General features: G+C 46.3%; 2 protein-coding genes and 2 pseudogenes across 9 annotated transcripts; 1 reads left to right on the top strand and 3 right to left on the bottom strand.

Annotated features, from left to right (window-relative positions):
* Positions 1–6,150: 6,150 nt before the first annotated feature.
* Positions 6,151–6,662, bottom strand: LOC147999605 (large ribosomal subunit protein uL24 pseudogene; annotated as a pseudogene).
* Positions 6,663–21,398: 14,736 nt separating this feature from the next.
* Positions 21,399–22,270, bottom strand: LOC147999604 (eukaryotic translation initiation factor 4E-like; annotated as a pseudogene).
* Positions 22,271–25,156: 2,886 nt separating this feature from the next.
* Urb2 (URB2 ribosome biogenesis homolog) lies at positions 25,157–50,652 on the bottom strand. Of its 6 annotated transcripts, XR_015643338.1 has the most exons (11): positions 50,463–50,652; positions 48,340–48,478; positions 46,787–46,963; positions 41,142–44,472; positions 38,230–38,390; positions 35,751–35,861; positions 34,164–34,406; positions 31,494–31,581; positions 28,366–28,505; positions 26,195–26,584; positions 25,157–25,853 (listed from the first exon to the last, which is right to left on the bottom strand). XR_015643338.1 is itself a non-coding variant. In XM_087594301.1 (10 exons), the coding sequence occupies exons 2-10, from the start codon at positions 48,463–48,465 to the stop codon at positions 26,387–26,389; spliced, it is 4,575 nt and encodes a 1,524-aa protein (XP_087450427.1). In that variant the 5' UTR covers positions 48,466–48,478; positions 50,463–50,652; the 3' UTR covers positions 25,157–26,386.
* Positions 50,653–50,714: 62 nt separating this feature from the next.
* On the top strand, positions 50,715–70,073 carry Taf5l1 (TATA-box binding protein associated factor 5 like 1). Of its 3 annotated transcripts, none has more exons than XM_087594715.1 (4): positions 50,715–50,866; positions 62,507–62,651; positions 64,678–64,782; positions 67,595–70,073. In XM_087594715.1, exons 2-4 carry the CDS (start codon positions 62,510–62,512, stop codon positions 69,115–69,117), a joined length of 1,770 nt encoding a protein of 589 aa, XP_087450841.1. In that variant the 5' UTR covers positions 50,715–50,866; positions 62,507–62,509; the 3' UTR covers positions 69,118–70,073.
* Positions 70,074–71,155: the final 1,082 nt, after the last annotated feature.

The following is a 71,155-nucleotide window of genomic DNA, read 5'->3' as shown; positions in this document are numbered from 1 at the left end:
TCTGCCCAGGGCTTCCCGGACCCCTCTACACCATGAGTCCCTGATGTGGGATGGAGAGTAGGGGGTTACTAAGTATCAGACTCAGGGAGCTGCCACATGCAACCAGAAAGAACATAGCAGCTGTCCCTTGCTCTGGACCTGGCAGAGCGGGATATGGGATGAACGGTGTCTGTGTTTTTGTTTTCTAGTTGACTCTGGGCGCTCAGCAAGAAACCCCTCAGACATTGTGAGCTGCTGGCAGCTCAGGGTAGATTTAGGGTAACATGAGTAATGGTGACCACGTGCTCCAAAGACAACACTGGGCAGATGGGAATGCATCTACGGCTTGAGAGGACTTTGGTGGAATGAGAGCTCTGTCCTGCTGCTCAGGGCAGGGTCTTACAGTGTACCACGCAGGATTCATCTTAGCTTTTGGGCCTCGGCTCTCAGGACGATGGGGGGTAATTCCTTTGTGGTTCTCTAGAGAAGAGTGGCTGTGGGACTCAGTGCTAGACAGACAGTTCACCTCAAGATGGAGAGGTTATAGCAACTGGGCTAACGGTGTGGTATTCCCTAAAGGCACAGAGGTCAAGAGTCTAGGACACCATCCACATGCCATCTACCCAGAAGCCATCCCAGCAAAAAGTCTAAGGCTCCCCACTGGGCGGCCTTCTGCAACTTTTACTTCAGATGGATGAGGTGGCCATGTGAGTGCCTGGTTTCCATGGTCTGATGTCTAGCCACCTTCCCGCATAGGGAGCTACGAGGGGTTCTGTGCATGGCTCTGTGTGTGTGTGTGTGTGTGTGTGTGTGTGCATGTGGTGTGTGTGTGCAAGTGTGCATGTGCGCATGTGCATGTGTGTTCTGATCTGCCCCACAGTATCAGCAGCACCGGGGGGCGAGCCAGGTGATGTCCTGTTTGTAGCTAATGAACAGGAGGGAAGGCTGGCTAATTAAGACTCATTCGTGTCCGTCTCCTAAGAAGCAAGTGGCCGAGCGGCTGGCATGGAAAACAATTAACCCCACTTGAGTTCAGAACCTGATGGAGTCGAGAGCTCATTTCCCTTCTGGAGCCACTAATTAATGATTCCCTTCCTTCCCCACCCTGGCTCCCTGTTCGGCTTCTCTAGCTGGCAGCCTCACTTGTCATTCAGCACCGCTCCTGGCTGGCAGCGCAAAGGCAGACTTGGACGCCTATCAGAGGGAGCGACCACTATGCCCCGGGACGCTGACATCTGTTTCTGTTCAGTTGCTTCTGTTGCTCAGAAGCGTATCACAGCCTGATGAATGTGAGGAGCTATCCTGAGAGATGCCAGCCAGCAACCCAGAGGCACTGAAAATAGAAATGACGATGGCTTTTGCTCGGCAGGGTGAGGCATGTGGGTTTTAATGAGAAAACCCAGAACGCGCTGGGTAGATGAGGGGCCGCTGCCTGCGTGTGCGTGGACCTCAGGACCAGAGACAATGCCGGAGGCTCGTAATTATCTTCGCCAGCAGCTGCCTTGAGCTGACCTGGCTGTTTGCAAACACAGTCGTCTTTATTTGTGCTATTTCCAAATTGCAGCTCGGTTTCCCGTGCGCCTTTCTTTCTGTGTCTGTGGTGATGGCCTTGAAATTCCTCTCGGGTTAGTTTGACAATACAGCTTACAGGGGTCCTGTCAGGGCCTCCCAGGGAAGCCGCAGGCCCCGGGGACCAGAGGGACAGGGGACCCGGAGACCACTGCATAAGACCAAGGAGCAAGCAGACAGAGGGCTCAGCACTTGTACATGTTCAGAGGGAAATGCTCTGCTAGCTAGACCGATCGGGACACAGGTTGTAAGAGTGAGCAGAGGCCAAGCAAGAAGGAATTAAAAAATGTTGAGGTGTGTGTGTGTGTGTGTGTGTGTGTGTGTGTGTGTGTGTGGTTGATTAGATACAGGTTGTCAGGTAGGTGAATGGGTAAACAGACACGCAGATATGAGGATGAATTGATGAGAGGAATTTTGGGATGAACAAGAGACTCCATCCATCATTCATTCATGTATTGAAGAATTTGCCCATGATCCTCCAGAAGAGTTTGGAAGAGAGGACCATTAAGTTTGAAAAACGAGGAGGTACAGGCCATCAGAATGAGTCCCCCATTTGGGGACACAGATAGGACACTCAAGTTTACCATGTTTCAGTTCAGTTAACACGCATTAGGCCCTGACCATTGGACACTTTGAAGATGAGATGTGAGGGAGAGTGTGTGGGTGTGCACCTGTGAAGGCCGCAGTCAGTTCTCTCCTTCCACCTTGTTACTGTCCCTACTGCCCCTCCACTTGTATGTGGGTTCTGGGGATCTGTATCAGGTTGTCAGGTTCACCTGTGTGCCAACCCAAGCAGGGAGCCTGGTCCTGTGGACTATTTTATTTTAGGTCTTCTAGGGAGGACCATGACCTCAGTGCTGCCACAGACTGCACTATTGATGTAACCATAATTTCAATGCTTTGTTCATCATCCTTTCTCTCGCACTGGATAGTTCCACTTAAGCATGACAAGCCTGTTGTTTGCAGATTCTTCTTTTTCTAGGTTTTTTAAAAATACCACCACAGATGGCAGTTACCAAGAAGTTGTGATGACCAAGATTTCTGTTTATCTTATAACTAATATACTGACTTTGGGTGGTGTAATGGCTATTCCTGGTTGACAACCTGACTATATCTGGAATGAACTTCAATCCAGAGTTGGAAGGCTCACCTGTGATCTAGATCTTGAGGCTGGAAGACAAGTTTCTGACCTGGATCTTGGCATGGAGATCTTGAGGCACAGTGGCTATAAAAAGCTTATACCATCACCCTCAGAACCAATGTCGTCCATATTCCTACTACGATGGCCCACGAAACCCCATTTATAGTATTCCACTGCCTTCCAAAGTCCCTAAATCCACATTCTTCCAAACAAAAGCATGGTCAGGCCTATTGCAGCAATACTCCACTCCTGGAGCCAACTTCTGTCTTAGTTAGGGTTTTATTGCTGTAAACAGACACCATGACCAAGGCAACTCTTATAAGAAGAACATTTAATTGGCACTGGCTTACAGGGTCAGAGGTTCAGTCCATTATCATCAAGGCAGGAACATGGCAGCATCCAGGCAGGCATGGCACGAGAGGAGCTGAGAGTTCTACATCTTCATCCAAAGGAAGCCAAGGAGCAGACTGACTCTTCCCAACTGAGTGAAGCTTCAAAGAACACCCCCACAGTGACATACTTCCTCAAACAAGGCCACACCTCCTAACAGTACCACTCCCTATGGGCCAAGCATATTCAAACCATCACAACGTGTGGTGCATATAATGTGGCAGTGAAAATTCTACTTAATATTCAATAAGAACCAGGCTGGGAGACATAGGAATACTATCTCAACAACAAAGGAGGGTTCTATTCATTTATTTGGTTGGTTGGTTTTTTGGGAGAAAAGAGAGAACAGAAAGTACATTACCATGGTGAGATAAACTGAGTAACTGCCAGTCTTGTAACTGAGAATGTGGTGAAGCACACCTGTCATCCAAGTACTTAGGAAAGAGAGAGGACAACCGAGGGTTCAATGCCAGCCTTAGCTACAGGAGACCCAGTGTTTAAATGTTTAAGATAAAATAAGGAGAATGTAAGACCTGGATAGATGTTAGGTGTTTTCTTTCTCCTTTAAAAAACAGAGACTTAATATATAACCCTGGTTAGCCTGAGCTCACCACGTAGATCGGCTTGCCTCAAATTCAGAGATCCTCCTGTCTCTGCTTCTTGAGTACTGGGATTAAAGCCTGTGCCATCACACCCAGCTCCCAGTTTTTAATAAATAAAACAATACCATCCAAAGGTCTGGTTCATAGCTAGAGCATTCTGCTGTCATCATCATGCCTGTTAGACTAGCATGTCTGGGGGGTAAGACAAGAATCTTGGGGATGCCTCAGCTCACTAGCCTTCACTACTACAGTTAGCTTAGGGTCGAGAGAGGACAGTGTCTTCCCCCTCTCACCGTAGAAGCCACCCCACAGAAGTCGGGGAAGGCAACTCTAGCACTGATGATGAAAGGCAATAGCTAGAAGGTTTCTCCTTAAGTCTACAAACAATGTCTTCCGTGGATCTTCCTGATGATGATCGCCAAAAGGAGGCAAAACGTCAGGTTTCTAATCTGAGCCTTTAATGGGCAGGATTGGTCTCTATGATAGAACTGGGAAATAACCCAGTGATACCCTTAGACCAGGCAAACTAGCCTGGTCTAAGTAATCATCAGACATGGAATGCATTCCTTTTAAAGCAGACTGATTCTTCCTTTGGTCTCTGCTGAGTCCATGTGTTACAGAACTATTACTTCATCTGTATGGCTGAGTCCATGTGTGTACAGAACTATTAGTTCATCTGTATGGCTGAGTCCATGTGTTACAGAACTATTAGTTCATCTGTAGGGCTGAGTCCATGTGTTACAGAACTATTAGTTCATCTGTAGGGCTGAGTCCATGTGTGTTACAGAACTATTAGTTCATCTGTATGGCTGAGTCCATGTGTGTGCAGAACTATTAGTTCATCTGTATGGCTGAGTCCATATATTACAGAACTATTAGTTCATCTGTATGGCTGAGTCCATGTGTGTTACAGAACTATTAGTTCATCTGTATGGCTGAGTCCATGTGTTACAGAACTATTAGTTCATCTGTATGGCTGAGTCCATGTGTGTGCAGAACTATTAGTTCATCTGTATGGCTGAGTCCATGTGTGTACAGAACTATTACTTCATCTGTATGGCTGAGTCCATGTGTGTACAGAACTATTAGTTCATCTGTATGGCTGAGTCCATGTGTTACAGAACTATTAGTTCATCTGTATGGCTGAGTCCATGTGTTACAGAACTATTAGTTCATCTGTATGGCTGAGTCCATGTGTTACAGAACTATTAGTTCATCTGTATGGCTGAGTCCATGTGTGTGCAGAACTATTAGTTCATCTGTATGGCTGAGTCCATGTGTTACAGAACTATTAGTTCATCTGTATGGCTGAGTCCATGTGTTACAGAACTATTAGTTCATCTGTATGGCTGAGTCCATGTGTGTGCAGAACTATTAGTTCATCTGTATGGCTGAGTCCATGTGTTACAGAACTATTAGTTCATCTGTATGGCTGAGTCCATGTGTTACAGAACTATTAGTTCATCTGTATGGCTGAGTCTATGTGTTACAGAACTATTAGTTCATCTGTATGGCTGAGTCCATGTGTGTGCAGAACTATTAGTTCATCTGTATGGCTGAGTCCATGTGTTACAGAACTATTAGTTCATCTGTATGGCTGAGTCCATGTGTTACAGAACTATTAGTTCATCTGTATGGCTGAGTCCATGTGTGTGCAGAACTATTAGTTCATCTGTATGGCTGAGTCCATGTGTGTTACAGAACTATTAGTTCATCTGTATGGCTGAGTCCATGTGTGTGCAGAACTATTAGTTCATCTGTATGGCTGAGTCCGTGTGTTACAGAACTATTAGTTCATCTGTATGGCTGAGTCCGTGTGTTACAGAACTATTAGTTCATCTGTATGGCTGAGTCCATGTGTTACAGAACTATTAGTTCATCTGTATGGCTGAGTCCATGTGTGTGCAGAACTATTAGTTCATCTGTATGGCTGAGTCCATGTGTGTGCAGAACTATTAGTTCATCTGTATGGCTGAGTCCATGTGTGTGCAGAACTATTAGTTCATCTGTATGGCTGAGTCCATGTGTTACAGAACTATTAGTTCATCTGTATGGCTGAGTCCATGTGTGTGCAGAAGTATTAGTTCATCTGTATGGCTGAGTCCGTGTGTTACAGAACTATTAGTTCATCTGTATGGCTGAGTCCGTGTGTTACAGAACTATTAGTTCATCTGTATGGCTGAGTCCATGTGTTACAGAACTATTAGTTCATCTGTATGGCTGAGTCCATGTGTGTGCAGAACTATTAGTTCATCTGTATGGCTGAGTCCATGTGTGTGTAGAACTATTAGTTCATCTGTATGATATCTTTTCACTTTCCTGACACAGATAATGAAAACAACAAAAATACACTTAACAGGATTTTAGTTGTGATCTCAAGTTATTTCTGTAAGGCTGGGGGTTTTATTTCTTTTTCTTTCTTTCTTTCTTTCTTTCTTTCTTTCTTTTTTTTTTTTTTTACTTAAGCAGTCTTTGATGAAAGCTGTGCATGAGATTTTACTCCTGCATCTTCTCGATAGTTCCTTCCTTGTATTTGCCCTTCTCCCTTCCTACTTGCCGGGACTTGGCTTTCTTCTTCAGGATCTTCTTGCGGTCCTAGTCCAGCTTTAGCCTGGTGATACCCACCTTGCTGGAGTGGATGCCCACATGGACAGTTGCGCCATTAGCCTTCTCTCGCTGGACTCGCTCACTGTCGATGACGTATTTCTTCCCGTGCACTTGGACCACTTTGCCAATCTGCTAGCCTTTGTGGTGTCCTCGAACAACCTGAACTTCATCGTCCTTTCGAATGGGCATAGACCGAACATTATACTTCTGTCTCAGTTCTTTGGAAAGCGGAGAAGACATGATCTTCCTCGGAACGTGAGAGAGAAGTGCACTGAAATGCCGTCTGCGGTTCTTGCTTTGGTCAGAAGTCACGAAGGGACTGAATTTCATTTTGGTGGCTGCGATGCAGCGATGGCCGCAAAAGGAGAGAGGGGGTTTTTATTTCTTAAGAAGCTGAGGTAGATGCTATTTGGTCAAGCCAAAGAACAAAGAAATAGCACAGAAAAATCAGACAGGATCTGGGAGGTGCATGCATTTAATCCCAGTACTCAGGAGCAGAAGCAGGCAGAGCTCTGTGAGTTTAAGGCTAACCAAGTCTACATAGTGAGCTCCAGAACAGCCAGAGCTACAGAGTGAGATGTCCGTCTGAAAACAAACAAAAACGACAGAGGCAGAGAGAGAGAGAGAGAGAGAGAGAGAGAGAGAGAGAGAGAGAGAGAGGAATCTAAGAGAATCAGGCAGGAAGCTCCATCTCTGCCAAGCACGCGGCCCTCCCATAGCTGTGGGAAGGCACCTGGGTGGGAGCTGGCCAGACAACATTAGCATTCTTGTCCTTCGGTTTGCAGGGCCTCATTTCCTCAGCATTTCTGCACCTGGAAAGAACATCTAATGCAATTCCCACAGAAGTCCTGGAGGAGACAGTCTACGCAGTGAGTCGAATTTGAGGCCAGCCAGGAGCAAGGCCACCTGAGGTCACTCGGTCTGTCGAGCGACAGTTTGAGGATGTAGCTGAGGTTCCACAGTGGTGTCTGTGTAAGTCCAGCCTTGTGTGGGAGGGAGTCCTACAGGGACAAGCAGAACAGGAAGAAAACGAAGAAAGGAACACTACACCCTGTGACACAGCAGGGGATGTGAGCCGTTGCCCAGAGCATGTCAGTGTGGTCAATCTGCTTCCTGTGACAGACCTATGTGGTATAGTGCCTGCAGGAGGACACCTCCCTGCACCACGGCTCCTGCTCCCTGCCACAGTTCAGATGTATACAGCCAGCTCTCACAAATGAGCAAGGCTCTATGGAACCCTCCAACAGACAGCACAACCAGCTCATGGTGCCTGCGTAGTTGGGTCCACAGGACAAGATGAGGAGTCTGGCCTATCGCACCTCACTTCCTTTCCACACTCTGCTTTGCTCATGTCCTGAGCAGGGGCTCTTCTGCCTCCCTCCTGGGAAGCATCCCTCCTTGAGATGAAGAAAAGCAGAGAAGAGTTCACTCAGTCTCTCCAGGTCCCTGTTGTGATGGCTACCCAAGGGGCAGTCCCAGTGAAGCTGAGGGTGAGTGGCACGGAAAAGGAAATAACAGAATCGACACAATGAGGTAACTAGATTAAAGCAACCACAGAACTAATAAAGCAGTCCCTCCTGACGAGCAGGTAAGGAGACACAATAGCTAAAGAATAAAGTCTGAGACAAGAGTGTCCATGGGAACCTGGAATCCCAGTAAAGCATGAGGGGGTTAATCTCCAGTCTGAGGCAGCCTGGGTTATAGAACAAGACCCTGTTTCACAGGAAGGAAGGAAGGAAGGAAGGAAGGAAGGAAGGAAGGAAGGAAGGGAGGGAGGGAGGGAGGAAAAGGGAAGGGAAGGGAAGGAAAGGAAAGGAAAGGAAAGGAAAAAGAAAGGAAAGGAAAGGAAAGGAAAGGAAAGGAAAGGAAAGGAAAGGAAAGGAAAGGAAAGGAAAGGAGAGAGGGAGGGGGAAGAAATTGGCATTCATTATGCACCACAGAGAGGTGCATAATCAGATGGCTTTCTTGGTGACCCCTACCTAACACTTAAACAATTACTGCCAGGCCTAAACACTTCGGTAGCTTTTCCTAACTCAGTCATTCTATGAAGTAGCCACTCCTCCAAAACCAAAGCCAATGCCAGGTGAAGATAACTTGAAAAAATGGAGACCAAGAGCGTGTCTTAGGATGCTGCAAAATCCTCAACGAAATTTAGGAAATCAGACTCAGCAGCACGGGGTCTTGGGCATAGCTCAGCAGGTGAGGATTCTTGCTGTGCAAGCTTTAGCGCTTGAGCTTGAGTCCCCAGAACCCATGAAGGTGAGTCAGGCATGGCACTTGTAGGCTGCCCATTCTCCAGTGGAGGGTCCCAGACTCATGTGCATATAAGCAGCACTATTTGGACTCTGTGGCTTATGATAGAAGGGGGGGGAGAAGGAGGGGGGAGGAGGAGGAGGAAAAGGGGAGGAGGAAGAGAAGGAAGAGGACACGAAGTTGTGAAGAGGATGTATTGGGGACGTCCAGGAGAAGTGGAAGGGGGGTATACAGGCATTGAATGATAAAAATACATTGAATACATATATAAAATTCTTTTAAATTTAAAAGAAGTTGGTGATGAATCCCCCTTTTAAAATGTTTTGCATGACTGCGCATACACCTGTAACCCCAGAACTGACTGAGGGAAGGAAGGTGAGGCAGGGGGATCACTGGGCTTGCTAGTCACCAGTCTAGCTTCAGCTTGAGTGACAGGCCTTTTCCCAAGGGACTGAGAATGACAGGCACAAGTGATGGGACACATCTGGCTTCTGCACAAGCCCATATGTATATACATATGGCACACAGAGAGACATTCAATAATAACAATAATAATAATAATAATAATAATAATAACAATAATAAAATAATGGTGATAATTCAGCATTATATGGAAGGAACAATATGTCAGGGCCAAGTGTGATTTGCCCTTGGACAATCAATCAGTATAACACACATTATAAAGGGAGAAAAACTCACAATTATCTCAACTGACACAGGAAACACTTCTCAGGAACTCAGCACATTTTAGTAAATAAACTCAATAAATTAGACTAGAAAGAAATGTTCTCAAAATTACAAAGGTCATATTAAAAAAAAAACCCCACAGCTATCATCAAACTCAATGGTGAAAGATTGAAATTTTTTCCATCTCAAACCAATAACAAGACAAGAACATTGACCTTGGCTGCTTCTATTCGATAGAGTAGTTGAAATTTTAGAGAAATCGGGCAGAAAGAAATGAAATTTCCAAGGTACCGTATGAAAAGGAAGAATCTGATGATTTCTGTTCAAACAGCATGGTCTTATATGGAGAAAATCCTAAAGATTCTTCTCAAAAGGAAAACTTTTTAAAGCTAAAAACTGAATTTAAGGGGGCTGGAGAGATGGCTCAGCGGTTAAGAGCGCCCGACTGCTCTTCCAGAGGTCCTGAGTTCAATTCCCAGCAACCACATGGTGGCTCACAACCATCTGTAAAGAGATCCGATGCCCTCTTCTGGTGTGTCTGAAGACAGCTACAGTGTACTTATATATAATAAATGAATAAATCTTAAAAAAAACTGAATTTAAGAAAATTCAGGACACAAAAGCAACACTCAAAAATCACTTGCATTCCTGCAAATTCACAATGAGTGCCTCAAAAAGGAACTTTAGAGCTGAGAGCAGGGTGGGGCCCAGATAGTTCCTCCTTGAGCCATCACTGGAGAACACTCCTCTTGCAGCAGTGGGAGCTGACAGGGACCCACGACTGTGGACCACTCTGTACTGAGATGAGGACAAGTAGCTGGCCTCCCATTTCCTGACTTTAATATATATATATATATATATATATATATATATATATATAATGTATATTTAACAAATATCTAAAACAGCCTAAACATAGACACGCCTTAGTGTACAGGTGAGAAAGGCTAGAGATGGATAAAGTCAAGCGATCGCTGGCAAGAGGGCCACTGGAGAATAGAACTTGTTTCTTCAGAGAATGGTGCATGTGAAAGAATAAGGAGCCTCCCACACCTTACAACACATAAGGACTCACCATGGTTGAAGAACTAAAGCTTTAAACCTCTTGACAGAGTGATACAACTAATGTGTGGCCCAACCAGAAGACCCTGAGCCAGGCTCCGGTCCAGAGTCCAACGCTAGATCCTTTTGGGCTAAGTGGTTGGCCTAACACTCAGGGGGTGACTCAGTCAAGTGCCCAATAACAAGCATGAGGGCGCATTCAGATCCCAGCACCTCATGCAAATCCAGATGTGGGGACATACTGGCATGGCCCTAGTGCCTGGGTGTGGCTAAGGGGATGGGCATAGCCTTGGAGTTCACTGGCCAGTCAGCCTAGTTGATCGATGAGCTCCAGGTTTGGCGAGAGACCTTGTCTCAAAAACCAAGGTGGCAGACTTTGGGTCTGGTTAATTTGGTAAATGAAAGAAAAGTTTTATTTCAATTTTTTAATAAAAAAGTGAATTTTTAAAAACTGAAATGAGAAAAGCATAGAGGGAAACACCTGATGTTGACCTCTGGCTTCCACATATGTTCATGAGACTGCACATACACACTGCATACACCACACAGAGACTGCACATACACACTGCACACACCACACAGAGACTGCACATACACACTGCACACACCGCACAGAGACTGCACATACACACTGCACACACCACACAGAGACTGCACATACACACTGCACACACCGCACAGAGACTGCACATACACACTGCACACACCGCACAGAGGCTGCACATACACACTGCACACACCGCACAGAGACTGCACATACACACTGCACACACCGCACAGAGACTGCACATACACACTGCACACACCGCACAGAGACTGCACATACACACTGCACACACCGCACAGAGGCTGCACATACACACTGCACACACCGCACAGAGACTGCACATACACACTGCACACACCGCACAGAGACTGCACATACACACTGCACACACCGCACAGAGACTGCACATACACACTGCACACACCACACAGAGGCTGCACATTCACTCTGCATACAGCACACAGAAGGACATATACCTGTGAGAGGTAGACAGGGCAGGGCTCAGTGACAGAGCGTGCCTAGGGTTGACTAGTGGGAGCCCTAAGGCCTAATTCATGTCAGAGTGGAACCACTCTAGAGTGTGGCTCCATCCCAGCACCGAAAAGCCTGGCTGCTCTGTAGAATAACACCCCACTGCTTCCTGGTTAGAAACCAAGAATTCCCTTCAAAAGTGAGGGGTCAGGGAGAGAGGGGGGGTGGTGAGGGAGAGGAGAAGGGGAGAGCGGAGAGGGGGAAGAGAGATTGAGATATTCTTTTACTCCTCTTTGTCGGGTAAAAAATTCAAGAAGAAAACTAACAATCTTAGTGCTGTTCCGGGGATTTGATATCTACTCTGCTATGAGTTTTTATTAACAGAGCACATTCAGTGTCACAGTGAGTGTCCTTTAAAGTAGCCGCACCATAAATGCACTCGTGCACTTACCCCTGCAGTTCACAGACTGACTGTCAGTGGAAAGTCAAGTGATTTGTGTCAAACCATCCCAGTGCACAGCTCTTCAGAGAAGCGGTCTGAGCCACTTCTGAGTGTGGCAGTGAATGAAGCACACATTAGTCAGGAAACCGAACGTATGTATTTTAAGAGAAATTATTCCCCAAATCCCGGTTACGGTCTCTCGGTTATAGAGTGGTGCAGTCTATATAGCTGATGAAAAGCAGCAAGAAAGATGGAGTCTAGTGTGAAGGAACTGTTAAACACGCATTTAGGTAGGGACAGTCACCCTAGCTAAAAAGAACCATTTGGTTTTACTCAATCCAGGTCTATACCTCATACTATCAGTAAAGAAGATTCCAACTCCTTTGTCTTGGACTGCTCTCTGTTGCTATAACAGAACACCTAAGGTTGGGGAATTTATAAAGAAGAGTTTTATTTAGCTCACAGTTTCAGAGGTCATTTCTGGGAAGGCCTTTCTTGGCGCATCCCAACAATGAGAGTATGTGCAGGAGAGAGGAGGAAGCACATGGAGGGACTCAGGGAAAGCCAGGCTCACAACGTATTAGCACAGGATTCCCAGGAGAGCAGCATCAACGCTCCTGGGCTCTGGTCACCTTTCTCTATGTCACACCTCTCAAGGGCCACACCGCACCACATGCTCCAACGAAGACCAAGCTTCCAACCGCCAGCTCTCGGGGGAATGCACTCAAGCACTGGATGCTTCCAGCCTCCTTAAAACTATATTAAAAAGTGAGCTTATCTGACAGCACTGTTTTGTGTTCCTTCTACTGTCCTTCAGATGAGAACAGTGACCCTTCTTGTGTCATTGTAAACAGAAGAATACCTTCATCTATCACAGCCATGACGCACAGCTGGATTACAGGTAGAAGAGAACCATCTCTTCAAGGTTCAGCTCTGGTCATTCAAGATAGCAGGGTGGTGCGACTTTTCTTCTTTATAACAAAAATGACTTGTAAATGAAAGTTTCTATTAGGTATTAAAAGAATAAGGTAGAACTGGTGAGAAAAAAGTATTAACGAAATATATGAGGATGTCAAAGAATTATTACTCGGAATGTCAGCCACTCATGACATTCATCATAGTGCTTAAGACACGGAACAAAATTTTCCAATGTTTCTCTTCAAGTCAGATATAAAATGAAAGTCTAATATGCTTGCTGCCAAAAAAAGCGACACATTCCTATTCGGCTTATCATGAGGAATTCACAGGTCTCAACACAAAAGCAAAACTATTATATCTATTTGAGAGTCGTTTATTATAGTTTTTGCTCGTGAAATGGTTTCCTAGTGTAGACTGGAGGCAGCGGTGGCCAAGAGTGGCAGGAGGGATGTATGTTAAATGCAAATTGTAACGGAAAGGAAAGGGGTGACAACTAGTGAGGACAGGCTGGTGACTTATAAGTCTAATTACAGAAGCCAGAAAAAGTTCACCAAGGAACACCACGCACCGGCATCCACTTTTTAGCAATGTTTGTGTTACTGTGACATATGGCTAGGAAACTGTGGTGCTTAGATTATGATGTAAATTCCTCAATTTTAGTTTTACCTAGAATTAAAATAATTTGGTTAAAACACTCTTTCCCTTTCATACGGCTAATCTGCATATAGCTTTTGTACTTGTACCAGGAGGGCGGCGGAGCTCCCACCGCGTCACTAAGGAGCAGGCTGCACTGTGAGGCACCCTTACCTGCTTCACCTCGGTGCCCCGGCCCGCACACCCACTCGAACCTCTGCTACAGAACTGCTGACCTACAAGTATTTGTTGGAAGGATGAGTGGATTTCCTCTAGAAGCTGCCATTTAGAACTTGAAAATAAAGTTACCCTCTAAGCAGGAACCTAATACACAACAATAAAGGGCAGGGTTTGTGTTACTGGGACATATGAGTTGGCTGTGCTTAAAAACGCAAAATGGCTGAGCACAGTGGCACACACCTCTAATCCCAGCATTTGGGAGGTAGAGGCAAGCAGATCTCTGTGAGTTCAAGGCTAGCCTGGTCTACACAGTGAGTTCCAGGACATACATAGTGATACCTTGTCTTGAAAACAACATCATCATCATCAAACAAACCAAAACAAACCAAAAAAACTCCCACAAAATGAAGCAGCAGCTTAAATAACATAGACCCATCCTCTACCTGCCTGCCTAGGCAGATGTGGTTGGCCCACCTCACCATATTCTCCGTGGGCAATCCATGAGCAGTTCAGGTCAGAATAGGCTTAGCCACAGGGAAAGCAATTCTGAAACGTCTGTGGCTTTGTAGACGTAAAATTGCTGTTCTCCCTGCTTCTGTGGTCACTGTGGATAAGAGTGTGTGCCTCTAAGCTTATTCAATGGCAATCCAGGAATTCACTTAGAAGCTGTGAATACAGCTCAGTCGGTAGATGGGTTTATCTAGCCTCCGTAACGCATTGGGTTTAACGTCCAGCACCACATAAACTGGGTATAGTAATATACACCTGTAGTCTTAGAACTCAGGAGGATAAAAAGTTCAAGACTAGGCTGAGATTCATGAAAGTCTGTCTTAAGAGAAAAACAAAACTCGGGCTGGAGAGATGGCTCAGCGGTTAAGAGCACTGACTGCTCTTCCAGAGGTCCTGAGTTCAAATCCCAGTAACCACATGGTGGCTCACATCCATCTGTAATGGGATCTGATGCCCTTGCTGATGTGTCTGAAGAAAGACATCCACAGAGTACTCACATACATAAAATAAATCTTAAAAAAGAAAGAAAGAAAGACAGACAGACACAGACAGACAGATCCCCGGAAACTCACAATTCGCTTCTTTTCTCTCAAGCACTTTTGAGTTGCTGCTCCACAGGTAGAGACAATTGGCAGTCATGCATGCCTGCTGCTGAAGTCCCTGTCCCACATACTGAAAGGATGGTTCTGAGATGAGAGGAAAGGGGTGTCAACAAGGATAAGGGGCCCAGGTGTCAGCAGCTGACTCCAGACTTCAGCTAATCTGCAATGTGGCAGAGCCCACGCTCCCTTAGAAACCTGGATGCAGAGGAAGCCGGTGTGCAGCAGGCTGACTTCCCGTGCTAGCCTCACTTCCCATGCACCTGGGCACAGCATGTGCGGATGGTTTGAGGCTGTCAGGTAGTTGGGCCATCGCACACCTGCATCCCACCTCTCTCTAACAGAAGCAAAAGCTGAAAAGTTCTGTTATGCTCCAGCCCAGAATACTCACCGGTCAGACCTGCAGGGCCCTGCCTGAGTGCCAGGAGAGGGAGGGGTTTCCAAAGTGTTTGGGGCACTGTATGGTCCATGGCTGTTCTTGAAGGTGCAGTTCTCAAGGCCCAGAACTCAGGATGTGTCTTCTGATCTTCGCCATCCTCAAGATGGCCTTGTCTGTGTAGAAGGCCAAGTTCCCTCATAGCCTGAACACACGCTGGCACTATGGCCACAAGGGTGCCAGGCACCATTATTGTACAGCTGTGTCTTTATGAAGGAAGTGGTGCGGAAGTCAGTAAGACACAGAAACCGTGAGGGCCAATGAGCGCAGCAGTTCCAAATCACATTTCCCTGCTTCAGTATTTCTGACATCTGCATGCCAAGGAAGGGGGAAAATGGACAGAGCTCTTGCCAGTCCAGCACAGTGAAAATGCAATTTGCCAGAAACCTCCAAATCAGAGCTACACTGAAGATACAAAAGGTGTACAGCACCCTTGATTGTGGCCGGTAATCTCATGTTCCGTGGAAATTAGAGGGATAGCGATCTTCAGTAAATGTGCAATTTGGATGGGGGAAAGCCAGAACTGGCACAAACCCCATTTCTACCGGTTGATTTTCAGGTGTTCCTAAAATAAAATAGAGCCAAAGTGATTCCAAAGCTCTGAGAACACAGGCTGTTTGAAAAAGGTTGGCACATAAAGGGCAAACACTCGCCACTGGCAGCAGGCTCTCAAGCACTGCGGGAACTGCAATTCCACCTCAGGAGCCCAAAAGGCTTTCCTCTGCCATGCCAAGACACCTCTCACGGCCTAGAGCAAGAACTCAGGTGGTTTGAAAGAGAATGGCTCCCATGGGCTCTGGTCTGAATACTTGGTCCCCACTTGGCGGGCTGTTTAGGAAGGATTAGGAGGTATAGCCTTGTTGGAGGAGGTGTTACTGGGCCTTGAGATTCCAAACGCCTATTCTAGGCCCAGTCTTATTCTGCCTCCTGCCTGCTGATCCGGATATAAGCTCCTAGTTACTGTCCCAGTGCCATGCCTGCCCACCCGCCACCATGCTCCTTGCCATGATGATCGTGGACTAATCCTCTGAAACTTTCAGCAAGCCTTGGTTATCGTGTCTCTTCCCAGCAACAGAACAGAGACTGAGGCACCAGATATGTGATATAGGAAGGGCCCTGGTTAGAGCAGCACATTTCCTGAGACCTTGTCACTGTTCCACGATTAACTCCTGACTCTGGAGAACAAACTCAGTGTCCATAGATACCCAGAGAACCCAGTGCCTCACGTTCTGCACATGGGATAGGATGGAGCACGTCTAGCCACCTGCAGTCGTGACCAGGTCTCTGAACAGCACTATTCCACTCAGCAACCAAAGCTTGAATATATTTATACGTGGACATCATCTGGCAATAACCACCGTAAGCAACCAGACCACGCGGCACCCTTTACTTTCTGGTTCTGGTCTTCAACAGTGATGGCTCTCAGGGTATGTCTTATGGCTTTGGATTGGTGACGGTTGGTGGAGAGAAAGGGGCTGGTTGCTTTTCATGTGGGATCCAGTCTGGATTCAAAACTATTGCTGGGGGGTTGGGGATTTAGCTCAGTGGTAGAGCGCTTGCCTAGGAAGCGCAAGGCCCTGAGTTCGGTCCCCAGCTCCGAAAAAAAGAAACAAAAAAACAAAAAAACAAAAAACTATTGCTGGTTACACATCCCCGTCTGAAACAACGGCACGTACCACTTCTTTCACGACACGGTATCTGGTTTCACAGAATTTTCCAAGTTCTGACTTTATCTGATTCTTTCTTCCTGATGTCACGTGTTCTATTCCTCCATTTGTCACATTCTTGTGTCATGTTTAGGGCAGCATTTAATAAAAATGCCACTTGAGGGGCTGGGGCTGAAGCTTAGGTTCAGTGTTACCCTCAGCTACAAGCAGGCTCGAGCGAGCCTCACCTGCCTTCAGGCTCAAGCGAGCCTCACCTGCCTTCACCGTTGATGCCTCTGTCCTAGCACATGCTCTTGGTACCGTCTGGGCCTTACTGAGCTCCACAGCTGTCCCTGTCCCTGTCCCTGTCCTAAGACAACACTGATTGCAAAGTCATACCAAACTGTGTGGGGCAGCACAAGAGTCAGGGGCCGTCCTGGGTAGTGAGGATGGGCAGGCAGCTGAGGCGGCGGTGGGCAGACAGAAGTTCTCCCAGGTAGACTCTGTTTTGGTTTAGGATTCGTTTGCTGAATCTTATTGTTGTTTGAACCAGGATAGCTTCTTGCTGAGCAGACCGGGCAGGCCTTGAACTCCACATCGTCCTGCACGTCTCTCAAGTGCTGGGATGACACGTATGCTCTACCATGCCCATAGAGCCATTTTGTTCTTAAGAGGGAAAGAGTGAGTCCCTGCAGATACAAATGGTCAGTGGCATGGATGACCAGAGGCAAGAGGAGGAGGCTGTAAGTGCTAAGGGCCACGCTGAGAAAGAGTAAGACACTATGGGGATTTATCTTGGAGGACCTTCGCGACACAAGGCTGCCGGGCTTTCAGCTCAAGAGATGACAGATGGTTCCAGGACAGAAGCACAAAGCTTGAGAGGAACTTGCCCAAGGACGGCAGAGAAAGGAGCATGAGTGCATCAGAGTTTTGGGGGTGAGGAGGGCTGAGGAGGGCTGAGGAGGGGTGAGGAGGGCTGAGGAGGGCTGAGGAGAGAGAGAAGCTTGTGCTGCAGGGTCCTTAGAAACAAGTGGAAACCCAGGAGGTCCTACATGCTCCCCATGCCCTCCACAAGGCTGGGGCCCTAGATCGTGCACACGGCAGAGGCGGGCACTTCCACCCGGGGCTCTCATTGAAAACAAGGGACTGGTAGGAACATGGGAAGGACAAAGAGATGGGCAGGCTGGCCTAGAAGCACAGAATGCTGTGAAACGAGAAACAGAAAGTGAGATGAAAAATGGGCCAGGGCTAGACTAAGGGACGCGGCCAGCTCGGTGTGTCACACAGACACCGTGGCAAACTGCATGAGGAGTCAGGGAAGCAGAGCCCCAGACGGCACGGGTGCCCTGAGACCACACAATCCCTCCGTCTCTAGAATGGCCACCTCCTCCGGGAGGACATGAAGGTACAGCAGGCACATGCTGCCTGCCACGCCAGGTCTGCTTTCTCACTCGTGTGTGCTCATGTCCTCAAGGTGCAGCAAGCCAGGTGCTCCTTGCTAGGTCCTCGTCCTGCCATGGCTTTGCAGCCGAGAGCTTTTTACCCCAGAGACCAGGGGTGGTAGTGAGGGCCATGGGGACACGGCAGTGGGGAACAATCCTGCAGTTTTTGAGGAACAGCCAGCCCCTGGGTCCCCCTTTAAATAATGAAACCGTTCCTCATTCTCACCAGCTGTATTCACTACAGAGCATTTTACACTTCCTGCCTTCTCTTAGCATTTATGCTGTAATCAATAATCAATGGTAACTTCACCATAAAATCATGAACTAAAACTATGCTGCCTCTTCTCATGGGTAGGCGATTCTTCCTCAGATGAGAAGCTTTTCCTCCAGACAGTTGGACCAGTGAAGAGGAAAGCAGGATTTGGAGAGAATCCATCACTGAAGCTTTACCACTGACCCCAAACAACTGATCTGGCCCCAGGAGGGAGAGAAGGAAGAAATAGATCTCAATAAAGTAACAACAGAAGGCACTGGGCTGGGGATGCTAATGAGGGCCAGAGGACATGGTAGGAAAGAACACCGGAGAAACTGAGGGAGGAGGATGAGTCAAGAGGTAACTGTGAACTTGTGAAGCGGAGGGACCTCAAATGAGGAGCCTCAAATGTAAGGTCTCTGTTAGTGCCTGATGGCAGACCACAGGTGACAATCTTGAGATCAGGACCAGGGTGTCATCAGGGGCCCAGGATAGACCCTTGAGATATAAAGCATGCCCTTGGGAAACAAAAAGGGAGGCTGGGGATAGGTGACATCACTACAGGCACACCTGGCAGGGAGCTGAGGCCTGACACAGAGAGAAGTAGAAGAATGGAGATGACAGATCCTAGGATGCTAGAATTACATGTTTAAACTGCACACTGCCTACCACATACCGACTGTCAGGAAGGGGAGGTGAAATATAGAACAGGAAGGAATAACATTCAGAAGATGCTTGAGAGAATGAAGGATTACAAAGCGATAAAGCTGCCTCTGGACAGTGGCTTTTTAAAACAGAAGTGGGAGAGATTGGCTAGGCACTCTGGTGAAGCCTGTCATCTCAGCAGCTGGGACGATCAGGAATTCAAGGGTAGCACTGGCTACGGAGCAAGTCAAAGCCAGCCTTGGCTATGTGAGACCCTGTCTCACATAAATCGAGTAGGCTCAGAAGGTACAGGAACACGGTAAACAATCCAGAGAAATCCCTGCGAACTGCCTTGAAAGCACCACTGAAAATGAACAAGGAAAGGGTGTGAGAGGAACTGAAGCGAGAAGACTGCAGAGGACTCCAGATCATTTACTGTGGCCCACAAGGAACAGCTGAGGGCAAGAATTTACTATGTCCTCTTTGGTGTCCCCCTCTCCATTCTAGGCTGTGCCTTCAATGAGGGATCCCCCATGTGGAGCCTTTCAGCCCTAGCTCCCTCACACCTAATGCCTCGCCACATGTCCAAAGCTGGACAAGTGATTTCACCCAGTCCTTGTATGTCAACCACCTGCATTCCATGGGCCAGCTCCTGCCACAGAGCAGGTCTCCCCTTCCAAGACTTGCTTTTTTGACACTCGTTATCAATGCTAGAAAGTACACATTGCCACAGAATTGCGTCCTCACACCTCACTTTTGCAGGGGACACTGTGCGCTTGTTGAATGGCTTGGGGTTTGAGCTAAAGCACATCTACAGGGCTACTACCCCAGCATCAGCCCCTCTGCCTAGGTCTCTGTGGTGTGAACTTCGGACCCTAGTCTGAATCTCTATACAAGTGCCACGCGCAGGTATTCTTCTGCCCCTCTGAATCAGCAAAGCACATCTGGAAACACCTTGTGGGGAAAGGTTTAGGTCACAGACAAGTGACTGAGGCACTAATAACCACTTCTAGAATGGGAACCTGTCTGGGCCACACTTCTGGCACAGCACAATTGAGGAGGCTCCAGATCTCAACCCCCTTCTAAGGGTAAGTTCTCTGGCCAGAGTTCCTTGAGCAGCACCGCAGCACCACCATCAGGACACCCGAGGAACTGCTGTGCCACAACTGATAAGCCTGGAGATCACTGCTTGGCCAACTCCTGTCTTGGGTCATCTGATGAACCCGCAACAGAATGCAAATCAGACACTGCTGTCAGGTTGTGGGGCAGAGCAGGCCCGAGACTACGCCTCAGATCCATCATCACTAACAGGAGGCCTGGAAAGACTCACGATGCTCCCTGCACATCTCCAGGTACCCCGAAGGTCCCTGCAGCAACTTAGGTAAACCGACAACCTGCCAGTACACAGCAAGGAGCGAGGGCACTTTCCCACTCCAACACAGTTCTAGCTGCCCGGTTCTGAAGGCCCAAGCAAAGGAAAAAGAGACAAGCTAGCCATGCAAAGTCGTTTCCTTTCAAATTAGTGAGGGAAGGAAGTAAAATCAGACTTGGGGTATACAACACATGCTTTTCATATCTAAACTATCTAGTTCACATCTGCTCCACCTAGAATAACTCAAATAGTTTTGAAAAATAGGGGTGTGGCATTGTGAGGTCCAGTGAGGGCTCACTGTTAAGCCAGCACTAGGGATGCTGTAGAGGAGCATCATAGTAAATTCAAGGCCAGTGTATAATTCACAAGGAGTTCAAGGGGATCCTAGACTACAGCCAGACACATATCAAAAACAAAAGGGGAGAGAAATTTCTCTTTTTGCATAAATTAATGTTTATTCCACCTTTCTGTCATATTCCTGGACCCTTCACCAATGTTACATGAGGAAAAAAAAAGCAAAATAAATGAAAAACTGAAATCAGAATCACTGTTATCAAGGAGGGAAGCAAATAAATTAACATCTAGCAGCCATCAGCAAGAGGACAGCAAGGACAATGCTGTGACAGGAAACAGAAGGTTGCTAGAAAGCTGTACTCAGACTCTCACACCAGCAAATCCGCTCCTGCGTGGGGTGAAACAAACCCAGATCCTCTCCTGCTAAGGTGACAGAAATGCCGGTTCTTTCCCGAACACCGTGGAAAGGCAGGTGTGTGTGCCGTGGAATTCTACCCGGCTGTTACAGAGCAGGCAGGGGCACAACTGGGGTGCTGGGGTGACCTATACTGTAATTCTTTGATTGGGATAGTGGACACACGAGCAGAGATTGAGGGTGGGGGAGGAGGATGGACACAGAAGACAAAGATGAACCAGGCTTCTCTTACGTCTTAGCAGCACTCGGAGTCAACTCCAGTGCAGTCCACTCTGCGTTGATGAGGCTTTGCTTCAGCTCCCAATCTCCCATTTCGTGACGCAGTCTCCCGGGAGAACTCAGAAGGTGGTGTCCTCTTAAACAAACCTATTTTTAGTGGTGGAGCCGCTCTTTGTAGCTGTGTCTGCGTGGGACTGATAATCACTATCTTCGGAGGAAGTCCTAACCTTTCCTTGTATACCCTCCCTGTGTGTGACTGCATCATGTTTTCACATCCAGTCGTCCATATTGCTATCTTACCACCTTTACCTCCAACACTGACAACAGCTCCACACACGTCATCACTGCAGTCATCAGAGGATTCTCTAATAAGGCACGGCAGTGTCTCTGCCAAAAGCGATCGAGGTCGCTCCTCTCTGCTGCTTGTTCAATGTAATTAGCCACCATCCTCCCCGTGTGTTTTTCTCGTCTTCCCACATAGGCTCAATACCACCCTTAAAAAGTGAGGAGTCACAGCCAGGCATTAAATTACTAGACAACTGGATATGGTTGCTTAGAGCCCAAAGTCTTCAACAATCACACTTAAAGATCAATGGAAGGTTTGCTTGCCAAGTTTTGCTTTTATCACTTTATATATATATATATATATATATATATATATATATATATATTTTATTAACTTGAGTATTGCTTTTATCACTTTTTTTTTTTTTTGGTTCTTTTTTTCGGAGCTGGGGACCGAACCCAGGGCCTTGCGCTTCCTAAGTAAGCGCTCTACCACTGAGCTAAATCCCCAGCCCCGCTTTTATCACTTTTAAAAACCCGCCGTGCCCACCTGTTCTGTAGAGGGTGGCTAATACAGTGCTCTGGGCTAGCAACCTCCTGATTAGGCTGTGTTTTCCTCTTCTGCAGGTGGAGGATTAGTGGCAGGGGTGGTTTCTCTTTCCACAGTCACCATGTTAGATCGATCTGAACGCACAACTCTTCCTCACAAGGGTGTACTGTGGTACGGACTCTATAATCAACTTTGAAAACACTTCAGAATCTAGAAGCAAGTGCATGCCTTCCTAAGGACTGACTTACTTACCCTCCGCCTCTGCTGCTGATTTAACAATACTTTTTCTTGACCCTGGGTCTCCTGTAGCACAGTGTGACCTTGAACTTAAGATGTAGGGGAGGATGGCCTCCAGGGAGAAATTTCTTGTGGGTTATCCTTCTTATCATTTTCAAAAGCCTACATTTTGACTGAATGAAATGAGGGTACGAGGAGACTTTATGACATGAATTCTATAGTCAGTGAGTGAAAAAAAATAGACTAAATAAGAAACAGACTACTATGTAAGAAAAAATTATGTAAACCAATTTTACAGAATAAACTTAAACAGGTAATGTAAAAGATATACTCAAAAAAAAAGATATACTCGAGCAATTAAACAAATTGAAAAGAAAATGGCATAGCTCGCTTATCAAATAAATAAAAATTAATGATGTGGGACTATAGAGATGGCTCAGCAGTTAAAATACTAGCTACTCGTCTAAAAGATCTGGGTTCACTCACAGCACTTACACATCTGCTTATGACCATCTGTCTGTCACTCCAGTTCCAGAGGATCCAATGTCCTCTTCTGCCCTCCTCGGGCACCAGTCATATACAAGGTAATATATACATATATAGGCAAACACGTCATACAGTAAAAATAAATTTTTTTTAAACATTTATTTATTTATTATGTATACATCATATAGCTTTCTGCCTGCATGTATGCACCTGCAGGCCAGAAGAGGGCACCAGACCTGATTATAGATGGATGTGAGCCACCATGTGGTTGCTGGGATTTGAACTCAGGACCTCTGGAAGAGCAGTCAGTGCTCTTAACCGCTGAGCCATCTCTCCAGCCCATAAATTTTTTAAATATCCTGCAACACCATTAAAAAAGAAACAAACCTCTTTAATACAGCTGTAAATGGAGCTCCACTGCCTGCCATGCAGAGCCCGTGTTCACACCCAGGACCATGTGAATCAGGTGGTGCATGCCTGACCGTTAGAATCTCAGGACTCAGGAAGCGGAAGCAGGTCTCAGGTCACACCAACAACTCAGCAAGTTCAAGGCCAGCCTGAGCTACAAGAGACTTTGTCTCAAAATAATGGTGGTGGTGGTGAAGACTCATTTGAGACAGATAAGATAATCTAACCTTTCTCAAAGTATTTGACTTAGAGCACTGTTAAGTGTCATTAGATCACCACTGACGTCACACGAAGGCCTTTATCGTACGCACCTCTTCAGTGTTTACTTTTCCTTTAAACAAGCTAAGATGCCGGGACCAGGGTGCTCGGATTCCCTAATTGACAGCTGTCGGTCTCTTTCCTGGTACCCAGCTGGCTTGAGAATGCTATCAACCAAGCGGCCAACCCGACCCTGTTTATGGCAGTCTGCCTACCTCACAGACTATCCTCCCGAGGTGGCTGCTGCACTCCAATCACAGCCACTTGGTGCAACCACTCCGGCTCCCAGAAGGACCGTGTCTGTTACATCAAACTGAGTTTTCTCAGTGAGCTTGGGTGAGGTCTAGAAGTCAGGCCAGTTGGTGAGCTCCTCTCCTGGTGGCCAGAGAAGGCCTGTAACTAACGAATCTACCTGCCACAACCTCTTTTCTGCCTAAACAAGCAAGCAGAGCAGGCTTTCTGTGTGGCACCCTAGTGCTACAACCAACACTAGTCCAACAGGGGCTTCCTGTAGGCAGCCTCCGGTGTTGTTCTCTGACACAATGACTCATGTAGTCCATGCTGGCCTCAGATTCACTGAGAATGATCTTAAACTCCTGGTCCTTCTGCCTCTATGTCCCAAGTGCTGGGATTACAGGCATGTACCAACACACCTAGCTCGAGCATCCTTTCCTTTCCTGCTTTGGTATTACTAAGAGAGCAGGCTGAGCAGCGGTGGCAGCAGTGAAAGGGCAGCTAAAGCCTCCTGGAAAGTGACCTGGGCGGGAAGTAGGGGGCAGAGAGGACAAAGTTAGCGCAGAGCTGAAAAGGAAGACCTGTAGGCCCTACACACTGACCATTCAAAAAAGCTTCCAATGCTTAAACACCAAGAATCTTAAGGGCCAAGAACCATAGTTAAGGCCAAGCACCTCAGACATACTAGGTCTGAGAGCTGTAACAGCGGCCACTGTGAGAGCCACGGCTGACAAGGGCTGCTCGCCCCCACTTTGTGATGCTGTTGCTCATGGCTATTGGAGTGAAGGATTCTAACAGCTGCCAAATGCTTAAAGGCACACAGCAGAGCTAAGCCTTCAACTTAAACACCAGGATCCAGAATCCTAAGACTTAAAAGACCTAGAGTTTCCAGCTCTCTAGGGTTGAAGCCATAAACTTCTGGGTCTGCCCATCTAGTTCCTATGCCTTGGGGCACTCAAGGGCTGGTGACTGCCAGCACCAGAATTGCCTACCCACAATTCCTATCTGTAGAACAAGCTAGGTGGTGACAGATTCACGTGGGGAAAATCAGTGTGTATACTTTCAAGAGGGTAAGTTGGCAACATGTAAAAAAAGTCTGTTAAACCGATATTGCTTTCAAGTCAGGGTAACTGGCAGTACTTATTATCCAAATACTTAGAGACTGAAGCGGAAGATCAAGCTAAGGTCAGCCTAAGCTATAGAATAGTATCCTGTCTCAAAATACAAGACATAGTATTCTAAACTAAACACACAGCTCATGAGAACTTGTCTTAGAAAATAATCTAGCCACAGGCAATATTTATAAAAGAATATGTAAGATTCCTACATCTGACGATGGTAGACTTATTAGATGAAGCAGTTATGTCTACTAAGCAGAATACTATGTAACATTAAAAAAATACCAAATATTTTTATTGACTCTTAAGTTAATGACAACTATTACAATAAAAAAATTAAGTAACCTTAAAACACATTTTTGATCAATTTACTGTATACACACACATATATATATACATATGTATTTATATATACATAACAAAGACTCTAAAACAAGACATTTCCAAGTGATAATAAAGGCTTGATAATTGAGACCATTACAATATTATTGTTTAGGTAGTAAGAACATTTAACATTATTTTTAACTGAGTAGGAAAATATTTGTAATCAATTTCTCAAACTGAGGCGGGAACTAGCAGGAGTCCTGTCTCGTGTGCTAGAGTACCTCCTACCAGACAGTTACACACCACCCTATGCAGGGCCATGGCTCTTCCCCAGCACCACCAGAATTCTCAAAGGGAAGGCACAGGGTGGCAGCTGGAAAGTGTCTCTCTGCAGCCTGATTTAATTTAAAGAGAAGAGTTATTCAAACAGGATTTAATTATTGACCCATGTATCAGAAGCAAAACACCAGTTCTACAGTTTCCAGCCAGGAGAGAAAAAAAGGAAAGGACCACACAAGGTACAGTCATAATGGTCAGCAATTTCTCCATTAAATTAACCTCAGAACCTATATCCAAGTTTGTTTCTTTCTTTCTTTTGGTTTTTGATATAGGGTTTCTTTGTGTGGCTGTCCTAGACTTTGCTGGCCTCAAACTCACAGAGATCCACCTCCTTCTGCCTCCTGAATGCTGAGATTAAAGGTGTATACCACCAGCCCCAGTCCCGATTTCCAGGACTCTTATACCACACTTAGTTTTAAAAGGTGTACTGAGCAGCAGCAGTGTGAGATTAGTGTGTGTGTGTGTGTGTGTGTGGGGGGGGGCTGTGTTCAATCTTTATCCTGCTGGGGACAGGATATCAAAAAAACATTTAGCATTTTAAAAAAAGCTATAAAAATATGAAATCTCCAAAGTGGGCAAGGTGGTTTGTGCATTTAGACTCAGCATACAGAAAGCACAGGTATCTTTGTGAGTTCAAGGCCACGCTGGTGTTCTACATAGTGAGCTCTAGGCCATTCAAGGATGTACAGTGAGAGAGTGTGTGAGTGCGAGTGTGTGTCTGTGTGTGTCCTATGGTTGTTGACAATATGCATGAGAACTTCAGAAGCCTGACATCCTCCAGGGCTCTGAACCATGAATATTCTGCAAGGTGCCCCAGGTGCTTCTGTGCTGTGGCCTAGGCCGTATATCTCTTCTCTCCCTCATGCTTGGCCTTGTGGTACTTGAGGTAGTCACTGTGCAGGTCCTTAAAGACATCTCGGGCTCCAGACTGTAGTGAAGCCCGTAGAAACTGGATATCCCGCTCCATGCAGAGATCCAAGATGAGATAAATTCCTTCCTGAAGTAGGTTCTTCACAGGTGGGTACAAGGTTACCTGGGAAGGAAGAAGGGCTCTCAGCAAAAACTAGGCAACATCCTGAAAACCCTGAAGATCAGACAGCAGCATCAAACTGGTAGAGCCACAGCCCCCTGGCCTTGAGACTTTCTACACTTAGGATCAATGGTCGATGAGTGAAACACATCCCAGTAGCTTCAAAACTCACTGGATGAGATGAACACCCACCCTCATTCCAAGCTAGAGATAAGGCATCAGGACTCTCACCACATAAAGCAGACAAAACAAGCAGGCCTGTGGGTTACAGCATCTCCTGACCAACAGGGTCTTCCCAACATCTGTCTGTCCCGTGCAGGTCCTCCCACCACACCCAATCTACAGAAGCACAGGGGAATCGCAGAAATCGCTCTGGCTATCTTTGCTCTTGAGCACTTAACCTAAACATGCGGCTGGGAGAACTCATGGCTCTCAGGAGCGGTCTCTAAGGCATGGAGTGCTTTCTTCATTACCAAACCTAAGAGCAAACGAAAGATAAGACCTAGACTACTGCCAATGGTCTTCAATAATTCACAAGGCCTTTCTACTTTCGAGATTAAAACAAAACAAAACAAAAAGGAAGAAATGGACAAGTGTAAATTAGAGATGAATAGTGAAGCCAGGAAGCCAGAGGTCTCCTAAAGAAAATCTTAGAATAACATGACTTAAGGGTTCTATTATCACTTCACTTTTTGGCCCTCAGCAAAGTTCAATTACTATTTCTCTATTTATTCTCCAGTTAAAAGGTACAAGCTTTTCTGTCATAAAAAGCTTCTATTTTAATGACTCCCATGCTTGGGAAATATCAAGCTTCAATGAAATTTGCTAAATACTCATAGGGAAATCAAGTTACAAGTCCTCATGCCATTCTAGGACCACTAGAAATACCTTCTTGTGCACTTTCTTAGCTTTGCTGCTGCCCTATCCACCCCTGCCAAAGTTGCTAGGATGACTAGAAGCTTAACACTGATGTCAGCAAGGGTATGGGTGGGAAAGTTACTTCAAACAGGGAAGGAAGTAATCTAGAAAGGCTGTTCAACCAAACCTCCCTGGAGAATGCTGACTTCTGTAGGCAGACGCTCCATTACCGAGAGACTCCAGTACCAAGCCAACCCACCAGACAGGAGGCATGGAGTGTGTTTATACAAATTAAGCAAATGAAGATACATGCACCTCTATTCACCCAGCTCTCTTGACACACTGGCACTCACTAATCAAAGTAAAGTTCCGATGCCGTGTGTAGTCCTGAGCTCTCTGACCATGGGCACCAGCAGTTTATGACAACAGTGCACTGAAAAAGGCAAACAAGTAACTCTCTAAATGATGAATTCATCCTCAAACACTAAGCCCAAAAGTCAGACTAATGTGGACAAAATTATTGGTAACAAATTTCTCAGTGTCTACCCCCATGGTCTGCTCTGAGTGTGTGGGAGTAGTAGAGCCACCCTTCTTTTCTATAATCTTATGGTCTGGATCCATAAGCGCTCTTGGCTCTTTGGCCCCGGGTGACATTTCACTTGCCTATCAGATAGATAACCAGGAAGAAAGAAAACAGGTCCAAGTCTGTACTGGAACCAGAGATCTGGGAGTCCTAAGCAACTTCAGTGAGGGGCTTCAATGACCCTTACACATTCCTAAGTCTATAGGACTGCTGATTACCATAACCTCACCACCACCACACACACACCAAGTACGAAAGGGCCTATAACTGCTATTTTGGGTAAAAAGTCATGCCAAGACCATGAATGAAAACCTCTGATGATTGTGTTCAGTTTGGGTCTTACCTTCTGTACCTCTGTCACATACTGGGCCACCAGGAATGGGGAGAACGTGGTGAACTCCTCAGCTCGAGTAGCAATGTGGCTATACATCCTCTCCACCAGGCGTGCGCATTCAAGGACCACTGGCAGGTCATCCATGCTCCCTACAGACGGCAAATGATCAGCGTTGGAATGGCAAGAGCATCTCTCCTGGCCCCACCGTTTCACTACAAACAGAAATCACCGTAACCGTTTACTCTCTCCAGACTCTGCCTGCAGACTCTGCCTGGCCTACTCTGCAGGTTACTGCAGGTAAGAGTAAAGTAAAGGCGTGTCTGGACACAACAGTGAAAACACAGTATCCAGGCCTGTATGTTTCTAGGGGTCTGTGATGACTAATTTTCACTGTCAACCTACTGCATTTTAACAGCCCTAGCAGACCTATCTCTGGGAGAGTGTGTGAGACTTGGTCACCCGGGAGGACTAAGTGAGCCCTGAACGCGGACCTGAGCATCGCCCATGGTCTGGAGTCCTAGGTTGAAAATAAGGAAAGGAGAGGCAAAGCCAAGTGAGCACCAGCAGCCCCCTCTCTCTGCTTCCTGACTACAGACACGTGACCAAACGCCCCATACTTCTGTCCCCACGATGGACCGTATCTCCTCAAACTGTGAGACAAAAGAAAACCCTCCTGTCTGAAGCTGCTTTGACAGTATTTTAGCAAAGCCAGGAGAAAAACAACTAATAACTAGAGAATCAATACTTTGCAGGGTAAGAATCCATGATTGCTATCATTATTTTAAAGGAAATAGAGTATGATCCATAAGACAGATCAAATGAAAATTATTATCAAGCAAAATGGTTTATTAAGAGGATTTAAGAGTTCCGAATTACGTTGTTGCCTCTGTTAGTTTTAGAAACTGTGTAAGGTTTTCCTTTCATCAGCAAATGGAGAGATGATGCAATAGCGTCAGCCGACAACCTCACCTCGCCTATGACTCTTCCCAGCGTCACTTCTTACTCCCAGTCCGTCCTCACTACTCAGTGTAAGGCCATCCAGTCCCTGGCTCTCCCTGCCTGCACAGCCTGGGTAGGAGCTCTGGCCTGGGCCGCATCACCTCCCAGGCTTTGCTGAGCACAGTGATGGCTACAACTTTACTTATAAATCCAGAAAATGCAAACAAACCCAGGAATAAAAAAGACAGACTATTATTGCTCAGAGTCGGGCTAATATAAAAGGCACAGAACAAGTTGTAATGATCTGTCAGTCAGACAAAGTTCATCATGCATACACTAAATCCCAATAAAATTTATTTCTAGTTTGTTTTTAGAATAAACATGCAGACATTTTTTATAAATACAGTTTAAGCTGGGCATGGTGGACATGCCTTTAATCCCAGTACTTGGAAGAGAAGAGCAGTAGGATCTCTGAGTTTTGAGGCCAACCTGGTCTATAAATGAAGCAAGTTCTGGGACATCCAGGGATATTACAGAGAAACCCTATCAATAAATAAATGGATGAATAAATGCTGCTTTCTAGATCAATGTAACTTCTATGAAACCACAGTAACATCTGGGAGGTTTTCACATGTGTACTCAGCCTCATGCTCCGTGGCCTCAACCTTCCATTGCTCTCTTCTCAGCTTATGTACTGACTATTGGCACTGACTATTACGGCTACCGACTTCAGGCATAAAAGTCAGGGGACACTAGAACCCAACGAGGAGAACACAGTCAAAGTCTTATGGATCAAGATGCAAATGGAGAGAGAACAGTCTTGGAATGAGAGAGGACTGAGCCAGGCCAACATGTTCAGAACATGTGATAAGGGACAAGCTTGAGGTAGCATTGGCCACACTGCACTTCTCCAGTCCACAGCAAGACCTGGGTTTGGCTGCCTGCCTCCCTGGGTAGCCCAGAGAAGTCACTACAAAACAGTATCTTGGGATATTAAAGGACCTTAACTAAAATCATAGACAGTCATCATGCAAACTAGTGATGGCTAACAAAGAGAACGAACTTATTACCAGCCCGAAATATCAGTAATTTTTAATATTAGGTCAGCGCATGCACTGTGCCATGCACAGGAGGTGGTGACTACTAGCTATGTCACCAGTTGTCCACAGTTGGTCAGAGCAAAGGGATAACTACAGATCTGTCAATAGTGCCATCCTCTCCCCTCCTCTCCCTCCTCTTCTTTCCAGAAAAAGAAGTTTCAGAGACACCAGATGCATCCAGTTTGGGATATAGTAAAATGTGATGATCTGAAATACTTAAAGAGCAAGGAGGACAACTGTTAGCTTGAGGCTAGCCTGGTCTACATAGAGAGTTCTGGGCCAGCCAGGGCTACATGTGAGACCCTATCTCAAACCAGCAGAAATTTTATTGAGAGATGCCCTGGTTGGATTGTATCTCATTCTGCTCTTGTTTTTGTGAGCTTGACATTAGCTGGAGTTATTACAGCTGGGAAACAGAGCCTCAGCTGAAAAATGCCTCCATCATATTGCCTGAGGGCAAATCTAGGCATGGTTCATTCTCTTTATTAATGATTCTTGTAAGAGGGGACATGCCACAGGGGGGCAGTGCCACCCTTGGGCAGGTGGTCCTGAGTTATATAAAAAAGCAGGCTGAGCAAACCAGGGAAAGCAAGCCAGCAAGCAGCATTCCCCATGGCCTTTAGTTCCAGCCCATGAGTTCCTGCCCTGGCTATCGGTGACTGAGGGTGGCCTGAGAGCTAGAAGCTGAAACAAACCCTTCCTCCCACCAAGCTGCCTTGGTCATGATGTTTTATCACAGCCACAGAAATCCCAACTAGGACAAGAGGCTGAAGAGGGATCTCAGTGTTACTGTCCAGATGTCCGACTTCCATTCCTAGCACCTGCATCAGGTGGTTTAAACCATGGAGAACTTTAGCTTTAGTTCTAGGACATCAAACACCATCTTCTGGTCTCCACCAGCATTAACACTGTACATACAATTCACACAAACACACATGTATGTAATTAAAATAAGTATTTTTTAAAAATAACTCTTTAATTTTTTTCTTGAATATCACTTGATAATCCGAACACTTCTCACATCACCTAAATTTGGTGGTTTTATTTTCAACACTATTTATGACCAGAAACACTGCATGATAAACACATCTGAATTACCTTGGTCTTTCTGCCGTCCTTCATGCAGCACTGAAAGCAACAGTCTATTAAAGGAGTTCAAGAAAGACGGAATGGCCTTCAGCATCACCTGTGGTAATAAAAGCACACAAGTGGGTCAGTCACGTCCTGTCTGCTTACCTGGCAGGACATACAGAAGCAGCACAAAGTCACTGAGCACCGCACTCATAGCTGGCTCCTTAATTTTTGTTTAAACATTTTAGAAAGTAGGGGTTCCACATTGCACACCTTTCAGAATTTGCAGGCACGCTGATTTAGTATTTGCTAAGTCTCTGTTTTCTCTACACTGTTCTTAATATACCCTAAAAACACACAGAATTGACATTTTTTAAAAAAATAAAAGAGTACACAAATTCACTTACAATGGGAATCAAACCATCTTGATTAACAGGGATGAAACAGCCTGCCTAGGACTTTCCCTTGAAAGGGAAACTAGGTGACTCTTAAGGGTTTTAAGCCTGCTCCTGAAGCTGGAGAGATAACTGAGTGGTCAAGGACAGGTCCTCTTGCCAAGGACGTGGGTTTGGTTCCCAGAGCCCACACAGTAACTCACAACCATCTGTACTCCAGTCCCAGTGGATCACATGTCCTCTTTAACATCCATGAGCACTATATGCATAAGCTGCACACACATACATGCAGAACACTCCTACACAAGAAAATCTTTTTAAAAGTCTATTTCTAACTTCCTAAGATGTCTAAAACCCTCCTCCTTCAAGTGCTTCTGCAGTCCCTGCTCACTCTCATATTCACAAAAATCTCTTTCTTCCTTTGAAATAGACATTCACTATGCATCACCGGCTGGCCTGACACTAATATGTGGGAAGCCAAGCTGGTTTCAAACTCCTGCCTTTGCCAAGTGCTGAGAACACAGACATTCACCACCACACCAGCCAAAGCCTTTTCTCAGTAAACTAACTTTATTTCATTTAAAAAAATATTTCAGACTAAGATGACAAAAACCTGCTTTTTAACCTACTTGTATCCATGTACACAGTCATGTATGTGACCACAGCACACATAGAAGAGTTAGAGGACAACCTCAGGTGTTGGGTCCTAGCCTGTTACCTTGTTTTTGAGACAAGACCTTTTAGTTGATCACTGCTGTGTTCTCCAGGCTAGTTGACCCTCAACCCTCCAGGGATCTGCCTGTCTCTACCTCCCATGTCACCATAAAAGCACTGGGATTACAGACACAGGCTACCATGTCTAGATTTATGTGGACTCTGGGGATCCAAATTGGGCTCCTCATGCTTACGCCTCCCCAGCCTCAAACATGCTTTCTTCATACTGCACATCAGGAACACAACCACAATGTCCAGCCAAACAGCAATAAGCTTATGTAAATTTAGTTAGAATTAAACCTGCAATTTCTAGTCATACTGACTACATTTCAACTGGCCACCACGTGTGAGGCCAGTGAGTACCACATGCAGGCACCACTGAGTATTTACCGGACTGCCCAGCTCATAGTAGAACAAAGAGTAAAGCACCAGACAGGAGCAGTTAGTGCTGACGGATGTGCGCTGCAGTTAACTGTACAGCACACAAGTCATGTCAAAGGCAGTGACATAGGAGGCAGGGCCAAAGGCTGACAGCTGGGAAAGTCTCTGGAATAGAATATTTCTCTTAAAAACCAGCATTGTTGGGAAGATGAGATCACTCAGTGGGTAAAGGTGTTTGCATGCATGCCCGGTGGCCTGATTTCAATTGCTAGATGTGCTGTCTAGTTTAATATCATCCTGACACAAGCTAATGTCATCAGAGAGGAGGGAGCCCCAGTTAAGGAAATGCCTCCACAAGATCCAGCTGCAACAAACTTCCTTAATTAGTGTCCTGGCTTCTGTAAGAGAGCAGGCTGAACAAGCAGGGGAAGCAAACCAGTAAGCAGCACCTTTCCATGGCCTCTGCCTCCAGGTTCCTGCCCCAGCTCCTGTCTCCAGGTTCCTGCTCTGCTTGAGTTCCTGTCCTGGCTTCCTTCAGTGATGGACTGTGATGTGGGATAAATCCTCTTCTCCCCTACCTGCTCTTTGATCGTGTTATTTTATAGCAGTAGAAATCCTAATTTGGACAGTGGGCCTCATACAAAAGGAGCAGAGAACTGATTCCACAATGTGTCTTTGACCTTCAAACACACCTCATAGTATGTGTGCACACTGTCTATTCTTAGACTATCTAAATACTTAGAAATATCTCAACATGTCAGGCACATACACAGTATTTATGACTTCCTGTCACATATGGTCACAGGTATATAAACAGTAGCAGAGTAAACTCAAGACCTTCATTCACTCTCCCACTTGAATTATAAACCCATCATATCTAAGCAAGGTCATGACTGGTCTAAATACCACCAGCAAACAGAGAAATGTGCCTCCTTTGTATAATATGACCCCACTCAGAGGGTCAGACATGGTAAAGAACAACTCAGTGGCCTGCAGAGAAGTTTATAGAAATCACTTGAAGTAAAATCTGCAACAGTGAAGCTTTCCTTTCTTTAGTTTTGTCTGTTTGCTTCTGTTTTGGGTGGTAGTAAAGACAGCTCAGGGACCTACCATGCATGCATGCAGGCTGTGCTGAGCAGCCCCAGCAGCTCCTCTAGCAGCTGGCATCCCCAGCTCATGGAAGAGCAGCTACACTTCTGCCTCTCACCTTAGAGTGGCACTGCAAGATGGAGAAGAGCACATTGTGCGTCTTCAGGAAGACACTGCCAAACTCCCGTGGCTTCAGGTGCTCAAGAGGGACTGTGAGCAAGATGTTAAAGGCCAGGTTGACATGGTGAGGGTTGCTGATGCTCTCCTCCCCTTTCCGAAGCAGAACAGCCAACACTTCAAGAATAGGCTCAACCACTACTAGGGCCACAGGCTGCTCCTGGCAGGCCTCTCGGTGTTGCAGCTACAAAGCAAAACAGACAAAGAGAAGAAAGTGAAGGTGATCTCCAAAGAAAGAAAATCATTAAAGCTGTAGGTGACAAAGGTGGTCTGTGTTCTACAAGGAAGTGGTGTGGTCAGTCAGCAAACCAAGTCTCCAAGGTAACCTTCTATAGACCTGGCAGCCTCAGTCCTCACTGTGTTTGTTGTCTATCTACCATAGACATTTCTTAAACAGACACATCCAACTTCTTACAAGGAAGCTGCTGTGAGACACATATAACTGTGTTTTCCCAAAACAAAATCAGTTCCAAACGCCTGTGATTGCAGTAACGGTCTAGTTAACATCTTCAGTTTGTGTCCTAGAGAACAGAGAGCACCCCTATGGTTCCCAGTTTGACAGTGAGTATAGGAGGAGGCTTTTAGGTCCTGAATCTTACAAGTCCCACCATTCTGCAAGGAGCATGGCTCTGAAGCCAGTCTGCCACACACATCAGAGGCATCAAGTGGGTTCTAACCTAGTTCATCTCAATGTAGTCAATATGCATACAGTCACCATTATGGCCGCCCATCAGTATGTTCTATACCCTACTCAGTAACTTGCTTCTCCATCGTCTGCTCAACAAAAACACATTAGGGCAACAGCAGGCTTTAGCACAGGCGTTGTGTTACAAACTCTTAGGGAAAAGACAGAAGAAGCAAATTAGAAAAAGGAAGGACCATGCAGTCTAGTTCTCAGGCCTTTTAGCTCTGAAACCATGCTAATCCAGAACAGTTCTCTAGATAGCAAGGCTGCAGGCTGGATGGTGATGAGGGCAGGCAAGCTCTGCCCTCTCCTAGCTGCAGTAAGAATCTTGGGAGTCAGGATCAATGGAGTGTGCAAACATTAAGACTAACCTCCATGAAACAGGTTCTTGTAGTGAAAAATGAAACCAAGTTATTGCCAGATGAAACTTCAACACTTTGTTAAGAAGCAACCGTGACCTGTCACAATGTTACTACTCAAGCTAAATAAGAGTATCCCCCTTACTGTGTCACATGTCGTACACACCTGACCGTCCTAACCCTAACTGACCAGAGAACTTCGTGGGGATCGGCCCCATGGGTCTCCTCCACCTGAGTCTATGGCGCACAGTAGCCTCACTGTGTCCTAGCCACCAGTCTCACCCCTCCCTGACTGAGTTCTCAGTGCCCGTCCCTCTCACTGTCTAACAGTGTACATAGACAGAAAGCACAAATGGGTTACCTGTTCATGGCCACCTTCAAGAAAGATCCCCAGAACCAGAGATGACAGAGCCCAAGCCACTAGCTGTCTTACAGAAGAGGAAATGACAGACAAGCTGGAGGGTCATCTCAAGCAGCCACTCACCATCAGAGCCGTCACTATCTGGGGGCAAGAACGCCATAGCAAACTCGCCTTTTCTCCACTGAGTGGACATTTGAGCAGCAGGTTGAGTAGTCTAATGGCACACAAAACAACCTGAAACAAAAAGGCAAAGTTTAGCACTGAAATAGCCAATCCCCTGAGAGAATGCCATAGGAGAGGAGAGCCTTTTACTGGTACTGACATGTTATTGGGCTCAGGAACAAGGACAAAAACTGGTCAGGGTTGAGTTTTAAGAGCAAGGACCATCTTTTACATTTGTGCAGATAGGAAGCAATAATGAGGAGTTTGACTCAAGCAAAATAGGGTCTTTGGGAAGCACCTCACTAAACTAGTCACAAATCAAAATTGGTCCAGGACACCAAGTTCAGTGAGGCACAAAGATTGGCCTAATCATAGACTCCATTTTGCCAAGATGCTAATCATAGAGACACTATTACTTCTCTGATCAAGAACTACACAAGAACTGGGCAATGGAGGTGCACATCTCTAATCCCAGCGCTCAGGAGGCATCTCTGATTTCAAGGCCAGCCTGGTCTACAGAGCGAGTTCTAGGACATCCAAGGATGTGTTATACAAAGAAACTCTGTCTCAGAGAAAAAAAATACACAGGGGAGCTGGAGCGATGCCTTAGTGGTTAAGAGGGAGAGTCTTCCGGAGGACCTGGGCTAGATTTCCCACGTGTACACTGTGGCTTACAATCATCTCACTCCAGTCCCAGGGTATTTATCTGATGGCCTCTGCCTCTGCAGACACAAGGCATGCAGAAGGTGTACACATACACACGCAGGCAAAACACCCACACCACTAAAGGAAAATTTAAAAGATTAAAAACAAAACTATGCAAGGCAAGGTTTAAAGGAAACACAGGGTGAGATGCTGTGTGGTAGGCGTGTCCTCTAAGCCAGAGGACAGGCAGGCAGGTTCTTTTACTACAGGTTCCACAAGGAATGGCCTGGCCTTGTGTCCTGCTTCTCAGTGTTACAACAGCCTCTTTCTCTCCTAAGACTATGAAGTCACACAACCCAGCTGGATCCAGATTTCTGCCCTGTGCACTCTTCCCTTGCCTTCTCTTGATTGCACAAACCTGCAAATCTGACTGTTGCCAATTTCCTGCATATCTAGATGATATATCTACCCATTGTAGTTTGGTGCCTTTGTGTCCTTTTTCATAATTGTACCCCTTTGCCCCAGCAGACATACACTGCTATCCTATGCACACCCGCTGTCCCTTCAAATTCTTCATTCTTCAATGCTCACTTCAAGTTTCCTTTGACTATGAAGCCTTCTCTATTTAACTGGCGTAATAAACTCTTGGGTGTTATTTTCTCCACCAAATCATTTGCTGATGAAAGCCCAGAGACCTAGAGTCCTTTTCAAAGCTGGATCCCAATTGTGCCACAAAGAAATACAATGTAAGTTCCAGAGACAGGCAAGTGTGGCAGGCAACTGGTGGGGATGGCGAGGTCCTCAGGCCTTCATGCTCATGGGTAAGGGTCTGAACTATGCCCCTTGCCAGAACTCAGTTACCCACTAACTGTCCTCTAATCCAGATCAAAAACCCAGATGTTGATGTTGTCAATGACCAGGAATCAAGAAGCCACTAATGAGGCTAGACATTAACAGTATATATCTGTATTAATAGTACTTGATAGGTTGAGGCAGGAGATTATAAATTCAGGACTGGGCTGCAATAGCAAGCTCAGGAAAAGAAGAGGAGGAGAAGCAGCAACCGCCTAGACCAGTCTATGGAGACTTTTTCCCTCAAGTGTCACTGGGAGTATCTGACCAGAAATCATCCTCGATCGTCCTCACTTCTGAGTTGTGAAAGGCGTTCTACATGGACACTGACTGGGCTTATAAACTGAGAGCTCAAGAGCTTTTTTTCTTTTTTGTAGGTGTTGGGATTTGAACCCAGGGCCTCATGAATGCAATACAGACATTCTACCAACTAAGCAATATACACAGAGCGTGTGCGCACGTGCACACACACACCCAAGTGATTCTGGTCTATAGCTGTCTGACCATATCAAGTTCTTTTCAAAAAAGCAAATGAGGGCAACTCTTTGAGAAACTCACAACCATGTTCTCAAATATGTCTTATTTTCTCACAAGCATCTCTCTTAATCTTCATTCTTAACTCTTTTAATAATGTTCCCAAAAGACTGTGGTAGATGGAATGAACTTGTAGACATTTTTATATGGTCTTTATATATATTTCGCATCTCATGTAATGAGAGCACACATCTGTAATTCTGAAGAAACTCTCCTGTGAGGAGTAAGACCTCTTTGGTGGCAACTAGATAGTCCACAACTAGGCTCCCTCCCACAGCTCCTGCTCTGCCTCCGCTCTGTCCGGCAAATTTGTTTAGTTTTTGAAGTGACACAAACTTTCAAACAATTCTTCCTTTCTCCAGGAATGACTACCACTCCAGGCCTGTAACAAAAGAAAGAAGATAGCCACCTGTAGATCCGACCTCCATGCCTGAGTGACATCCAGCCCCTGAAGAATAGACTGCAGTACCATCCCAAAGTGCTCTGTTGTCTCAGCCTTAAACATTTGGGTGAGCAGGGCTCCCAGATGAGGCTCAGTATCCTGAGTGACTGGAGCAGGTATGCATGGACCTGCAGGAAAAGAAGCCAACACTGTTATGATCTGAGTGAAGTGACAGTGATCTGTGAAGCTGCCACATGATGACAACATGCAGCATTACTAACACGAGTTAACAGGCCAACGAGTCAACAGTACAAAAGATACAGTAGTGGTGAAAGTCAGAGCAGATGCTCATGTGCCCTTCTTTTTTTTTTTTTTTTTTTTTTGGTTCTTTTTTTCGGAGCTGGGGACCGAACCCAGGGCCTTGTGCTTCCTAGGTAAGCGCTCTACCACTGAGCTAAATCCCCAGCCCCTCATGTGCCCTTCTTTTACCCAGAGCTGTACCTATGCACAGTGCGTGCACACAGAAAATGCCAGTGAGCATTGCTCTTTATCTATCTTTCTTATACAATCATTAATGGTGCAGAAGTGGGATATTTTTAAATACCCAGATGTGGGGAGACAAAACAACCCTAGACTTTCTTAAAGGCCCCGATGAAAGGACAAAGTGAACTTAAGTTCTGTATCCTTGTCCAGGAGTGGACTTGACAAGGCCAGTATAGAGCTGGAGTCAATGCCTCCAGAGTCAAAGCTACAGCTTCTGGGAACCCAACTCTCCCCCCTGGACTGCTGTTATCAGTCCTAAATAAGGCAACTAAGGTAGCTGAGGCTCTGCCCCAGTGGTCTGAGGTACCACAGGCCCAAGAACATAAAAGTAAGGTTAGAACGGCCTCATATCACTAGAGGTACGGAAAGGGGATGCACTAATTCTGCTAAACAAATTGACAGCAACCACAACTTCAGATGCCGGCTGCCAACCTGAGACACTCACCTGGAATGCTGTCACAAGCTTTAATAAAAATTCAATGTTAGTTCCAGTATAAGGGAAAGACCATTCCCTGAGTTATTAACTGGAAAAAGATCATCAGAGCCAGGGTTTTTTCAGTTCATCCACTCTTGAGTCTTAGACAAAAAGGCCATTGACAGGAAGACAACAGCAACACTATTCAATCCATACACCCGGATCTGGTAGCAGCCCAGGCAGGCCAGGTGGCTTCACTCCTAAAAGTCCGACCCTAAGAAGTAGCTCCTCTATGAAAATCAACCGAGCACACACGCTACTCTGCATGCACTCTTGCCCCCCAACCCTCAAAGACAACGGAATTCCTACTCTAGCTCCTCAGCAACCCCCAAAACTAAAAAGAAAGCCTCTGTTGTTTGTGATAGATACAAACTACTGACTAGAAACAAGACATCAGGCTTGCTCATCTCTGTCTGCTTTAGGGAGTAACTATTTTACACACACACACACACACACACACACACACACACACAACACACACACACACACACACACACACACACACACACACACACACACACACTATAAGATTTTATCTTCTTTTTGTTTGGATTTTGAGAAGAAGTCTTATGTATTCTTGGCCTGGAAACTGCTCTGCAGACTAGCTTCAAACTTACAGAGTTCCACCTACCTCTGCAGTCCTGGAATTCAGGGCATGTGCCACCATGTCCTGCCACAAAGAACTCTTTTCTACTGTGTTTGGTTAACATTAATATTTTTAGATGTTTCTAAATCATCTTTATAACTATTTGAATGGCTACATAAGATCCTTCAGGTGTCAGTTTTGTGCAGGAAGACATCAGCTCTCACTAGTCCATGTCTAAGGTCTTAGCTGACCTCAAAGGATGATACCTCATTAACATAGATGACACCAGGTCAGTCTATTTAACTACACACACACACATACATTATTGATCAGGCAGAATTGGGGTACTGAGAAAAGCAGTTTCCATAATTTTCAAAGTTAATCTATACCACTATAAACCTGAAATAGGAGTTTTCCCTAGGTGAGATGACCGAGATGTATGAGTCATCTGTGGCCAGGGAAAATTAAAACCCAAAAGATAAGAACTCAAAACTATAAATGGGGATTGACAAGATGGCTCAATGGTTAAGGTCATATATGTTCAGACAGAAGACCCAAATTAAGTTTCCAGCATCCATGACGCTGTAGAGTTACAAATGTGTAACTCTAGCTGCAAAGAATCAGCAACCATCCTCTGGACTCTACAGGTACCTGCACTCACATGTGCACACACACACACACAGACCCACACATATACACATGATTTAAAAACAAATCTGGGTACGGAATTGGAGATGAGCCAGGTCCACATAATGAGGTCCATGCCAGCTATGACAAAGTAAGTTCCTGCTTCACAAACAAAGCAAGAATGTGCAGAAAATAATCCCTAATATATGAGAGACAGAGACACCTAGAATAGGGAAGGGAAAACTGGGAAGTGACTGATTACATGTGCCAATATAGAAAGAGGAAATGCATGCCTTGGGGGGTATCACCCTGTTCAAGGCGGGAGGCCGAACCAGTTGTGGTACACACATAGCGGTAGGATATGCTGAAGAGACAGAGGCATGTGAGTGAGTCCCTAAGACATGAAGCACGGTAACGTGGTAACTTGGCCATGGAGTCCATTGACTTCAGCGTCTGCAACACAGGATCAGCTCATAAAGAAACATCTTCCCAGGGCTAAGGAGATGTCTCGGAGGTTAAAGCCAGGGGCTGTAAATCCGGAGAACCAGGTCTGACTCCCAGCGCCCACGTGGTAGCTCACAACCATCAGTAACTTCAGTCCAGGGCATCGGACACCGTCCTCTAGCTTGAGGGCACCAGTCACACAGACACACGTGCATGCAAAATATCCATACACATTAATTTAAAGCACCAAAAAACACACCTTACCTGTAAGAACTTTCTGCACAGAATAAAATATGGAAGCAAAAACAGAGCTCTCCTTGGAATGGAACTCTGGGGCCAAAAGGAACAAGGTTAGAAATCGCAACGCCGCCTGGAAAGACTGAGTATTCCCCGACAGGGCTGGCAACTCCTCCAGCAACTGAGTGTAGACATCCTGGTAAAGTGTCACATGAGAAAGCAGTGCTCTGTCGGTATCCACCACTTGAGCAATTTTGGGCTGTCCTTCCCTGAGGTGCTGGCTCAGGTCTACTTCTAAAAGTGTAGGGACAGCTGAGAGGAGAACTGAAGGCAGGCGGCGGCGGCAGCCTGTAGTCCCAGGCACTAAGCAGAGCTGCAGCATGGCCCCCATCTGCATCATGGCCTGCTGCAGCAGCTCAGGGAGTGCTGCTGGGGCCTCCAATAGCTGCCTCCGCTCCTTAACACAAGGCCCCAAACTTTGACACAATTTGGTTAGAGCCACCAGAAGCAGTTGCCTGCTCCGAAGGTTCTGGATATTCAATTCTTTGCTGGAAGCTCCCTTACTGTACTTGGAGAGAAAGGCAGTGATTTTCCCAAAATTGAGCACCAAGCTCAGCTTTGCTTGGATAAGCATTTGCATGAGCTGTTCCAAGAACACCCCTGACACTTGAAGAAGCTGCAGCCAAGCAGGGTCATCCTCCCTAACTTGAAACTCTGCACTGGCTTGCAACAGTGAAGTCAGCACCACCTCAAAGATGTCACTAACGTACATGACCCTGAATACGGAGCGGGCGTTCCTTCCTCTCTGCAGGCCACTGAGGAGCTGGTAGCACTTCACCAAGAACTGGAGGGCTAGGGGGCAAGAGCAATGCCCTAATGTGGAGACGGCCATGGAGAACAGCAGGAAAAACAAATGCACGTGGTAAGATGGCCAGAGGCTGTCCAGGTGGAGGGCAGAGATGACATCGAAGAGCTCCAGGAGGTCTTTCAGTTGATCTTCATGCAGCTTGATTGGAAAACCACTCTTGACCATGGATAGAAAATTCTGGGCAATTTCTCCTCTTGGTTCTACACCTTCAGATCCAACTTTGGCCAATCTGGTTTCCCAGTGAGCCACAAGTGTGTGGTAGTCCTTTCCAAAAAGCCAGGGGAGCTGCTGACTAAGACTCAGATCATTATGCGCACCAGAGCACAGAATGTTAGAACATTTTGCAATGATGCAAGTCAGGAAGGCAGAATAGAGGGACTGCATCTCTGGAAAGAGAGGGCTGTGAAGGAGGGCTGTGGATATTTTCTCAAGTGTGACATATGACTCACCAGGTGCCAAGCTTCCCTGGGCTTTACTTGTTGGTAAAGTTCTTAACAAGACAGTGGCCACATATCTCACATCATTCAAACAAAGATATGGTATTAAAACTGTAAGGTTTGATACAATCAAGTGCCAGTGTGCTACAGGATACAAGGACTCATTCATCGTCGACACCTGCCTATCCCAGGCAGTTACTGTCTTCTGACTTAAACAGTCTCTGCTAGAATCAAGAATGTGGGCAGTGTCAAACCTCAAGGTTTGAAGGGCTTCTTTGGACTGGGAACTAGTCCGAATTAAAGTCCTTTTCACCTTCTGAAGGTACAGCTGTTCTAAGCAGTACCTACTGAGAGACCTGGACTGGGCTATACACTTTTCCACCTTCTTCCAAAGCTCTGTTTCCACACCTGGTAGCAACAAAGGGAGGTTTGAGCTGTCCAGTGCAGCCCTGGCTAGGGAGACTGCCAGAGAATAATACTGGCTGCAGTGCAAACTCAGGGTAGTGTCCACCTGAGCCCAGGTGTAAGAGAGTAAGAGTGCAGAGTCACTCACCTTCTGCTGCCACGGCTCAGGCTCTGGGCTCCAGAGGTCCAGGAGAAGGCCCAAAAGGGGCTTCACAAGCTCTCTCAGCATCCTCTCCATCATGCACTGTGTCCGTCTGATGATGGGCAGAGGCATGTTATTGTCCAGACTCTGCATGTTGAACATGATGCAGTGTAGCAGAGAGCTAAGTGACATTGCCTTAAAAGCCATATCAGTATCACTCTGCAAACAGGGCATGACTAAAGACTGGAACTTATCCAGTACAAGGGACCATGTATCCAGGATCTGACTCAGTGGCAGCTCCAAAAAACAAGCACAGAGAGCCATAGAGAGGCCTGAGGCAAGCAAAGGCTGTCGAAGTGCCTCAGCAGCTGGACGGCAGATCACCTCTAAAAGCTCCTGAAACAACTGTGGCATCTGTCGGAGCTTGGCATACGTCTGGAAGACAGTGTTAATAAGTACCTCCTGGGCTTTTTTGGCTCGAAATTCTGTTACTTCTGCATCTATCCAAGCCGAAGACAACAGGTCATCCAGGTCTGGCTCTAAAATCAAATGATTTAGAGACATCAGAATCTTGAGGCAGCGAAACCAAGCTGGCACAGATGCTTGTGAATGGTTGATCAGCAGCTCAGCCACACGGCGGTAGAAGTGGAACTGTGTCTCCCCATGCCGAATCCTGTCAGCAGCTACATTGTAGATGTTACTGGTGGCCACTAAGTTTAGTAGTTGCTCTACAGCCAGAAGCTCTGTGGTCCAATCTGAGAGGGACAGGGCTTCCATCTGTCCCTCCTGCAGGTGTGAAATTTGCAAGCAGCCAAACAACCTGGGGAGAACCTGAAAGCAGAGAAACTGGTTTTCTTCCTTAAGGTATGAGTCCAGAAAGAGTCTGTACAACAAGGATACTGAGCTGGCCACAACCAAAGCATGCAGGTCTGATTTGACATAGTCAGGCTCCACCAGTCTCGTAATCACAGTGTCCATCGGAGTGAGGAGATTCTTCAGGACTCCCATCTTTACGTTCTCTTGTTGCTGTTCCAGGAGCTCCTCTTTATAGGATGAGAGTAAATCATATCGAAAAACGCCACCTCGAAGAACAGCATCAATCTTACTCCTGATATCTCGGCTCAGTACCTGCCATAGCTGACCCTGACTAGCCTGTGTCCATGTGCCCCCCAAAAGCAAGTGTCTCAGGACTAGGCAGGGCTGGAAGAGGTGGCCAGTCATATCTCCAAAGACACGCCTAGGGTTGGCTTGTTGCTGCTGAAGTTTGAGGTAATGGTCAAGAGCCAGATGAATGACCTCAAATAGCTTGGCTGTCATGGCTCCTTCTGGTTGTCTGCAGGCTGACCAGCAGAGCTGGCTCAGCAAAGCCACAATAAGCTCTGGTTTGGCTGTGTAGATGACAGCAAGGGCAGGTGCTGAGAGGATGCCCTGGCAGCAACTCAGGATGGCGCAGATACTCCTCTGGGATCCCGAAAGTGAGAACTCTTCGATTTTCTCATTTATGATCTGAATGTTAAGAAAGAAAAGAAAGCTCATGACTACCCAAAGCCACACCTGCTCAGAAAGCAGGAAAGAATCATTCCTCTGCAACGCTTGATGAGGAATAACCAGACCTTTCTACTTCTAATGAACTTGCCATACCCATCTCCTGTCAGTATCAACCCGGAAAAGATCTAGTGCCTTTCTAAACTTGCCAACCAATTCCAAAAGGCTGGGCTTTGCAAAACTTAAGTCAGTAGTCATTTTTTGTTTCGTTTATTCTTCTCTCATACAATACTTCCCAACTACAGCCTCCTCTCCCTCCACTCTTCCCAGTTCCTAACTAGTTCCATCTCCCCTCCTGCCTAGAACCTCAGTTCCTCCCTTTCCCTTCAGATAAGAGCAGGCCTCTCAGGGATATCAACCGAACATGGCATTAATAAGATGTAATAAAGACTAGGAATAAACCCTCACATCAAGGCTGGATGAGGCAACCCAGCAGGAAGAAAGGTTTAGACCCTAAATCTTTACCCGGTGTCCTCAGGTAGCATTTGCGTCATGACCTGGTGGATGTGGATGTATATATAAGATAGTCAGATTTTCCTACTAGAAACACCAAAGCAGGGAGCGATGTAACTCCACTGGAAGAGTAATTGCCTGACATGCATGAAGCTCTATGCTCAATCCCCAGCACTATATAAACCAAGTGTGGTCATGCTTGCCTGTAATCTCAGCACTCAGCACGTATAGACAAGATGATCAGAAGTTCAAGGTCATCCCCCAATCACCTAGTTAACTGGATGCCAGTCTATGACATATGAGCCTGTCTTTTTATCATATATTACAGACACCGCTTTTAGCTTTCAAAATTCCAAATTCAGACACTCAAGCAGGCAGGTCCAAAAATGCACTGTCAGGTCAGTGACCTGCTCCCAGCCTTCCAAACACCTAAGCATCAAAACTGTCTGATGTGCTAAGCTATTAGCCCCTGCACAAAGTAATCATCTCCACTCATGTTATTTTTTTTTTCTTTTTTCTTTTTTTCGGAGCTGGGGACCAAACCCAGGGCCTTGCGCTTGCTAGGCAAGCGCTCTACCACTGAGCTAAATCCCCAACCCCACTCATGTTATTACTAGCTTATTTTTTTAAAAGTTGCAGCAAATGTGCTGAATTCTAAGATGTCAACACATCACCAGTGGCCTCCAGATATTTTACTATATAGTTCATCAGTAAAAAATCTTTTCCATACTTAGACCTGAAAGCAGAACTTGTGTTCAAACTGTATGTGTCTTTTAGTAATATTTTATAACTATAAACATACATTTATTTTAAAACTTTTTTTTTTTTTTTGGTTCTTTTTTTCGGAGCTGGGGACCGAACCCAGGGCCTTGCGCTTCCTAGGTAAGCGCTCTACCACTGAGCTAAATCCCCAGTCCTATTTTAAAACTTTTAAGTATTATTCCTTAAATACAGAGACACTCTAGACTTGCGCAAAGACCAATCAGAGCAACCCATTTTTCAAAGTGTCACAATAAAGGGCGTGGTGGTCTTAAGAATTACTGCGCCATTTCTACTTCTTTGTTCTCTGTTCTGTTCCATTCTATTCTGTGAGGCTCTGGCTGAACAGCTTGGCAAACAGGTATATCCAGGTTCAAATCCCAACACTGCCACGTACTATTCATGTGAGGGCAGTTATATCCTCATGCCCTTTGAGCCTGTCATGAATACTAACTGCTCATTGGTACTAGAGTTTAATGGTAATACCTATTATCGTGGCATCTGAAAATATTGTTTTGACAATGAAGTTCAGACTTTTCTGATTTTAGTCAAAAATCCTTGAGATAAATTCCTGCCCATTTTGATCTTTGATCTCCCTCCAGAGAATTACAAGTGTCTGTATCTGTGTGTCAGTGTAGTTAGAATATGGTAGCTACCTTTCCCACTTAAAAGTAATCAAACCAGCTCTGATGATTCACATCCATGTTCACAGCACATGGGTATACAAAGAAGGAGGAATGTGGGTGTCAGAGCAGATGGTTATAGGCCAGGCGTGGTGGCCCATGCTTACAAATACCAGGTGGCAGAGGCACGCAGATCTTTTTGAGTTCACGGCCAGCCTGGTCTATGTAGAAAGTTCCAGGACATCCAGGGTTACAAAGAGAGACCCTGTTCAAAAGAGAAGTAGTTTTTGGGGAAGTGAGGGGATACTATTACTACTTCCTTCCCTTCCCTGAAATTTCCCACACAGTCACATAAGTTTCTAAAACAAGTTTAAGCAGTAACAAGAAATTTACAAAGATGCACAGAATACAACCAACAGAAGAGACCATTCTCTATTTACCTTGACAAGGGAAATCTGAAGATTTATAGTCTTTCCATTCTTGAGGAGATTCTGTAATCTCCTGCTATGTAGAATGTTATCTACATAGACCCAGAGCCTTTCAACAATATCTTCCTGCAGTTCAAGCTTCTTCTTATAAAATGCAACCAATGACTGTCTTGCCCAATCAAGTAAAACCTGGATTTGTAGAAAACATTATGTAAGTTTTTACATGAGAGAAAGATTTTCAACATTAAAGGGACACCCAGGCATGACCAAATTCTATTGCAAGAAAAACAAAACATTTCCTGTTAAAATATGTCTGCAGTATCAGTTACCACTGAGGGTGAAACACTGCAGGAGGAGCACTGCAGTCTATAAGTTCAAGATGACTGGTAACACAGCCAGAGCCTGTTTGAAACAAATAGTCTGAACATGGTTCCACATGCTATTAGTATCAGCACTTGGAAGCTGAGGCCAAACGATCTCAACTCAATGGTAGCATGAGATGTACAGTGAAAGCATATTTTTAAATCATTTTTGTCAACATTACATAATAATATGTTTTGAAATCTTGAAAAAATCTTGAAATGTTTATTAAGGAAAAACAATAATGTTGTGGAGCACTTTTGGGGCCACTTGGCAGGAATGTGACATTGGGCCAGGACAGGGGAAGTTAGCTCAGGCAGGAATCTGATTTTGAGCTAGAACAAGAAGACCTCAAGCAAGAGTTTGACTTTGGCCTAAGACAGGGAAGTAGGCTCAGATAATCTTGGTCAATCTTATAAACCCTTAGAAACAGTGATCATGGGACTTTGCTTATTGTCTTGTTCCTTGACTATTTGTGTTTACTGTCTTGCTTGTTCCCTTAACCTGTGGAGCTTATGGAGTGGAGGTGGGGGTGGGGTAGGGAGGACAATTCAGCCTCCCAGGCCAGGAGGGAAGGGGGATTCCAGCCTCCCTGGGGCCTGGAGCACAGCTGTGGCCAGGCCACAATACCAGGAATGCTGCAGCCCCAACCCCAGAGAGTAGGCATCTAATCTTGGGGTCCTCTCCTGCCCCTTGAGGTCAGTGCAATGCCCTTGATGTCACCCTAGAGGTGACACAGTGGATCTTTTTTAGAAAATTATTACATGGGCTTGGAGAGATGGCTCAGTGCACTAAGAGCACTGACTGCTCTTCCAGAGGTCCTGAGTTCAATTCCCAGCAACCACATGGTGGCTCACAACCATCTGTATTAGGACCTGATACCCTCTTCTGGTGTGTCTGAAGACAGTGACAATGTACTCAGATACATAAAATAAGTCTTTAAAAAAAAAAAAAGAATCCCATTACAACAGCATTATAATTGGTACCTGTTTCTAGCTCTCCTTCACACATAGACTAGCACTTCCTGATGTCTCAACCTTCCACCTAGCAAACTGAAAGCTCCCACCGCTTCATCACTGATATTACACTTCCAGTGACGTTTTTTCCCCAACATGTTTTCTAATCTTTGAAATAAATGTCAATATCCAAGTTGTGCATATAATTATTTTAGCTCATAAAATGTATAAGTTTTACATTAAACTTACTTGTTCTTTATTTGGTAGAAAGCACTGATGAGAAATCCAAGCAAAGTGAGCTAATTTTAGTTTATCTTCCCAGGAAGTTGTCTTGCTTTTAAGTTTAAAGGAAATACCAGAATAAACAGCAGCCATTGTTACACGTCTTCTACAATTAAAAAGGGAAAACAGTATTATAGTAAGGCCTACCTGAACAAACATCAGAAAACGAACAGTATCTTTAAAAAACTGTTTTACGAATATGTAACCAAGGTGGTTAAAAGAGGGCATTTTGAGACTAGCATACAAACAGTTGTAAGCTGGCCACCATGTAGGTGCTAGGAACTGAGCCCAGGTCCTCTCCAAGAACAGCAGTGCTCTTAACTGTTGGGTCACCTCTTTAACCCCTCACCATATACCTTATCGAGTACGACTGGGAAGCAGAGGCCAGCCAAGGATACATGTGAGATGTTGTGTCATATACTTAGTTAATCTGAAACTGGCTTTCAGCAAAAGCAGATAGACAATAGATCATCAATACTGCTGTGATCACACATCACACTTAGAGAATACAGGAACTCAATGAGGAAAAATTAAAGTGTAGAACCACTCACAGGATGACAGTCACCACACACGATTTCAGATCAAAGAGATGCTTTAGCAATAGCTTCTAAAATGTACAGGATTAGCACTACTAAATAAGCAAAAAAGCAAGCAATACTGTGCTTGAAGAAAACATGCTTCTTGAGGTGAAAGAGAAGTCAGGTGTTGTGGCTGAGGGAACAGCTCAACAGTAAAGAACACTTGTTACTCCTGAAGAGAGCCCAAGTTCAGTTCCTAACCCCCACAACTATCGTAGGTCAATTTCCAGGGGATTCTGCATCTTCTCCCCAGGATCCTTCATGTATGTCAGGCCAAAGAAGGCAAGAAAGACAGAAAGAGAAAGAAGTCAGGCATTAAATTGATTTCAATAAAAATGCTGTTATTTCTACAATAACAGTAACTTCTCTCTCTCTCTCTCTCTCTCTCTCTCTCTCTCACACACACACACACACACACACACACACATACACACGGTTACGTCAGACAAAAAAGCATATACATCTTTTAAAAACTGTGACAATACAATAAAATCCCAAGTAACAAAGTCAAGAATACATTAACAACTTCCAATCGCTATGAACTGCAGCCAAACCTTTTGAGTTTTTAAAAGTCATAAAAAGTTTTCCTTAAGGTAAAACAAATTAGCTCAAAAAAAAAAAAAGATAAACATTCACCATACTACTGTGTCAAGGCAGGAGGCTGTGCACTTTGGAAAGTTTACTACATTCCTTCAGAACTGAGGCGCATCCCTTCCTGTCCCGGGCCCTCAAATTTCCTCGGAAGGGACTGGGGGGGAGGGGGGGGTGTCTCAACCTGTGGGTCACGCCCCCACAGGGCTGCACTCCAGATACTTTACTTACACTATGTTTCATGAGGAAGATTACAATTATAAAATTGTAACTTTAGGGCCGCGGGGAGGGGGTGGGGTGGGGTGATCACCACAACACGAACTGCACTAATGGAGCGCAGGACTAGGAAGATTGAGAACCGCTGTTCTAAGGGCTGGAAAGGACACCTCAGTGGTTAGGGTTACTTACTGCTCCCCACCCCCACCCCCGGCCCGCCCCAAGAAGCCAGGTTCGAGTCCCGTACCCTACATCCCGGCTCACAACTGCCTGCATCTCCAGTTCTAGACCTAACGCTCTCTTCTAACTCCTGAGGGTGTACAAAGGCGTGCGGAGGGGCAAGACACTCGTGCAAATAAAATGTGGACAAGGAGGTGGAGGACAAGAGGTAGAGGAGTTGGAGAAGAAAAGGGGGAGGGAGGGAATTGGAGGAGGAGGAGGAGGAGGGGGAGGGGAGGGGGAGGGGGAGGGGGAGGAGGAGGAGGTGGTGGTGGTGGTGGTGGTGGTGGTTCAGGTTCTTCTAGATTGGTACCTTCAAATCCTACTACCCGGATCGGGGCTCCCTCGGGTCCGAGCTCCATGTAGGAGATCGGGGCGCTCTCTAAAGTGGGTTTCTCTCAGAGATCAGGGTTCTCTCAAGGGGAGCTCCTTCAGATGCGGTTAAAGCCTTCAGAACCTCAAGTAGGGTTCCCTCAGGAAAAATACCTCAGTGTGGGGTTCCCTTACAGAGCGGGAAATCCCTCCCGCAGGGCTTCCTCAGTTCCCGTCTCTCCAGCCGGGTTCCCTCCAGTTGCTGTCCGGATCCGCCAAAGCGGCGTCCCAACACCAACACCAAACTCCTCAGCGGTCCGCTCACCTGGGACCTCCACAGCCCCGAGCCACACGTGAGGGAGGCGCTTCCGGCAGACGTTGACGCCAACGGCTCGGGGCGGGGAGGGGCGTCACGCAGACATCGCTAGAGGAGCGCCGAGCGCGCCCTGGCTGGCCGCGGCGTCGCGCGTCCGCGGCCTAGCCCGGCGCGCCCGCTCCGTCAGGCGGTCATGGGGCGGCCACCGAGAATCCCAGGCGCGGCAGGACGTAGGGCGCGGGGACCCGGCTAGCGGACCGCGGTACGGAGTCCTGCGGCGGGCAACTGATACGGAAGCAGCCGGTGCCGGGGCGGCGGCGGGGCAGCGGGAGCCGCCTGGGATGTTCAGTGAGTGCGGGCGGGGCGCGGGACGGGGGGGGAGGGGAGGGGACGCGGGGGAGGGGCCTCGGGCGAGCGGCTCGTTCGCTCGCGCGCGCGCGCGTCTCTGCGAAGTCCCGGCCTCCTCGCGCGCGCGCGCGCGCGGTTTAGAGCGACCCCGCACGTGGCGGCCCCGGCTGCACGCGCCCGGAGACCCCGCGGCCCCGCCGGGCGCCCTCGCGCGAAGCCAACTGTGCGAGCTCACGAGGGCGCTCGGCGGAAGTGGGCAGCGGACGGACGGCTCGCGGCGGCTGCCGCCGGGAGACGCAGCCCGGCGGACCTCGCAGGCGCTCTGGCTCCGGCGTCGAGAGGTGAGTTCCCCCCTGGCCGGGACCCTGGCCGGGACCCTGACCCGCAGGTGAATGGTCTCTGCCGGGAGTCCGCTCCAGCCCGGCCCGCCCTTTTGGAAAGTGAAGTAGGAAGGGAGTCCGCCTTCTCCCAGGTTACAGACTTCTTGGCTACTTAAACTCTTGAGGGGCTGAGTGTCACGGATGGGGTTGGTGACCACGGAGACTTAAGAGTTGCAGCCGTGCAGCTGGCATGCTTGCCTCGGTTTCTCCCGTAAAATGGGATGGTAATTTAAAACGACACTCAGCTGGTAGTGGTGGCGCACTCGGTAATCCCAACACTCTGTAGGCTGAGGCAGAAAGATTGCTGCGAATTTATTGTTGGCCAGCCTGGTGTACGAAGTGAGTTCTGCGACAGAGTGAGACTAGGTCTGAATACACACACTCACACTCGTGAGCCTTGTTTTATGAACTATAAAGCGAATATTAAAACGGAAAAACCGAAAAGTCAGTTCGTGCTTTCAGTATTTGCCATCAGTAATAAATTAGGTTCGTGTGTTTTGGGACAGTCTCTTCCACCTGTGAGATTTATGTGTGCTTGTGCCACTGAAGACAGGCGAAGACCCCTTCTGACTGCTTAGTAATTGGTTGCTTTTGTTAGTCTTCACTCTGTATGTTAGAATCTATGAACGGCATCGGGTGACAAAAGAGGGGACTTTGCTTTTTTTCTTTTTGACTTGTTCTAGCTTGATCTTGTGTAACACCAGCACTGCTCACCGAACACTACGAAGTCACGCTTCCAGCCTTCCACATAGCCATCAGCGTGTCAGCTGGTGAACTTCCAGGCTCTCAGTTGGAATAAGCATCAGAGAGCATGCGTAGGCCCCTGTGCTCTCCTAGGAGTCCAGTGTAGGATCAGTGGAGCATAGGGTGCAGGTTCAGACACTGTATCACAGGACTGCGTTCCCATCCAGGAACTACGACTTTGGGCAAGTTGTCTGACTACTACAGACCTCAGCTTTTTTCATCTGAAGAGTTTACCTGCCTATAGGGTAAAGGCAGATGGTCTGTGGGAAGTACTTAAGATGGTGTCTTGCTTAGCCGTGGAATGTTGAGTAAACATCAGGTAACAATGGCAGTGCAGGCAACAGTACTATGACATGGACTGCGATGGTGTTCCAGGCTCCAGGAGTAGAAGGGCAAAACCAAGAAGCCATGGGAGGAAGAGATAGCCAGACTGAGATTTGTCCACACCAGGTGAGCATTTGTGAGGGTGCCTCCAAAGGAGAGGGATTGGCCAAAGCCTACGTAAAAGGTGAGGAAATTCCAGAAAGTGAGAACAAAGATTGTTCTAGTGGGTAAACAGCAGATCAGTGCAACCTGGAAATGACATGGGTAGGTTTTATGTTTTATCCTCCAGTGAAAGCAGTGAGTTTTAAACTGGTGTATCACATTGGCTTTTTGGGAAGAAGGCCTGTGGTAATGCGGGACTGGGTAGAAGTAGAAAAGGCCATCCCTTCTGTGTCTAGCTTAGTACAGAAATTTTTAATCTGGATTTCAAAGCTTAGAGAATGCTGAAACAAAACATGAAGATACAAGTTGTTCTAGACAGTATTTCCTAAAAACTGTATTTTTGTGTATGTCGTGTACCAAGTTGCAAGGCTGGTTTCTTTTCGACGTCTCCCTGTGGTTAGATGGTGTTACCCCATGTTGCGGTCTCCCTACCAGGCAGCTCAGTCTTCAGGAGAGCACGCCAGGCTGGAGCAAGCCAGTGGTGTGGGTTTGGAACTTTGATTCAATCTCACCAAATCAGTTATATAAACAACAAAAATAAATGTTTACTGAGAATTGATTGCTGGGGTTATGTCTCAGAGACACAGGTACAGACCAGAGGTAAAATACGAACTAATCTGGAAATGGTGGTTTGTTCTTGTGGTCCTAGTGCAACAGGCCATAGCAAGGGGTTAGAAAGTTCAGGGTCAGGCTGACTAGGTACAGAGTTTAGGTAGGCTATCATGGGGTACATAGCAAAAACTCTGACGGGGTGCGGGATTGTAAAAGGGGAATGAGAAAGTGCTTATCTATCGATAGCTTGGGCTGAGACTTCCAGCAAGGAGAGCACATGTGGATTTGAATAAGAAGCCCTGTGAAGACTGAGGGTGACTTGGCTGCTGTGGAAAGCCTTAGGCTTCATCCCTATTGCCTAACCCCCACCTCCACCTCTCCCAAAAAAATCTTACTTGTGGTGACCTGGTAGGTAACATAAAATGCTTTGGAAAGCCAATTATATATGGCCTGGGACTCACTTGCAACAGTTCCTGTCTAGCCTCCTTAGTGCTCAGGTTAAGAATATGCCCCAGTAATGTAGAGTGGCTTAGTCCACTGGGGTTTCAGATGAGTGTAGACAGTTGGAGCACAGTTTGATACAATATGCCTTCTATGTCAATGAACTTTTACATAATGGTGTTTTGAATGGTGATGGCCCCCATAGACTAACTTGTGGTGTTTGTGTGTGTGTGGGAGGGGTTACCTTGTTTACATAGCCTTGGCTATACTGTCACTCACTATGTAGACCAGGGTTGCCTGCCTCCTGAGTAAGTGAAGCCGTATATCGCCACAATAAGGGATTAACCATGCCAGCATGGCTTGCATGTTTGGTGCCTTGATGACATTCTTTGGGGAAGGATTAGGAGGCGTTGCCTTCTTGGAGATGTATCACTGAGGGTTGGCTTTAAGATTTCAAAAGTCCATGCCAGGTCTAGTCTCTCTGTGCCTCCAACTTGTGGATAAGATGTAAGCTTTCAGCTACCGCTCCAGTGCTGTGCCTCGCTTGTCTGCTGCCATGCTCCTCACTGTGATACTCGTGGATCTACCCTCTGAAATAGGAAGCAGGCCCCCCCTTAAATGCTTGCTTTTGCCTGTTGGTGGTGGTGGTGGTGACGACGGTGGTGGGCATCAGTGGTAGTGGTGCACATCTTTAATCCCAGCACTCAAGAGACAGAGGCAGGTAAATTGTGAGTTTGAGGGCCTCCTGGTCTACAAAGCTAATTCCAGGACATCCAGGGCTATATAGAGAAACCCTGTTTGAACACATTACCACCACCACCACCAAAATACTTGCTTTTATACGTTGCTTTGGTCATGGTTTCCCTTTATTAGCAATAGAAAGGTAACCAAGAAAATAGACCTTCTCTTCCCCGAGCTCTAGAGACAGTATTCATGTAGAAATAAGATGCTTGTGGCGTTCCTGGCTCCTAGAACCAGGAGGCCAAAAGCCTAAAAGAAGTCCAGGCAGAAACCAAACAGCACTCAAACTGTCAGATCAGAATACAGGTTCATGCTATCTGTCCCTTCAGAAGACAGTAAGTAGGATAGGAGTTGATTCTTAATATTGCTTTAATCAGTGTTATCAGTCTGAGAAAGCAAAGATGCATATTGTGTCTTAAATCCCAGCTCCAGACAGCAGATTATATAAGGAGAGGAGGGTGTTGGAGACAACATGTCATTCACTCCGGAGCTCAGGCTGGACCCTTTGGTCTGCCACATTTCTGAGCCTTAGGGTGCCTGACGCTTCTCTCCTTATCTCTTCCTCTCCTCTCATTCTGTGGGTGTTTGAGTGCAGGCGTTGCTTCTTGAAATGCAGGGTTGGTGGGGGAGAGATGGCCCAGCGGTTAAGAGCACTGACTGCTCTTTCTGAGGTGTCCTGAGTTCAATTCCCAGCAACCACATGGTGATGCAAAACATCTGTAGGGATAGGATGCCCTCTTCTGGTGAGTCTGAGGACAGCAGTGGCTTACTTACATGTATTAAATAAACAAATCTTTTTTAAAGAAAAGAGAGAAATGCAGGGTTACGTTAGGTTCTGCTGGTCTCCACTCTGTACGCTTCCAGGAGCATCTGAGCTGAGGGTTAGCTCAGGACAAACTAACACTAATGACCTTGTGCACCGGATCCTTTTCACAGTGTAAAGTTTCTGCTTTTATGATACAGAATATGAAAATACTCTCTGTTCCACATTGCCTTTTCTTTTTGAGATGGGGGTTGTTTTGCCCTGGCTGTTCTAGAACTTGCTGTGTAGACCAACCTGTGCTTAACCCCCCAGAGATCTACCTGTCTCTGCCTCCTGGGTAGTGGAATTAAAGGGCATCATCACAAGCCATTCCATATCCCTGTCTTCTCCAGTGTCTCCCCATGGCTGCCTGTGTCTGTATCCTCCTGCTGGCCTCAGTGCCACTCTTGGCCTTGGTTTTCCCTGGGATTGAAATTATGGGTGTGCACCTAAGAAAACCCTCCCACTTGGCATGGTGTCCCACAGCTTTAACCCAGCACCCAGAAGTAAATCTATTTATGTTGAAGGGCTGCATGGTCTAGCAATGCAAGTTCCAGGCCAGCCAGAGCTAACAAAAACCCTTCTGTCTAGTGGACTGTCATCTGGGGAATAGTAGTAGTGAGTATGGAGAGACTTCATTGGGACAAGGGGACTTATTTAGAGATAGGTGAATGTCGAGATAGTCTAGTTAAGAAATGTGTTGTGCTGTTAGTAGGAAGAACAAATGATTCTTTTTAGAAAGAAATTTCAAAAGAAATTAAGAGATTTCTTACAAGGGGCAAAGTATTTTATGAGACTGACTAGTTCTCTTGCTTTACTCATGGGTAGTAGCACCATTAAGTTGGCCAGGAGTTGTGTGTGATTCAGACCTACACTCTCAGCACTCCGGAAGCTGAGGTAAGAGCATTGCCCAGTTGTCTCTGAGGACAAGTTGAGCAGTGTCTAGCCCATCATGAGAACATGAACAAAAGATAGATTAAGACAGAAGGTGAGGACTCGCAGTCTTGAGTAGCAGCTCATTGTGGCTGAGCAGAGTCAGTCAGCTGGATAAGGAGACTGGTGTGGAAACACTAGGCTGGGATGTTGTAGACAAAATTTGTTAACCAAAGAAAATATGGAAATCTTGAAGGTGATAAAAAATCAGCCTTTTTCTCCCTTTTGAGATTTTATGTTAATAAGCTCTACCGCATATATGTAGTGCCCTTGAAGACCAGAATAGAGTGGCAGAGCCCCAGAGACTAGAATTGCACACAGTTGTAAACTGCCATGTGGGTTCTAGGAATTGAACTCGTTCATGTCCTCTGGAAGAACACCTCTGAGCCGTCTATCCAGCCCAAGAAATCAGCTTCTGATGTTGTCCATGTTTTGTGGTTCCTAAATATAAACTTCATAGCCACCACCACCACTAAAACCCCAGATTTGTCCATTTCATCCTGAGCCCGGGTTATAGGCCTCGTTTACAAGCTCTTTTATTCCTTAAGAAAACTTCAGGAGAAAGCACAACTACAGTTGAAGCTTATTGCTGTGTCTGAGCAAAGATTCCCTTTGAAAGGCAATCATGTTTGGAGGTAGAGATGGGATCAGAAGTTCGAGGCCTTTCTCTGGTTACCTGCAGTAAATGTGAAGTCAGCCTGGATACATGAGACAGGGTCTGAGGGAAAGTCAGGGTTTAATGATGTGAGACACAGCTAAAACTCTACAGTGTGTAACACTTACTTCACCTTCGACTTACATCCCACAAAGCTAATTGAATACACTCTGTGACAGTGGAAGTTCTAGACTTTTGGGTGTCCACTTAGGTGACCTTTACATAGATCTTGCTCCATGGGATGGCACATGCCTGTTACTCCAGTATTGACGTGAGGCCTGGACATCTCAAGTTCAAGGACATCTTCAGAGAGAACTGACTTGGGCTATGTGAGATCCTGTGAAAAAATGAAACCAACCAGCAAAACAAAAGAGATGGGGAGAGGGGAACTTGAGTACCTTAGGTATTTTACATGGCATCTCAAACAAAAGTATAAAGTTTTAGACCCCCCACCCCCAGCTGTGGATTGAACCCAGGACCGCTCTACCACTGAACTAAATCCCCAAACCCTAATTCCAGACTTTTTAAAGCATGAGTTCACAATTAGGAAAAATAGACTCTTCATACCCTCAAAGCTGGCCCATAGTCAACAACTCTTATCAAGCTAACTTATGGGTTGTGTAGGAGTTAGATTCCCTGGGTTTACATTGAACTCATTCATGAGGCTTCCATGCTAAAGGAGTGACTTGTGTCTATATAGTAGTGTCTTGGCACTTCACAGGGCTGAGTACTTGCTGGTCTTAGACTTGGTTTTTCCTGCCTACTGTACTTGATAGTAAGTGGATGAGGCTGAGATACAGCATATCCTGATGGACTGGGGTTACCACGCCCTGCTCCAACAGGGAGGCCCTTCTCATACTGGGAAGTGTGGGAGGAGTCAGCAGCTTTTCTTTCCTGGTTGCTACTTGGAGTGGTCAAGGCTTGACGCTGCTGCTTTGTGGAGTGTTCCTGAAACGGAAGCCACCATTGAGATACAGGAGAAGGGCATTTGCTATCAGTTTTGTGTGAACCGAAAACTGAGAAGCCTTGAAATTTAAACAAAAGCTTGAATAATTATATCCAAGACCTTGCATTTTATTAGTGCTTTATTATGTTCACTGGAAAATGGGCAGGTATCTCATCTGAGTCTTAGGAGACTGGGATCTATTTTAAGGTGTACACACAGCTTGAGGACACATACACATGCCCATTTATGGACATCTTACCATGGAAATCCAGTTTCTCTGAGGCATTCTTTCATTCTTTTGCTTGAAATGTGTGCATCAGAATAGAACCAGCTAAGCCGGTTGAATCATGCCTATGGTATTTTGTGTTTCACATGGGCTATAAACACAGTTCCTGCTGAATTTCTGCCTTGAGGTCTTTGGCCCAGAAGCTGACTCACCTGTCCTCAGGGAGAGTCCTTGAGAGTAAAGGTAGTTGCATTCAAACAATCCCAACCAGGCAGTTAATTGGGGGTAAGTTCTTCTGTCAGTGTTTACAAACTTCTCTCAATGCTAAATGTAGTTAAATGTTTCGTTTAGGGTGGGGTTTCTCTGTGTAACAACCCTGACTGTCCTGGACTTGTAGGGCAGGCTGGCCTTGAATTTACAGCGACCCACCTGCCTCTGCTTCCTGAGTGCTGGGACTAAAGGCATGCATCACCACGCCCAGCTTTGTTTAGACAAAGCTAAACTCAATTTTATGTAGCCCTAGGCCAGTCTTTGTGCTTTGCCGTTCACTTCCTCCACATGCTAGGGTTACCGGTCTGGGCCACAACACAGTACTTTTCTCTCGTTTCTTTAACAGCTAGAGCATCTTTCCCCTCATCTGCAGACACGTATGTATTATCCTATCTTGAAGACAATCTCCAGTCTGTTCTCCCTGGTTGCCTGTATCTCTTAAGTTCCAGGATAGCCAGAGCTACACAGAGACACCCTGTCTTGAAAAACAACAGAAGGGCTTGATGGGAATGCTTGTGACTCAACCTGGGTACGTGTGTGCAGCTCCATGTCACTAAGCTTGCAGTGGGAACTGTGGAAGGTCTTGGTTTTTGAAATGTAGAGTTGGATTAGTTTAGCAGGGTTTAACACTGGGCACCGTGGAAAGCATCAGAGCAGGTATAGGATGATACAGGCAGGGCTGGAAGTCTTGACTCTCCTGTTTGTGCCACAGTAGGACAGAGTCATGGAGTCAGTTACTATATGTTTGGTCCGCCCATCACCACCCCCCACCCAGGGTCAGGGGGAATTTGTTGTGATGACTTAGTCTGTAGCCTAACTACCCCAACAACGGTCAGCTGTGGATGGGAAGTCCAAGGATCTAGTAGTTGCTCAGTCCCACAAGGCTGGTTGTTTAAGTAGATTACAACAGATGTGCTGGCAAGTAAATGCAAGCAAAGAAGAGCCAATCTTCCAATGTCCTTTTGCGGGTCTCCAGCAGGTGTGGCCCAGATTAAGGTGTGTACCACCAGCTGACCTTGAACTCATCTCCTTGCCTTAGTCTCCTGGGATTAAAGGTGTGTCCAACCTTGCCTAGGCCTAAGCTTTTCATGGCCACTGTGCCTCAAGGTCTCCGTGCTAAGATCCAGGTCAGAAACTTGTGTCTTCCAGCCTCAGGATCACAGGTGAGCCCTCCAATTCTGGATTGTAGTTCATTCCAGATATAGAAAAGTTGACAACCAGGAATGGCCATTACAAAGGACACAGACCCACCAGGAATGAAGGTGTGGGCCACTCCTCCAGGAAAAGAGCAAAGACCTGCTGAGGTGCTTGTAGGGGGTGAAGGAAATACGGAATGGGTAGTGGAGGGAGGGAGTTAATGCCATCTAAGGCCACGTGACCAGCTGCAGAAACAAGGATTATAAAGTTCTATGAATGCTTCTGTATTGTTTTAAGAACACATTTGTATAGCTATTTGTGCTTTTTTCTAATTTCTTTAACACCAATCGGTATTTAAGTTGAGATACTAAGATAATGTTCCCAAGGGACATTGCTCCGATGTAAATTTACAAGTGTGTGTGTGATCGGACTAGGAATAGTTTATATCACGTTAGGCGTGTTCACGGCCTTGTTACTGTTTCATGTGGACAAGAGATACTATTTGTGTCAGATTGGTAAGATGTGGGCTGTTATGAACCCTAATAGTCGGGAACATTTTGTTTGTAACATACATGCTCTGTCTGTGCCTCCACTTTCCCTGTTTCCCGGCTGTGTGACTTTGGAAATACTGGAGGATTGGTCTCAGAGTATCTCACAAATCAGTTTAGAAGGAACAAGACATTAACTCTGGAAGCAGTGTGTTAGCCAAGTAACCAGGGAAAATGTATCCATGCACAACACACTGCAAGGAATTATAGGTGGATGAGAGAGGTAAAGTCTTGAAAGGTATTTAACGAAAAAAATAACAGCTGGAGAGAGAGTGCAGCAGGGAAGGGTACTGAATGCTCCTCCAGAGGACTGGGTTTGATTCCCAGCACCCATGTGACAGCTCACAGCCATCTGTGACTCTAGTTCCAGGGGATCCAATGGCACAAATGCTGTGCATAGACGCACATGCAGGCAGAACACGCACACACACATTTTAATTTTTTTTAACAGACCTGTAAAGATAACTTTTTAGTTTTTGAAACAGAATTTCTCTGTGTAGTCCCAGCTTACCTGGAATTCAGAGGTCCCCCAGCTTCTATCTCCCGGGTGCTGGAATTAAAGGTGTGCACCACTACTACCTGGCTGAAACAGATGAAATTTTCACAATTTTTTTTTTAATGTAAGTGATTTTCAAAGTAGAAGGCTGGTCCATATAGTGAAGCTGAACACTAAACACACCCTAAGCAGTCACGATGGAGCCCTGTGCAGCTGTGTAAGTGGGCAGGGGCTGGGCTGGGCTGCACTGGGAGGGGTGGCCGCTGGTTTAAAGAAGGCTGCTTTGACAGGCGTGAGTATCTGTGACTGTTGTGTGCATTTTAGAATGGACAACATGTTTTGATCCTAGAGAAGAAAATCTGATGGCTGTTTAATGTTTACAGTGGTATAAAGCATTATGGGTGTGTGATTGAGGTTATTTCTGAGTTAGTTAAAACCCAAAAACTGTGCACGCCTGTGAGGTCATTTGAAGTGGCAAGATCCACATCTCTGAGGTGGGAATACACACCTCTAACCTGGGCTGCATCTTCTGCTGACCAACTACTGGATTTTTGGACCTTCCATTCATAGGTAGTCATTGTTGGATTCGTTAGACCACAGGCTGTAAGCCTTTCTAATAAATCCTGTTTTCTCTATATTGGGAGAGGTTTATTCTATAAGAGCTGTTACTCTAGAGAACCCTGACTAATGGTAGTGGGGTTCCTAAAACATGATGGTTTTCATACAGATGCTCAGGTCCTCACCGCCCTCTTCAACCCCCACTGATTGCCTCGGTCTCCTCTGCTGCTTTCCGCTCTTCTCTGGTGCCTGCAGTAGTTTTTGAAGGATTGGTTTGGTAGTGGTGTTTGCTGCCTCAGCAGTGTGTATCATTGTTAGGGTTGGTTACAGAGGTGAGTGAGGGGTTACTATAGGCCCATCTCCCTCCTCCAACAAGGGATTTACTTTTCTTCGGCTTTTAGCTTTAATCCAGAGGGGCATCCAGTTGTGTGTCACCTACATGGCTCTAGACATTAATCTCAGCTCGTTAGTCCTCCTCGTGGCAAGTTCTAGCACCTGCCGAGCAGTCTGTCTGGCCAAGCTTCTCTTTTAAAATGCACTAGGGGGCAGAGTAGACCATGAGGCAGTGAAAGAAAGTGGAGGGAAGTTGCACTAAGGGAAGTGGAGAACTAGTCCTGAAGCAGGAATCCACTGGAGAGAGGAGGACACTGTTCAGCTGGAACTGAGTTGGGCACAAGTGAACCTAAGAAGTTCATCTTGTTGCCCTTGGTCATCTCTGTTGCTATAGTTTTCTGGCAAAGCACTGTTAAACACCATGACAATTGTAGATGTTCCTGTTCGTTATAGATTTGGTAGTGACAGAAAATACCCCCTTTCACTCACTTTTAAAAGCCTCAAATGAACTTAGATTATTTTGAAAAGTAATTTGTCTTGCTCAGGTTCTCCCACTTTTCTTAACAATTTATGTAACTCATGTCAACACATGGCCCAGCTACCCTTTCATGTTTCTCCTTTCTGTGTCTGTGGTTTGATTGAATAATTACAAATGTTTTAATTAAGATGGAAACACATTGCTTAAATCCTCAACTTCAGGTGACACCATTTTCTTTGTTTGGAGAGAAGGTTTCTCTGTGTAGGCCAGGCTACCCTGGCTCCCTAGTGCCACTGTGACTGGTGGGCATCATCTTTTTTTTTTTTTTTTTGACTGTTAAGAACTGTGCCCTGGATATGGTTGCACCATTATTTAATCCCTGTACTTGGAAGGCAGAAGCAGGCAGGATCTCTGAGTTTAAGGTCACACTGACCTACAAATCAACCAACACTGTCTCAAAGAAAGGGGGAAAGAAGAATGGGTGCAGTGCAGCTCACTGGTGGAGTGCAGCTCACTGGTTGGGTGCTTACTGACTTGTGCAAGGCTGTGGGACCCACCCTAGAGCCACACAAACCTCCCGTTGCTGGGTCCTCAGCTCGTCAGCGTCTGCTTACCCAGTGTCTGGGCATCTCGGGCCTTTATCTGATGCTGCCTTCTACTTGAGCTTGTACTGCACTGGCTCTTACGCTGCTAACAGCAGCTCTGACAGCAACAGAAATGGCCTAAGATTGAACTGGGCCTGCCTACTACATGCAAGGACCACTGGTTGAATGACAGTGTATCTGCTATCTGTCCCTTACACTTGCTTCCTGTGTTCCTTCTTCATAGGTCATGAAACGAGTGCGCACGGAGCAGGTTCAGGTGGCAGTGTCCTGCTACCTCAAACGCCGGCAGTACGTGGACTCAGAAGGCCCTTTGAAGCAAGGCCTGAGACTCTCACAGACCCCTGAGGAGATGGCGGCCAACCTCACAGGTATCAGGGTCCTATGGCTGGCCTGGAACAGGAGCTGTTAATGCCTACATGGATTCTCAGCAAAGAGTAGGCTACCAAGCCTTAGTGAGCAGCTTTGAGGGGCACTGGTTTCTAGGCCTTTCCTGTCTCTCAAAACTCACTGAATTTCTGGAGCCCCTCGCTAGAGTGTTTCCTTCCTCAGCATCCAGACTGTTTTATGTGCACCCAAGTAGTGCAACTTCTTTACCCTACAAGACCCTGAGTGTCTTGAACAGGTCCTCTCTGCTAGCATAGAACCTTGCTCCTGGGAGTCAGGCCTGTGCTGTGGGCGCACACTATAGCTTGATGGCTGGTCTAGTAAGCAACTCCAAGATTCTTAGAACTGAACATGATGGCTCCTACCTTTAATCCCAGCACTTGGGAGGCCAAAGTGGAAGAGCTGCCATTAGTTTGAGACCAGTTTGGAATATAGAGTGAGGTCTAAGCCAGAGTAGGAACCATAAGGAACACTCCATTATCAGGTTAGAGGACATGTGAGATCTGGAAATAGATTGTAGAACAATGATTAGGTGTTAAATATAGTTAGAGGGCCCAAGTTAGAACCAGCATTGTCTGAGGTGACCAGGAATTGGAAGGATTTTGACTGCCTGCTCTAGTTACCTCTGCGTTCTGGAGAGCAGACCTCTTCTTTTTTTTTTTTTTTTTTTTTTTTTTTTTTTGGTTCTTTTTTTCGGAGCTGGGGACCGAACCCAGGGCCTTGCGCTTCCTAGGTAAGCGCTCTACCACTGAGCTAAATCCCCAGCCCCTGAGCAGACCTCTTCTTAACACCTCCTCTTCTGTACACTGTGTTTGACTCCTTCTGTTCTACTGTATCCACTAATATCCCTCTATCTATAATGTAGTAGCTAGATAGGACATTTTCTTCAGGGCACTATAAAGATAACATCTGGAAGTCAAGGTCTGTACCACCTAAGTGGGTGCCTGCTACAAGGAATTTGAGAACATCTTTCTTCATTTGCAGAGCATCCGCTTCTCTGGATGTGGTGTGAAAGTTTACCTTAAAGTTACAGTAGGAATCGAGAGCAGCATAGTGTAGACTCTTCAGTGTGTTGTGCAGAAAGCTTACGTTTCTTTTAGGAAGCATAAATTCAGGCCAGGTGTGATGACACACTCCTGTAATTCCAGCATAAGGAGAAAAAAAGAAAGAAATTTCCAGGTCAGCTGGGGCTACATATTGTGACCCTCTCAGAAAAAGAAAGGGCATGTTTACATTCCAGAGAGCCAGACCCCAGGCTTCTTCCTTGTGCTAGCTTCCCAGAACACTACAGCCAGCCTCATTCCCCATTCCCCAGGAAGGCAAGTGAGCAGCAGTGTGCTGGTCTCTAACCTGCCCTGACCAGGATACTCTGTGGGAAGCTATTCGTGCCATGCTAAGTGGTGCCCCACACTCCCATCATCTGTGCTGCATGCTGTGCCGTCTTTCGCATCCAGGGGCAGTAGGCCCTGGGAGAGATGCTTCTCCCTCAGCATCCATAGCATAGCACTGAGCTAAGAAAATGCTGCTCAGGGAGAAAGAACATTTTGAATTTTTTTTTCCTATGTGCATTGGTGTTTTGCCTGCATTTATGCCAGGGGGTGGGGGGGTGTGATCAAGTCACTTGGCACTAGATTACAGACAGTTGTGAGCTGTCAGGGGTGCTGGGACTTGAACTTGGATCCTCTGGAGGCATGACCTGTCTCTTAGATTGACAAACCCAGGCCGTAGCACATGTATGTACCATGTTAACAGAGGCTAGACATTTTCAGATAAATCTCAGGAATGTTGCATGCATGTCTTCTCTTCACTTAAGCTGTTCAGGCCTCTGCCTAGTATTATGGGATATCAGAAGAGAAGGAAGACAAGGGGTGTTAGCAGCCTGTCCCAGTCTGTCAGGACCCTCGAGTCTTACTGAGAGATTCCCCTGTGCTCTGTGCCCTCTGTCCGTCCTGCTGTGTGGTGGATAGAAACTGCTTTCCTGCCTCTTGTCTCATGTGTCTTCCTCTCTAGTCCAATCAGAATCTGGTTGTGCCAATGCGGTGTCTGCAGCCCCTTGCCAGGCAGAACCCCAGCAATATGAAGTACAGTTTGGACGACTGAGGAACTTTCTCACTGGTGAGTACTTTTTAAGAAGTCAGATAGCATATTCTATCACAAGCATAGTGTTAGGGTTTAGAGAGTCAGGTACTTTTTATTTTTTTAAAGCACCACCACACTTTTAACACAGTGCTTGTATGCAAACAAAATTTCTGTGAGACTTAGATCTTAGGGTTAAGGATAGAGAACGCGGGGCTGGGGATTTAGCTCAGTGGTAGAGCGCTTACCTAGGAAGCGCAAGGCCCTGGGTTCGGTCCCCAGCTCCGAAAAAAAGAACCAAAAAAAAAAAAAAAAAAAGAGGATAGAGAACGCTGTGAGTCCTATTCTCTTTCCTGTGGCTTTTGGCACAGTAATTTATGACTTCCTCTGAATGAATGAAAGTCAAATCAGCCATGGACAAAATATCCTTGTGAAATGTATCTTGTCTCTTGGAGTAGTGCTCATAAGTCAGATGAAGTTAGCTGTTGTTGTATAGGCAGCCATAGATTGAATGACCATGGACAAAATCATGATGTGTGTTCCGTTTGCTGCTTCTTACTCAGTGGTGTGAGGCGTTTTCAAGCAGTTGCCTAAGCAGAGCCTCTTACCCCGTTGGGCACCTCCACATCCTTGCGTGTGGGGTGAAGAGGAAGCTGGATGGCTGGCCCAAACCATCCACGTCTTCTGGACGGATTGAGAGTCATCAGCAGACACTGGCTTAGTAGCAGTGCAGTGGCGTACACTTCCCATGCAGAAAGAAGCGCGCGTGTGCGTCTGTGTCTGTGTGTGTGTATTACATATAATAGATTGCGAATAGTGGCATCTTAGTACTTGGGAGGCAGAGACATGAAGATTGAGAGTTCGAGGACAGAGGACATCCTCATAGCAAAAACAAACCAGGAAAGGCTAAAGCCCATTAGGTAACCTGGCAACCTGAGCACAATCACCACATCCGGATCAGGAGAGGACCAAACTGCCAGTGTCTTCTGCCCTCCACACACATAACCTGACACACACTTAAACACAAAACAAATAAAGATCATTTCCAAAGACTGTATTAGGGTCTAGAGAAGTGGCTCGAGTTAAGAGCACCAGGTTTGGATCGAGGCATCCACAAAGTAGTTAGCAATCACCTATAACTCCAGTTCCAGGGCACGCCCTCTGCTGGCCTTTGAAGGCACCAGGCACGCAGGTGTACACAGACAGAGATGAAGGCAGAACACCCATATACAAAAATCATTTCCAAACAAAATTTAAAAGCTGTGTTTATGGGTTTGGTCCCCAGCTCCGAAAAAAAAGGGGGAAAAAAAAAAAGCTGTGTTTAAAAAAAATAAAAACCGACTGACTGATTGACTGACTTCCAGTGAGGAAACCAGATACAGTTCAGCCCCATAGGTGTACTTGTACCATGGAGGGACCCTATGAAGTCCGGTCCTGGATGTTGTCTACCTCATGACTATAGGATGACCCAGGAACAATAAGCCATCTTTTTTTTTTTTTTTTTTTTTTTGGTTCTTTTTTTCGGAGCTGGGGACCGAACCCGGGGCCATGCGCTCTACCACTGAGCTAAATCCCCAGCCCCACAATAAGCCATCTTTAATTGTAGAGTAATTTTAATCACAGACCAGGGTGCTTTCCTTGAGTGTCTCTCAGTCTCTCGGTGAGCCGGCCACACTGCTGCACATTTGGACGACCGCACCTTAGGTGTTACCTGTGCTCCTTCCTGCTGTGGAGTGGCCCTTTAATAGGCTGCAGAACATACAAACTGGCTTACATTTTTATTCAACTTACTTAAACATGAACAGATGTTACACTAAATATAAAACCTTCCTGTTTCTGTGCAAAATCCAAACTCATCACAGGTAAAACCCTAAAGGCAGTAAAGTTCATGTTACAGGGGCTGTAACAGGTGGATTTTGCCAAGGCCAACCCTGCTGCCCTCGAGTCTCTACATTGCTGTGGCTCTGAGCGAGTCGGGCCTGGCTCAGTGGTAGAGGTGGCTGTATCTGCAGAGCCCCACTCATTCTTTATCAGAGTGTCGTCGTGACACTTGAGTTTCCCACTAATGAGTAGTCTCGGTGACAAAATAATGTCTAATTTATACTTCTCACTACTGAGCAGTGGAATCTTTGAATGAATATTCTCATCATTGCGTAGGACAAACCAGCCTTGTTAGCCAATGAGTTTTTTTTTTCTTTTTTTTTAAGATTTATTTTTTTTATATGTAAGTACACTGTAGCTGTCTTCAGACACCAGAAGAGGACATCAGATCCCATTACAGATGGTTGTGAGCCACCATGTGGTTGCTGGGATTTGAACTCAGGACCTCTGGAAGAGCAGTCAGGGCTCTTAACGGCTGAGCCATCTCTCCAGCCCCAGAAGACTTCTTGACACAGGTTTTTTTCTGGCAGCCTGGAACGCCCTATGTAGATCACGTTGACCTCAAACACAGAAGTCCACCTGCCTCCCAAGCATTGGCATTAAAGGCATGAACCACCACCCCTAGCTTGTCACCAGAAGATTTTGAACATACCTGTGTTTCTAACTTGAAGCTTATCAGGATAAAAGTCTTTGTGTAGAACTCAGTCTGACTAGAACCTATCTCAGAAGTGTGGCTCTCTGACTTAAATAATGAAGAAGATGCTAGACTGTAGGCCTAAGCACGGCTGCTGAGCGGTCACAAAACATGGCCAAATCTCCTGACCTTGACTGAACCTCGTAGTCTGCTCTTCCATGTTTGATTGGGAAGACTTTAAAACTCTAGATCTGTATGGGCAGGAAATATGGGGTATCCAGCTGTAGGAGAAGCCTGTTTCTCCAGTGTTACTAAGTGTCACTGTTGTCGTTGCAGATTCTGACTCCCAGTACAGCCATGAAGTTATGCCTCTCCTCTACCCTCTCTTTGTCTACCTCCACCTCAACCTGGTCCAGAGTGGCCCCAAGAGCACCGTGGAAAGCTTCTATAGCCGCTTCCATGGAATGTTCCTGCAGAATGCAAGTCAGAAGGACATCATCGAGCAACTGCAGACCACGCAGACCATCCAGGATATTCTGTCAAACTTCCAGCTTCGTGCATTCCTGGACAACAAGTATGTGGTCCGTCTCCAGGAAGATAGCTACAACTACCTTATCCGCTACCTCCAAAGCGACAACAACACTGCCCTGTGCAAGGTGCTCGCCGTGCACATTCACTTGGACGTGCAGCCTGCTAAGAGGACAGACTACCAGCTGTATGCCAGTGGTGGCTCCTCCCGCAGTGAAAGCAGCAGCCTGGAGCCACCAGATGTGCCCAACCCTATCCTGCAGAACGAGGCTGCCCTGGAGGTCTTGCAGGAGAGTATCAAGCGGGTCAAGGATGGACCTCCCTCCCTCACCACCATCTGCTTCTACGCCTTCTATAACACAGAGCAGCTGCTGAATACCGCAGAGATCTCCTCTGACAGCAAACTGCTGGCTGCTGGGTTTGACAACTCCTGCATAAAGCTCTGGAGCTTGCGGTCCAAAAAACTGAAGTCAGAGCCCCACTGTGTGGACACATCCCGTGTCCGGCTGGCTTGTGACACTCTGGAGGAGGAGGAGAGCGAAGACGATGACGTAGGCACGGAAATGAAGATTCTGCGGGGACACTGTGGCCCAGTGTATAGCACACGGTTCCTCGCGGACAGCTCAGGGCTGCTCTCTTGTTCTGAAGATATGTCCATCAGGTACTGGGACCTGGGGAGCTTCACCAACACTGTGCTGTATCAGGGACATGCCTACCCTGTGTGGGACGTGGACATCAGCCCCTACAGCCTGTACTTTGCCAGTGGGTCCCATGACCGTACCGCCAGGCTGTGGTCTTTTGATCGGACGTACCCGCTGAGGATATATGCGGGGCACCTGGCAGATGTGGACTGTGTCAAATTCCACCCCAACTCAAACTACTTAGCTACTGGCTCCACTGACAAAACTGTTCGTCTATGGAGTGCCCAGCAGGGGAACTCAGTGCGGCTTTTTACAGGTCACCGAGGCCCCGTGCTCTCCCTCTCCTTTTCTCCCAATGGTAAGTACTTGGCATCTGCTGGTGAGGACCAGCGGTTAAAGTTGTGGGACTTGGCCTCTGGGACACTTTTTAAAGAACTGAGAGGCCACACGGACAGCATCACCAGTCTGGCCTTTAGCCCGGACAGCGGTCTGATTGCTTCTGCCTCCATGGACAACTCTGTACGCGTCTGGGACATCAGAAGCACGTGCTGCAACACACCAGCTGACGGCTCTTCTGGGGAGCTTGTGGGCGTGTACACTGGGCAGATGAGCAACGTCCTGAGTGTACAGTTCATGGCCTGCAACCTCCTCCTAGTGACTGGAATCACACAAGAGAATCAAGAACATTAAGTTTTGATCCAGGTGGCAGACTGGGTGGGGCTGGAAGAGTGGTCACAGTCCAGGACTTGCTAAAACTGAATCAGTGATTGCAAAAGAGCCTTCCCCTACCCCACATGCACTCTACACAGCCCTGGTGCATAAGACTCCAGTTGAGAGCTGGGAAGCTCCCCCCAGGCCTGAGGCCTCCTGCTTCATGCAGGCATCGTGCTTTTGCATCTGTCTCTTCCCAGTGGGTGTACTGGACAGCTGCAGAACTCTCCCTATAGCAGCTGTAGACAGTCTCTCCTGTGGCTGCCCCTTGAGGGAAGTGGGGACAAAACCAGGATTTTTATTATATAATTAATTTTATTATTGAGAAGAGGAAACCTAGCACTGGCAGCAAGTGACTCCTGGCACTGGCTATAATACTTGGAATTTTGAGGTTCAGGGAATTTAGACTCTGGTGGCCCAGTGTATCAGGAGAAAGGGGCACCATAACCATATGCTGTGCTTCTGTGGGCAGGCAGGCAGGTAGCGACTGAGCATGGGCTCCTGCAGTGATGGCGGCAGAGGTGGTTCTTCCATTGGCTGCACTTTTGTCAGCCTTTATACCCTGGGGAGAAGCACTGTGGTGGGCAGAGGGTGAGCCTCAGCGCTGCGCCAGTCACCTAGGGTTCCAGCCCTACACCATCAACAAATTATGATAAAGAGTAATTTTGAATAAGTCACAAGATAGACAAGAAATGCTGGATTTAAAGATAACTTTTTGTGGCTCGTTGGTCATTTTTCTCCCTCAATGACCTGCTTCCACCTCACTGCAGTGTTGATAGTGAACGGGATGAATCATGAGTGCACACTCAAAAATATCGACCATGCTCTAAGGACAAAGCAAGTTCTGATGTCTGCTAAAGGATTAAATATTTCTGTTTTCTGAAAAGAGTTATTTTGTATTTTGTTTTCTATTAAAATGTATTTAGTTTCAAAAATTTGTGGCATCTCATTTATACTTTGAGAATAGTCGAGCGCGTCACTGGTCCTAGAAGGATGCTTCTCACCTTTCTTCAGAGTAGTGGGCAGAACATTGGCCAGCCTAGTCACAAAGCAGCTTTAGAGGTCTAATGTATTCTTCGTATCATGCTCTTCCTGGGTTTCAGTCGGATTACCTACAGAAGGGATACATCAGTGTTACTAGCTGCTGACTAGAGGTAAGTGGGTGAAGGTCTATTTAATTTAGGAGGGTCCATGTAGCTGAACGTGACAGTACACACTTTTGTTTTTTGTTTTGTTTTTCTTTCCTTTTTTCAGAGCTGGGGACCGAACCCAGGGCCTTGTGCTTGCTAGGCAAGTGCTCTACCACTGAGCTAAATCCCCAACCCCCGACAGTACACACTTTTAATCCCAACACTCGTGAGGCAGATAAAAGTGGATCTCTAGGAGATTGAGGCTTGCCTGGTCTACATAGTTGCAGGACTCCAAGGGTTCATGATGTGGCACTATTTCAAACAAAAAGAAATCCCATTGTAAACTCAGAGAGGTCTAAAACCTAAATTAATAATAAATTGGAATAATTGGAAACAATTCCAAGATGAATGGTGTGGTGGCCTGTAATACTAGCACTTGGGAGGACAGGAAGAGTCAGGAATTTGAGACTAGCCTGGCCTACGTAAGACCTTGTCTCAAAACAGCAGAAACCAAAGAATAAGTAATGCTAAGGGTAAGATAGATTGGCTTTAACACTTTTCTATAGATAGACTGGCCTGGAGGTTCAGAACTGTGCTTGGAGTTGGTGTATCTTCTAGTCCACTTTATTAGAGAAATAAGTGAGAGCCGTTTATGCCGAGATGGTCCACGTGGAAGTCCTCACTTACGCTAGGAAAGCAGTGCAGGTAAGGTGGAAGGATTGAGTTTCTTTTCAATTTTCAGGAAAATGTATTGCTTTAAACACCTCTGTAGTAAACAGACTTGCAGTGTGTGCACCAGTCTTGGGTACACAGCTGTGATCCCACTATTTGAGAGGCAGAGAAAGGAGGACCACTGTAAGAGGCCAGCTTGGTACACAGGAGGAAGA

The sequence above is a fragment of the Rattus norvegicus genome, chromosome 19, assembly GCF_021556685.1.
Source record: "Rattus norvegicus strain SHRSP/BbbUtx chromosome 19, alternate assembly SHRSP_T2T, whole genome shotgun sequence".
Lineage (NCBI taxonomy): Eukaryota > Metazoa > Chordata > Mammalia > Rodentia > Muridae > Rattus > Rattus norvegicus.
The sequence above is the reverse complement of the archived record's forward strand: the minus strand, read 5'-3'. Positions and strand labels throughout refer to the sequence as shown.

Coding starts and splice junctions, on each gene's coding strand:
- Taf5l1 (XM_087594715.1), top strand. CDS start 62,510: ATGAAACGAGTGCGCACGGAGCAGGTTCAGGTGGCAGTGTCCTGCTAC. Junction 62,652..64,677: donor GATGGCGGCCAACCTCACAG/GTATCAGGGTCC, acceptor CTTCCTCTCTAG/TCCAATCAGAATCTGGTTGT. Junction 64,783..67,594: donor ACTGAGGAACTTTCTCACTG/GTGAGTACTTTT, acceptor TTGTCGTTGCAG/ATTCTGACTCCCAGTACAGC.
- Urb2 (XM_087594301.1), bottom strand. CDS start 48,465: ATGGCTGCTGTTTATTCTGGTATTTCCTTTAAACTTAAAAGCAAGACA. Junction 31,582..34,163: donor TCTTGCAGTGCCACTCTAAG/GTGAGAGGCAGA, acceptor TTATTACCACAG/GTGATGCTGAAGGCCATTCC. Junction 26,585..28,365: donor ATGTGACAGAGGTACAGAAG/GTAAGACCCAAA, acceptor CTTCCTTCCCAG/GTAACCTTGTACCCACCTGT.